Source organism: Eleutherodactylus coqui, chromosome 4, assembly GCF_035609145.1.
Source record: "Eleutherodactylus coqui strain aEleCoq1 chromosome 4, aEleCoq1.hap1, whole genome shotgun sequence".
NCBI classification, from domain to species: Eukaryota; Metazoa; Chordata; class Amphibia; order Anura; family Eleutherodactylidae; genus Eleutherodactylus; species Eleutherodactylus coqui.
Window position 1 is genome coordinate 114,936,373 of NC_089840.1, and position 72,089 is coordinate 115,008,461.

The following is a 72,089-nucleotide window of genomic DNA, read 5'->3' on the forward strand; positions in this document are numbered from 1 at the left end:
CGAGCGCAAAGCAGCTGCCTTTATGGTTTGCAGGGAATTTCTCAAGATGCATAGCAGAGGAATGGTGACGCTAATGATTGTAGCATCGCCGCTCACCACCTGGGTAGACTCCTCAAAATTACCAAGGACATGGCAGATGTCTGCCAACCAGGCCCACTCTTCTGAAAGGAATTGAGGAGGCTGACTCCCACTGCGCCGCCCATGTTGGAGTTGGTATTCGACTATAGCTCTCCGTTGTTCATAGAGCCTGGCCAACATGTGGAGCGTAGAGTTCCACCGTGTGGGCACGTCGCACAGCAGTCGGTGCACTGGCAGCTTAAAGTGATGTTGCAGGGTGCGCAGGGTGGCAGCGTCCGTGTGGGACTTGCGGAAATGTGCGCAGAGCCGGCGCGCCTTTACGAGCAGGTCTGACAAGCGTGGGTAGCTTTTCAGAAAGCGCTGAACCACCAAATTAAAGACGTGGGCCAGGCATGGCACGTGCGTGAGGCTGCCAAGCTGCAGAGCCGCCACCAGGTTACGGCCGTTGTCACACACGACCATGCCCGGTTGGAGGCTCAGCGGCGCAAGCCAGCGGTCGGTCTGCTGTGTCAGACCCTGCAGCAGTTCGTGGGCCGTGTGCCTCTTATCGCCTAAGCTGAGTAGTTTCAGCACGGCCTGCTGACGCTTGCCCACCGCTGTGCTGCCACACCGCGCGACACCGACTGCTGGCGACATGCTGCTGCTAACACATCTTGATTGTGAGACAGAGGAGGAGGAGGAGGAGGAGGGTGCTTTAGTGGAGGAAGCATACACCTCCGCAGATACCAGCACCGAGCTGGGGCCCGCAATTCTGGGGGTGGGTAGGACGTGAGCGGTCCCAGGCTCTGACTCTGTCCCAGCCTCCACTAAATTCACCCAATGTGCCGTCAGGGAGATGTAGTGGCCCTGCCCGCCTGTGCTTGTCCACGTGTCCGTAGTTAAGTGGACCGTGGCAGTAACCGCGTTGGTGAGGGCGCGCACAATGTTGCGGGAGACGTGGTCGTGCAGGGCTGGGACGGCACATCGGGAAAAGTAGTGGCGACTGGGAACTGAGTAGCGCGGGGCCGCCGCCTCCATGATACTTTTGAAGGACTCCGTTTCCACAACCCTATACGGCAGCATCTCAAGGCTGATGAATTTTGCGATGCGGACGGTTAACGTTTGAGCGTGCGGGTGCGTGGCGGCGTACTTGCGCTTGCGCTCGAACACTTGCGCAAGCGACGGCTGAACGGTGCGCTGAACTACACTGCTGGATGGGGCCGAGGACAGCGGAGATGAGGGTGTGGGTGCAGGCCATGAGGCGGTAGTGCCTGTGTCCTGAGAGGGGGGTTGCATCTCAGTGGCAGGTTGGGGCACAGGGGGAGAGGCAGGGGTGCAAACCGGAGACGGTGAACGGCCTTTGTCCCACCTTGCGGGGTGCTTGGCCATCATATGTCTGCGCATGGTGGTGGTGGTGAGGCTGTTGGTGTTGGCTCCCCGGCTGAGCTTTGCGCGACAAAGGTTGCACACCACTGTTCGTCGGTCGTCAGGCGTCTCTGTGAAAAACTGCCAGACCTTAGAGCACCTCGGCCTACGCAGGGTGGCATGGCGCGAGGGGGCGCTTTGGGAAACACTTGGTGGATTATTCGGTCTGGCCCTGCCTCTACCCCTGGCCACCGCACTGCCTCTTGCAACCTGCCCTGCTGATGCCCTTGACTCCCCCTCTGAAGACCTGTCCTCCTGAGTAAGCGTTGCACACCAGGTGGGGTCAGTCACCTCATCGTCCTGCTGCTCTTCCTCCGAATCCTCTGTGCGCTGCTCCCTGGGACTTACTGCCCTTACTACTACCTCACTGCAAGACAACTGTGTCTGATCGTCATCGTCCTCCTCACCCACAGAAAGTTGTTGAGACAGTTGGCGGAAGTCCCCAGCCTCTTCCCCCGGACCCCGGGAACTTTCGAATGGTTGGGCATCAGTGACGATAAACTCCTCTGGTGGGAGAGGAACCGCTGCTGCCCAATCTAAGCAGGGGCCCGAGAACAGTTCCTGGGAGTGTTCCCGCTCCTGAGCAGGTGTCATTGTAGTGGACTGAGGAGGCTGGGAGGAAGGAGGAGCAGCAGACAGAGGATTCGGATTGGCAGCAGTGGACGGCGCAGAACTGCGGGTAGACGATAGGTTGCTCGAAGCACTTTCTGCCATCCAGGACAGGACCTGCTCACACTGCTCATTTTCTAATAACCGTCTCCCGCGTGGACCCATTAATTGGGCGATGAATGTGGGGACGCCAGAAACGTGCCTCTCTCCTAATCGCGCAGCAGACAGCTGCGACACACCTGGATCAGGAGCTTGGCCTGTGCCCACACCCTCACTTGGCCCTCCGCGTCCTCGGCCACGTCCACGTCCACGTCCTCTAGGCTTACCCCTACCCCTCAGCATGCTGTATTACCAGTGATTAGATTTCCCAGGCAGGAAATAAATTGGCGCAAGACTGCAGGCCAAATATAATTTTTGCCCTTTTTGGAAAACGAAAGGCCCCACTGCCTCTAGTGAATGAATTATCTAAGTTTAATAACTGTGCTGTGTCCCTGCTTATGTGTCACAGAACGTGAGGGTAGCAGAGTTATTATAACTCTTGGAGAGCAGGTATTTTTTTTTCCCAATTAAGGAAAGCAAATGGCGAACCCAGCAGTAAAGCGTAGCTGGCTGCGTATGATTTAGCAATGTTTTTCACGCAGCTCACACGTCTACACAGGCGTAAGGACGGACACAGGCTGGACAAATAGATTTGTTTTCAGTTTTTTCCCACCAACAGGCAGCACTGCGTATATTCAATGAACCTGCGAAGTTTAATAACTGCGCTGTGTCCCTGCTTATGTGTCACAGAACGTGAGGGTAGCAGAGTTATTATAACTCTTGGAGAGCAGGTATTTTTTTTTCCCAATTAAGGAAAGCAAATGGCGAACCCAGCAGTAAAGCGTAGCTGGGTGCGTATGATTTAGCAATGTTTTTCACGCAGCTCACACGTCTACACAGGCGTAAGGACGGACACAGGCTGGACAAATAGATTTGTTTTCAGTTTTTTCCCACCAACAGGCAGCACTGCGTATATTCAATGAACCTGCGAAGTTTAATAACTGCGCTGTGTCCCTGCTTATGTGTCACAGAACGTGAGGGTAGCAGAGTTATTATAACTCTTGGAGAGCAGGTATTTTTTTTTCCCAATTAAGGAAAGCAAATGGCGAACCCAGCAGTAAAGCGTAGCTGGGTGCGTATGATTTAGCAATGTTTTTCACGCAGCTCACACGTCTACACAGGCGTAAGGACGGACACAGGCTGGACAAATAGATTTGTTTTCAGTTTTTTCCCACCAACAGGCAGCACTGCGTATATTCAATGAACCTGCGAAGTTTAATAACTGCGCTGTGTCCCTGCTTATGTGTCACAGAACGTGAGGGTAGCAGAGTTATTATAACTCTTGGAGAGCAGGTATTTTTTTTTCCCAATTAAGGAAAGCAAATGGCGAACCCAGCAGTAAAGCGTAGCTGGCTGCGTATGATTTAGCAATGTTTTTCACGCAGCTCACACGTCTACACAGGCGTAAGGACGGACACAGGCTGGACAAATAGATTTGTTTTCAGTTTTTTCCCACCAACAGGCAGCACTGCGTATATTCAATGAACCTGCGAAGTTTAATAACTGCGCTGTGTCCCTGCTTATGTGTCACAGAACGTGAGGGTAGCAGAGTTATTATAACTCTTGGAGAGCAGGTATTTTTTTTTCCCAATTAAGGAAAGCAAATGGCGAACCCAGCAGTAAAGCGTAGCTGGCTGCGTATGATTTAGCAATGTTTTTCACGCAGCTCACACGTCTACACAGGCGTAAGGACGGACACAGGCTGGACAAATAGATTTGTTTTCAGTTTTTTCCCACCAACAGGCAGCACTGCGTATATTCTATGAATAATAACTGTGTTGTGGCCCTGCCTATACAATTCTTTCCCTGCAGTATCAATGGAGGGTGCAATGCTCTGCAGAGGCGATTTTGAGAAGCCCAAAAAAAATGCAGCACAGCCAACAGCAGCCTGGACAGTACTGCACACGGATAAATATGGCCCTAGAAAGGACCGTTGAGGTTCTTGAAGGCTACACTCACTCCTAACACTCTCCCTGCCTATGCAGCACTTCTGTCCCTAATGCCAGGTGCAACGGTCTGCAGAGGCGATTTTGAGAAAAAAAAAAAATCCCACTGCTAACAGCAGCCAACACACAGCTATCAGTGGCCCTAATAAGGACCTTTGGGGGGTCTTGAAGCCTACACTAACTACCAATTCTTTCCCTACAGCAGCTCCGGTATAAACAGCACTGTCCCTCATCTAACTCACACCGCATCTGAGGCGAGCCGCGGGAGGGGCCGACTTTTATATTAGGCGAACACCTGATCTCGCCAGCCACTCACAGCAGGGGGGTGGTATAGGGCTTAAACGTTGCAGGGGGAAGTTGTAATGCCTTCCCTGTCTTTCAATTGGCCAGAAAAGCGCGCTAACGTCTCAGGGAAGGAAGTGAAAGTAACCAGAACACCGCATGGTGTTCGTCACGAATAACGAACATCCCGAACACCCTAATATTCGCACGAATATCAAGCTCGGACGAACGCGTTCGCTCATCTCTAGTTGGTACCCATTACCTTTTCCTATTTATGACATAATCAATGCTCGTGTCAAATTTCATGTTTCTATGACATCGGGAAGTGAGAAAATTAGATTCCGTACGTAAAATTTGGACGCTAATTCTTTGGCGCTTAGAATTAAATAATCAAGTTGGGACCCATTAACTTTTCCTATTTATGATATAATTAATGCTCGTGCCAAATTTCAAGTTTCTATGACATCGGGAAGTGAGAGAATTAGATTCCGTACATAAAATTTGGACGCTAATTCTTTAGCGCTTAGAATTAAATAATCGAGTTAAGACCCATTAACTTTCCTATTTATGACATAATCAATGCTCGTGACAAATTTCAAGTTTCGAATACATTGGGAAGTGGGAGAATTAGATTCCGTACATAAAATTTGGACGCTAATTCTTTAGCGCTTAGAATTAAATATTCGAGTTAAGACCCATTAACTTTTTCTATTTATGACATAATCAATGCTCGTGCCAAATTTCAAGTTTCTCTTACATTGGGAAGTGGGAGAATTAGATTCCGTACCTAAAATTTGGGCGCTAATTCTTTAGCGCTTAGAATGAAATAATCAAGTTGGGACCCATTAACTTTCCTATTTATGACATAATCAATGCTCGTGCCAAATTTCAAGTTTCTATTACACTGGGAAGTGGGAGAATTAGATTCCGTACCTAAAATTTGGACGCTAATTTTTTTTTGTTCAACTACAAAATGATGCATCCGCCAAACGTTTCACAAGATAATTGCTGGATATTGAAAATGCTGAGGTAAAATGAAAGCTGTGCTGTGATTGGTTGCTATTTCCTATACTGCTGAGGTAACATGATAGCTGTGCTGTGATTGGTTTCTACTTCTTATACTACTGAGGTTACATGAAAGCTGTGCTGTGATTGGTTGCTATATATTATACCGCTGAGGTAAAATGAATGCTGCGCTGTGATTGGTTGCTATTATTTATATTGCTGAGACAGAATAAAAGTTGCGCTGTGATTGGTTGTTATTTCTCTTACTGCTGAGGTAACATGAAAGCTGCGCTGTGATTGGTTGTTATATATTATACTGCTGAGGTAACATGAAAGCTGCGCTGTGATTGGCTGTCTTGATATATAAAAACGAATGTATGTATGTCTGTCTGTCTTTGCAGCAACGCGCTATGGGTAAGCTAGTATTGAATAAGTTGGATTCACAAATGTATACCTGTTCATATAAATGCATAGGTATTCTAATTAGAAGACCTTTGTTAGTCTAAGCTTCTATCCTGAATAGAGGCACTGACTAGAGAGAGCTCACTATTACACCCATTCTTCCAATTAGCGAAGGTACCAGGTCGCCATGTGCCATACAGGTTATCGCCAGGGCCTACTGAGAAGAGTCACTATATATACCCTCCCCCAAATAGGATTACATATGCAAATAAGGAAGATGGAACAATACCTTAGCAACATAACCTATGGGATGACAGCATTCCTGCAAATCACTGTCCAACTCTTGATACAGGTCTTAGCAAAGATTGGTAATTGAAAACCAAGCTGGAATCCATACATAAACACTGCTCAGCAGTCAATATGTACAGCAGAGGGAGGGGGATGCAGTGAGTCTGAAGACACAGACACTGAACTGACCTCGGCTTGTCTGTATGTATGTGTCTAAGGCCACTCTCACACATGATTGCGGTGTTTTGCTGCAATTATACCGCCACTTTTGGGTGCAGGTTATTGCCTCTGACAGAGGGTTTTAATACACCCCACCATTGTGATTAGTGATGAGGTGTGTTGATCGCAGCAAAATAGAGCAGACAGTGCTTGAAAATGCAGTGATTGAGCACAACAGAGAGATCTGTTTTCTCTCAGAAAGTAGATAAAAGATCAACTGATCTTCCCTGTGCTATTGGGGGAATTAAAAAATGCAGGCTATCTATAAGCAGAGAGATGGTGAGGGAGCACTTAGCGACACTTAAATGAATTCAAGTCTCAAGGTCCAAATGAATTACATCCTAGGACACCAAAGAGAGCAATGGAGGTAATTGCTGAGCCACTTGCCATAATCTTTGAAAATTCCTGGAGAATAAGAGAAGTCACAGAAGATTGGAAAAGGGCAAATGTTGTTCCTATCTTCAAAAAAAAGGGAAGAAGGTGCATCCAGGAAACTACAGGCCTGTGAGCCTGACTTCTATACTGCGAAAAATCTGTTTACAAATAATTAAACAGCATGTATGCAGGTACTTGGATAAAAATGGATTAATTAACCAGAGCCAGCATGGGTTTTTAACAAACAAGCTGTCAGGACCAGCGGTTCGCGGATCCTTCATGCCCTCACCGCCGGTCCTGTCACTCAGGCGGCTGCCATGCGGCGCAAAAAAAGGACGGGGGCCTCAGACCCTATATTGATCACAGGGAGCTAAACAAGATCACTGTCAGAAACTAGTAAGCCCTTCCGCTCATCCCAGACCTCCTTAACCAGGTCACCGGTGCCCAGTGGTTCTCTAAACTCGACCTAACGGGAGCTTACAACCTCATTCGTATTCGGGAGGGGGATAAGTGGAAGACAGCATTCAATACACCTCTCGGTCACTTCGAGTACCTGGTCATGCCTTTTGGGTTGTGTAATGCCCCTGCCATTTTTCAAGGGTTCATGAACTCCGTTTTTTATTACCTAGACGATATTCTGATTTTTTTCCCGTGACCTGGGAGTCACACCAGGTTCATGCTCAAACTGTCCTAACTCAAATCAAGGCTAACTAGCTATTTGCTAAGATTGAAAAGTATGTGTTTGGGGTGAAGAAGATATCCTTTTTAGGGTATGTCATTACTCCATGGGATATCCAGATGGATCCGGGGAAGGTGAAAGCTATCACGGAGTGAGCCCAACCAGTTACTCTAAAGGCCCTACAGTACTTTTTGGGGTTCGCTAATTATTATCACAAGTTTATAAAAAACTTCTCTGTGGTGGCTAAGCCCTTAACGGATCTCACCAGGAAAGGGGATGGATGTGAGTACCTGGTCTCCTGATGCTCTGGTAGCCTTCTCTACTCTGAAGGCTGCCTTTTCTTCCGCACCCATTTTAGTCCAACCAGACCTGTCTTGCCCGTTTGTGGTGGAGGTGGATCCCTCTGAGTTTGGAGTAGGGGCGGTACTTACCCAGGGGTCGTCTACACCCACGAATCTTAGACCAAGCGCTTACTTTTCTAGATAATTTTCCTCTACAGAACAGAATTACGATATGAGTTACTTGCTATAAAATGGGTGTTTGAGGAGTGGAGGCATTTTTTTGGAGAGAGCATGCCATCAGATCATGGTACTCACAAACCATAAGAACCTTATATATTTAGACTTTGCTAAGATGTTGAATACTTAACAAGCTCGTTGGGCTCTTTTCTTTTCTCATTTTAACTTTCTGGTTACCTACCGACCTGGGTCGAAGAACGTTAAGGTGGATGCCTTATCTAGGAGTTTTGGTACTCCAGAACCTCCTGAGTCGAAGCCTGAGACTATAATTTTCCCTGGGGTGGTTCTCGCCACTATCTCCTCTGACCTCTCACCGCTGTGCAGCAGTCTTCCCCTGAAGCCCTTCCAGAAGGCAAACTGTTTGTTCGTTTATCATTAAGGTTGAAGGTGTTAGAGGAGACACATGCCTCGGTCCTTGCTGGTCACCCCGGGAACTCAGGAATTACTTTCCAGAAATTATTGGTGGCCTCATATGAGTAGGCCCATTCGGGCATTTGTCACCGCTTGTCCGGTGTGCGCCAGGGGGAAGACTGTCAGGAGACGTCCTGAGTGACCTCTTCTTTCCTTGCCAATTCTGTCCAGGCCCTGGTCACATCTCTCCATAGACTTCATTGCTGATTTGTCGCCATCTCAGGGGAATATGGTCATTTGGGTTATTGTGGATCAGTTCTCTAAGATGGCACATTTCGTTCCTCTGACCCAGTTACCAAATTCCAAACTATTATTTGAGATGTTCATTAGAGATGAGCGAACGTACTCGTCCGAGCTTGATATTCGTGCGAATATTAGGGTGTTCGGGATGCTCGTTACTCTTAACGAGCACCACGCGGTGTTCGGGTTACTTTCACTTTCCTCTGTGAGACGTTAGCGCGCTTTTCTGGCCAATTGAAAGACAGGGAAGGCATTACAACTTCCCCCTGCAACGTTTAAGCCCTATACCACCCCCCTGCTGTGAGTGGCTGGGGAGATAAGGTGTCACCCGAGTATTGAAATCTGCCCTTCCCGCGGCTCGCTACGGATGTATTCTGACATTAGTTCAGGGAAAGTGGTATCGTGTTGGAGCTGCTATAGGGAGAGTGTTAGGTGTATTGTAGGCTTCAAGAACCCCAACGGTCCTTCTAAAGGCCATAAATCGTCTCTATATGCGCTCAGCGGGGCCGGCGGCAGCAGCGCCGACCCCATTGAGAACATATAGAAGACAAATCCTTCTTTTCTGCCACAGCTGTAACAGCTGTAGCAGAGAAGAACGATGTTTGCCCATTGAATTCAATGGAACCAGCAATACAGCAGGTTCCACTGAATGCAATGGGCTGCCGGCGATCGCAGGATGAATGGTCGGGAAGGGGTTAAATATATAACCCCTTCCCTGCAATTCATCCAGAAATGTGATACACTAAAAATATATACCGGCGTATAAGGCGACGGGGCGTATAAGACGACCCCCCAACTGTCACCTTATACGCCGGCAATACAGTGGAGCAAAGAATAAAAAGCATTACTCACTTCTTCAGACGTCTGCGCCGCTCCTGTAGACTGTCACTCCTTCCTGGTGTTCTGCGGTGCTCCTGCAGGCTCTTGCTCCCTCCTGGTTCCCGGCAGAGCATTGCTTTCTCTACGAAAGGCTTTAAATCCATGCCTCCAGAAACACACGTGCCTTCAGCCAATCACAGCCAATGACAGTGATGTCATTGAATTGCTGTGATTGGCTGTGATTCTGGAGGCGGGGATTTCAAGCCTTTCATAGAGAAAGCTTTAGTCCGTGGACCAGGAGGGAGTGACAGTCTGCAGGAGCGGCGCAGATCGTCTGAAGAAGTAAGTAATGCTTTTTATTCTTTGCTCCACTGTATTGCCGGCGTATAAGGTGACAGTTGGGGGGTTGTCTTATACACCCCGTCGCCTTATACGCCGGTATATATTTTTAGTGTATCACATTTCTGGATGAATTGCAGGGAAGGGGGTATATATTTAACCCCTTCCCGACCATTCATCCTGCGATCGACGGCAGCCCATTGCATTCAGTGGAACCTGCTGTATTGCTGGTTCCATTGAATTCAATGGGCTAACATCGTTCTTCTCTGCTACAGCTGTTACAGCTGTGCCAGAGGAGAACGATCTTTACGCTGACAGTGCGGGGGGGGGGGGGGGGCCCACTCTTGCCGCTATTGTGGCTTAATAGTGGGACCTGTGAACTTGAGATGCAGCCCAACATGTAGCCCCTCGCCTGCCCTATCCGCTTCTGTGTCGTTCCCATCACTTTCTTGAATTGCCCAGATTTTCACACATGAAAACCTTAGCGAGCATCGGCGAAATACAAAAATGCTCCGGTCGCCCATTGACTTCAATGGCGTTCGTTACTCGAAACGAACCCTCGAGCATTGCGAAAATTTCGTGCCGAGTAACGAGCACCCGAGCATTTTGGTGTTCGCTCATCTCTAATGTTCATCAAGGAGGTGGTGCAGTTGCATGGGGTTCCTGAGGACATGGTCCCAGATAGAGGTGTACAGTTTGTCGTCTGCTTCTGCCGAGCCTTCTGCAGGAAATTGAATATTGGGTTGTCCTTTTTGTTGGCTTTTCATCCCGAGCCAAATGGGCAAACTGAGGATGAATCAAGAATTAATTCAGTATCTGCGACTGTTCGTTTCAGACAACCAACATCTGTGGGTTAACTTTCCACCTCTCACCAAGCTTGCCATTAACAATCATGTAAATTAGTTTTCTCAGGTCTCGCCATTCTTTTATAATTATGGTTTCCATCCTCAAATTTTTTTTGTCTGCTCCCTCTGTTTCTGACACACCGTCTGCGGATTCTGCCATTGATAAACTGCGCACAGTTTGGGCCCAGGTTCATAAGAACCTTCAGGGTTCCCAGGGTATACTTCTTGGTCAAACTAATAAAAGACACACCATCTCTACACCGTTCGTGGTTGGGGAGCAGGTGTTACTGGTCTCAAAAAATTCTTAAAGCTGGCTCCCCACATCGTTGGTCCGTTCACCGTCTCCCATGTGGGGAATCCTGTCGTATATAGATTATCTCTTCCGTAGTCATGGAAAATTCATGATTTCTTCCACAGGGGGCTACTGAAGAAATATGTTACCCCAGTTCTGCTCGCTCAGAGCCCGTCCCCACCTACTCTTGTTCAGGGGGGTACTGTCAGGAACAGTGCTTCGTGGATCCTCCGTGCCCTCGCCGTCGGTCCTGTCACTCAGGTGGCTGCTGTGCGGTGCAGGGGAGCCCCAGTCCTCGTTACCTCCGCTGGCAGCCAGGCTCCTCTTTGCTGCTGGGTTGATAGGGACGCAACGGGGACCACCCCGCGCCGCGTCCTCGGCACTATGGCAACCTGGCATGCCTCTCCTTCTCTGCCTCCTGCAGGGCTGGAGGCAGGTTTCCCAGCACTGTTGGCTGTACCTGGCGCCTGTCAGACTCCCCGCCCCAATCATGTGCTGGGGCGGGAGCTCTGCCAGGATTAAAACCTGCTTGTGTCGGCATACCAGTGCCAGTGTTAGTTTGGTCTTCCTGCTACACCCGCGTACTTAGTGTCTTATCTCCTGATTTTGACTCCCTGCTTTTGGACCTGATGTTGCCCTGCCTGACCCTCTTGTACCACGTACCCTCTCATTGCTGACCCGGAAAGTCAGACCCACCTTGCTGTTGTTTTGTTCCAGTGTCTGTCTGTTTGTTAGTCCCCATGTTCTCCTTCCTTAGTGAGTCTTGGGACCATCACCCAGTTGTCGTCCTGCGGCTTAGCTCAGGTGGTCAAGTAGGTAGGAACAGGGGTTGCAGGTTTTTTCAGGGACCTCCAGTATCCCGGACCCTAGTCCTGACAGAAGCCATGCCAGACAAATTTAATTTCCTTCTATGACAGAATCACTGACTGGGTTGATCAGGGAAATGAGGTGGATCTAGTATATCTTGACTTTGGTAAAGGATTTAACAAAGTATCTCATACCATACTTATTGAAAAAAATGACCAAATATGGAATTGACAAGGCAACTGTTAGGTTTATTCACAACTGGCTGAGTGATCGTAATCAAAGAGTGGTCCTAAGTGGTTGTACATCCAAGCGGAAGAATGCATTAAGTGAGGTACCACAAGGCTCTGTGCTAGGCCCAGTGTTGTTCAACATTTTTATAAATGATCTGGAGGAGGGAATTGATGGGAAGCTGATCAAATTTGCTGATGACACAAAGCTAAGAGGGAGAGCTAACACTAGGGAAGAAAGGGAGAGTATTCAAAAAGATCTAGAAAAGCTTGAATAGTGGGTGGCGACTAGCAGAATGGTATTTAACAAGGAGGAATGCAAAATCCTACATCTGGGCAAAATGAAAAAAGCACATACAAAATAGGAGGAATTAAGCTAAGCAGCAGCACATATGAAAAAGACTTGGGTAAACTAATAGATTATAGACTGAATATGAGTCAACAATGTGATGCAGCAGCCAAAAAGGCAAACATAATTCTGTGATGTATTAAGAGAATCATAGAGTCTAGATCACATGAGGTTATTATCCCACTCTACTCTTCCTGAGGGTGAAGTCACACGAACGTATATCGGCTCGGTTTTTTCGCTGAGCCGATATACGTTGTCTTCGTGTGCAGGGGGGGGGAGGATGGAAGAGCCAGGAGCAGGAACTGAGCTCCGGGCCCCCTCTCCGCCTCCTCTCCGCCCCTCTGCACTATTTGTAATAGGAAGAGGCGGGTGGGGGGCGGGGCTAGGTTCTGAAAATTAGCCCCGCCCCCGTCCCACCTTTCCCCATTGCAAATAGTGCAGAGGGGCGGAGAGGAGGCAGAGAGGGGGCGGGAGCTCAGTTCCTTCACTTGGCTCTTCCATTCTCTCCCCCCCCCCTGCACACGAGGACAACGTATATCGGCTCGGCGTGAAAACCGAGCCGATATACGTTCGTGTGACTTCACCCTTAGTCAGACCTCATCTGGAATACTGTGTCCAGTTCTGGGCACCCAACTTCAAAAAATAGATCGACAAATTGGAGCAAATTCAGAGAAGAGTTACCAAGATAGTGAGCGGTCTGTAAATCATGTCCTATGAAGAAAGGTTAAAGGATGGGAATGTATAGCTTGCAAAAAGAAGGCTGAGAGGAGACTTAATAGCTGCTTACAAATATCTGAGGGGTTGACACAGTGCAGAGGGATCAGCCCTATTCTCATTTGCACAAGGAAAGACTAGAAGCAATAGGATGAAACTAAAAGGGAGGAGACACAGATTAGATATTAGACAGTGAGGGTGATCAATGAGTGGAAGCGGTTACCACGGAAGCTGGTGAGTTCTCCTTCAATGGAAGTGTTCAAGCAAAGGCTGGACAGACATCTGTCGGCGATGACTTAGTGAATCCTACACTGAGCAGGGGGCTGGATCAGATGGCCCTGGAGGTCCCTTCCAACTCTACCATTCTATGATTCTGTGAGGCCCCATTAAAATCAATGGGGGCCTTGTACCTCGATTACAGCAGCATTCCAAACGCCGTTGAATCACGGTAAAAAGCGCATGTGTGAGAGTGGCCCAAAGCTCTATTAACACTTACATTTTTTTCCTAATGTTCAAAAGTATGCTCTGGGACAGCTTCCAATGTATCCATAAGCCCCCAGTGTATGCCAAAGAGTGTCCTTTTGGCACATGTTGAGTTAGTATACCAGAATACCTTTTTGCCTTGTCATTGTATACGAATGCATAATCTACTGCACTTTCCAATATAGAGGGACTGAAGAAAAAACTATCTGCATACATAAATATTGTAAACTTTGATTGCTCTGCTGCATCATATCCTGAATCTGTGTTGCATTATAACCACCCGTGACATGTGAATAACTCCGCTTTACTTTTAGACCGTTCTTTTTGAATTAGGCCTCATGTCCACGGTCATATTCATAAAAAGATCTGGATTAAGTTGAGGGGCTGCATATTAGTCTGCACTTGAACATTTAGCGCTCCATGTTGCAGTCTAGCTTTCTGCATGCTACTAGGGTATATGTTGATTGTGCCATCCCTGCAGTTTACCAGTTGGTGCGTATTTGGCTTCTTTTTCTGTGAATTTTGTCTTCGTACAATTTTTCTCTCTGCTTAGTGATTTCACTCTAAAGTATAGAAGTATCATGTGTGCATGGGAGGGAGTGTATGTGTGGGGAGGGGTGGGGGGTTAACAGGATAAGGGTTCATGTCCATGGGTGTTTTTTCACCGCAAATTACTCATGCGATGCACTGCAGCATGTTACGCAGTGAATGGAGTCAATAAAAGTCAATGGACTTTCATTAATCCATGCACATGTGCGTATAGACACTGCGTGTAGCTAGGCACGAGAAATAGATTGCAGCATGCTCTATTTCTCTGTGTACCACACAGCACGAGCCCTATGATATTGAATAGGCAGCGTATGCAACGCTGTCTATATGCAATACATTGCATACACGCGTTTTTTTCCTACACATCTCTGCTCTGAAACAGAGCTGGGAGTTTTAAAAAAATCACACTGCACATGACCACATGCATGAGATATGCGCACATGCACAGTACACTCGCAGCCATGTGTGGTCTCTGCCGGCAGACCCGCTATTTACAAACAATGGTATAATGCTGCAGGGAGACCCAAACTTTTTACAAATACGGCTGTGGACATGAGGCTGAGTACGTTACAGTGTTTCGGAAGTGAGTAAAATCGCGAGAAGCGACTTATTGTGCAGTCAGCCAACACGGGCGTATGCAATGGTTGTGCCATTTAGGCTGCATGTGATAAACCTCACAAGGAAGATACAAGACGTTAAGAACTTCTGGACCAGATATTTTATCTCCCTTCTTTACAAGGCATGGGCCACCTGGGCATCTATAGTCCATGGGCAGTCAGACACTTGTTAAAGGGATTCTGCACCTTGGACAATTCCCACTTACTAAGAGGATTCCTAACCAATAAGTTAGGGACCCCTAGGGACCAGCACATGCAGATCAATGGATTTGAGAAGTCCTCAAGATTAAGATATGAACTTTGTAACCATTATATACTCCCTGACTTTTACTTAGGGCTGTTTACATGTGTTTACTGAATACTCTTCACTATCCCTTTCTCACTGTGGTTACTCTTAACATCCTCTACTATTTTCTTGTTCATCCTTTAAGTAGTATCCCTCAGAGACATGTGATCTGTGTTATATACAATACTAGCTGATATACCCGGCTTCGCCCGAGTTAATTTGGTACTGGTGTTTATCTGGTGTTCACACGGAAAATCTTATGAAGTCGTGGTTACTTTAGAGAAACTGAGGAAAAACATATGTTCACCATTTTGCATAGTTCCCTGCGTTACCCAGGAAACACCACGTGGAGGTAACCATGCGACGTTTCCTTCATATAAAATGACATCAGGAAGTGAGAGAATTAGATTACGTACATAAAATTTGGACACTAATTCTTTTGCGCTTAGAATTGAATAATCGAGTTGGGACCTATTAACTTTTCATATTTATGACACAATCAATGCTTGTGCCAAATTTCATGTTTCTATGACATTGGGAAGTGAGAGATTTGGATTATGTATGTAAAATTTGGATGCTAATTCTTTTGCGCATAGAATTGAATAATGTAGTTGGGACCCATTAGCTTTTCCTATTTATGACATAATCAATGCTCGTGCCAAATTTCCCGTTTCTATGACACCGGAAAGTGAGAAAATTACATACCGCACGTAAAATTTGGACGCTAATTCTTTTGCGCATATAATTGAATAATCGAGTTGGGACCCATTAGCTTTTCCTATTTATGACATAATCAATGCTCGTGCCAAATTTCCTGTTTCTATGACACCGGAAAGTGAAAAAATTACATTCCGCACGTAAAATTTGGACGCTAATTCTTTTGCGCATAGAATTGAATAATCGAGTTGGGACCCATTAGCTTTTCCTATTTATGACATAATCAATGCTCGTGCCAAATTTTCCGTTTCTATGACACCGGAAAGTGAGAAAATTAGATTCCGTACGTAAAATTTGGACGCTAATTCTTTTGCGCATAGAATTGAATAATGGAGTTGGGACCCATTAGCTTTTACTATTTATGACATAATCAATGCTCGTGCCAAATTTCCTGTTTCTATGACACCGGAAAGTGAGAAAATTACATTCCGCACGTAAAATTTGGACGCTAATTCTTTTGCGCATAGAGTTGAATAATCGAGTTGGGACCCATTAGCTTTTCCTTTTTATGACATAATCAATGCTCCTGCAAAATTTCACGTTTCTATGACATTGGAAAGTGAGTGATTTGGATTATGTACGTTAAATTTCGACGCCAATTCTTTTGCGCTTGAATTGAATAATCAAGTTGGGACCCAATTTCTTTTCCTATTTTGGAGATAATCTATGCTTGCGCCAAATTTCATGTTTCTACGACATCGGGAAGTTGGAGAACTTTTGGCGAGTCAGTCAGTCAGTGAGTGAGTGAGTGAGTGAGTCAGTGAGGGCTTTCAGCTTTATATATATAGACTAGCTGATATACCCGGCTTCGCCCGAGTTAATTTGGTACTGGGTTTTATCTGGTGTTCACACGGAAAAGCTTATGAAGTCGTGGTTACTTTAGAGAAACTGAGGAAAAAAAATATGTTCACCATTTTGCATAGTTCTCTGCGTTACCCAGGAAATAGCACGGGGAGGCAACCATGCGACGTTTCCTTTATATAAAATGACATCAGGAAGTGAGAGAATTAGATTACATACGTAAAATTTGGACACTAACTCTTTTGCGCTTAGAAATAAATAATCAAGTTGGGACCCATTAGCTTTTCCTATTTATGACATAATCAATGGTCGTGCCAAATTTCCGGTTTCTATGACATTGGGAAGTGAGAAAATTACATTCCGCACATAAAATTTTGACGCCAATTCTTTTGCGCTAGAATTGAATAATCGAGTTGGGACCCATTTGCGTTTCCTATTTATGACATAATCAATGCTCGTGCCAAATTTCACGTTTCTATGACACCGGAAAGTGAAAAAATTACATTCCGTATGTAAAATTTGGACGCTAATTCTTTTGCGCATAGAATTGAATAATGGAATTGGGACCCATTAGCTTTTCCTATTTATGACTTAATCAATGCTCATGCCAAATTTCCCGTTTCTATGACACCGGAAAGTGAAAGAATTACATTCCGTACATAAAATTTCGACGCTAATTCTTTTGCGCATAGAATTGAATAATCGAGTTGGGACCCATTAGCTTTTCCTATTTATGTCATAATGAATGCCCGTGCCAAATTTTAAGTTTCTAAGGCATTGGGAAGTGACAGATTTAGATTATGTACATAAAATTTCGACGCCAATTCTTTTGCGCTAGAATTGAATAATCGAGTTGGGACCCAATTACTTTTCCTATTTTGGAGATAATCTATGTTCGTGCCAAAATTCATTTTTCTACGATATCGGGAAGTTGGAGAACTTTTGGCAAGTCAGTCAGTCAGTCAGTGAGTCAGTGAGTCAGTGAGGGCTTTTAGCTTTATATATATAGACGATGTGTTCCTATTGACAGTGATTATCTAATTTTCTGCTAGTATTGGTTGGAAGGTGAGGAAGTTTATGTATGCATAATGCTTATGCTTAATGCACTCATATATAACCCCTTAGTGACCGGCTTATTTTGTGCCGTAAGGACCAAGCGATTTTCAGCATTGCATTGCAAGAGCCATAACTCATTGACATAGTTGTATGAGGGCTTGTTTTTTGGAAGAAGTTGCATTTTTTAATGACCCCACTCTGGAGTACATATAATGTGTTGTAGAACGTTTATTACAGTTTTTGGAGGGAGATGGAAAACATATAAGGACATTGTGCCGTTGTTTGGGGGGTTGTTTTTACGGTGTTCACCATCCAGCAAAAATAATATAACTTTCTTATTTGGATTAGCACGATTACTGTGATGGAAAGTTTATATAAATGTTTGCACAATAAAACATGTTTTTAAAGGAAACCAATTTAATGTGCATCACTGCAATCTAAGAACCAGAACATTTTTATATTTCTGGCAACAGAGTAATTTGAGGTTCTGTTATTTGCAGGAAGACTTGTAGTTTTTGCTGCTACCATTTTGAGATACATATGATTTTTGGATTGCTTTTTACTACAATTTTGGTTAACAAAGATTTTTATTATTTTAGACAATTTAGATCATTTGAATTTACAACATTACGGTCATGTTTGATATCAAGTAGTTACAGAATTATTCAGACTAAGTTATATAACTGGTTTTGAAGCATAGGTTCAAGTTCCTTTCTTCTGTTACAGTAACCCCTAATAAGATAGTAATAACAACAAAGGACTAAAAGCAAGAAAAAAAATTAGAAGGAGATGGAGGTCATGAGGGTGGGGAGGGGAGGGTAAACACATAGGGGAAGGGAGGGGTGGGGGAGAGAAGGCAGTCTATGATACTTCTCCTATGCTCATGCCTAAGTTGAAATGGGCCTCTCTGCTGTCCATGTCGAGGTTATATTTCTTATACATTTGTTGAGGATGGGGAGGATGCACTAGAAGGTAGGCCAGGGTCTACCGGATGGGTCAGGAAGCTAGCTGTTGAATTCTTCAGGTGCATGGTAAGAGAATATTGATATCAAGATGCCCATGTGTTTTCATATAATGTTTAACGGTCCATAAAGATAGCTGCCAACTTCTCATTGACCTTGAGCTAAAGAAACTTTAGATTTCACGAAGTTGATGCTAACTGAAGTTTTCCTCCAGGAGCGAGCGATTGCCAAGCATACTGATAGAAAGCACTAAGATACTCATTTTGTGTATATATTTCTGGGGGTGTCAGGCATGCTTCTGCCCAAGAGAGCTTCCCAGGGCGTTTTGTGTAGGGATATGTTTGTGATGGAGAATATTAGGGTGTAGACCTGAACCCAGAAACGACAGAGCTTTGGGCAGTTCCACCAAATGTGTGGCTCTTCATGACCCTCATATTGACCATGATTGAAATGAATGCTTAAATAATACGTATTGCAAACAGGATTAGGCATGGCGTACTGAGCAGAAAAAGACAGACCAGCATTTCAGTTAAGCATGCTTTAATGTATTATTGGCATAACTAATAATAATTATGCTCTTTACAGTTATGAAGCATTGTATTATATTAATGGTTTTATCCTGGAAGAATATTTCCAAGAAGACCAGTAACACCTCCTAGTAGATCCCCAAGAGCTCTCTTTTCTTCACCATTCTCCCTTTCTTGTACATTGTCTTCCTCCGCTTCTTCCTCTCTTTTCCTGTTAGGAGACAGTGTACAATTAATAAAACATTATGCTAATTGTTCCTACATTGTCAATTAATAATATATTGGTATTTATTTGATTTCTATTCTTCTGCTGCTGCTGTGAAGTGCAGCGATCTCCGTAGGCCCTGATCTGGTGACAATAGAGATAAGTACCAAGTGACATTCACGGGAGATTTAGTAAAGTCCTGTGAGGAAAACTTATAGAGTAGGTCAGGGTTTTAAAGAAAGGGTCTTATTTTGTGGATAGTAATCTCCATTTCTGGAAAACAGCATACTGAATACCGAAACATCCCTTTGGTTATAATTTTAACATGTTATGGCCAACTTTTCTGTGTTCTGTGCCAGAGGTGTAGCGAGGCTTTTCCTCACTGAGACAAAGATTTAGTTCAGCGACCTACTATACCATTTTTGCCAAACAACCCTAACAAAATGCCAATATACAATGCAGTTGACTTTTTTTTCCTATTAAAGTAGATGTATTTGGCTCCCAGGTTGAAAAATGTAGGCACCAAATTACTTTTTTACTGGCTCTATATATATATCTTCTTTCTTCTGCATGGCCGATGGGCTGCTTTTTGCAGTGTTGCACATTTTTTTTTTTTTGGGTATATTGGCCGTGCAGAGCATTGCGTCCTGCAGTAATACTCCAGGGACAGAAGCGCTTAGGCAGGGACAGAAGAGAGAAGACATATTGATTGAATATAGGCAGTGGGTCTTCGCAAAAAAATTTGTGGAAAAAAATCTATTTGGGCTGCCTGTGAGTGTCCTCAGTGTTCTGGGTCTGTGCTGGGTGTAGTAGTTCTCCAAATTCATACGCAGCCAGCTAAGTGTTACAGCAAGCTTGCGCAAAATTATTTCCTGGCTCTGTCTGGGCTCTGAAATCACCGCTGTATTGCAGTTCACAGTGCAACACTCTGCAGTTCTGTGACATACCCTAGGGCCAGAAGCGCTTAGGCAGGGACAGAAGACATATTGAATTATTGATTGAATATAGGCAGTGGGCCTTTGCAAAAACATTTGTGGAAAAAAATCTATTTGGGCTGCCTGTGAGTGTCCTCAGTGTTCTGGGTCTGTGCTGGGTGTAGTAGTTCTCCAAATTCATACGCAGCCAGCTAAGTGTTACAGCAGGCTTGCGCAAAATTATTTCCTGGCTCTGTCTGGGCTCTGAAATCACCGCTGTATTGCAGTTCACAGTGCAACACTCTGCAGTTCTGTGACATACCCCAGGGCCAGAAGCGCTTAGGCAGGGACAGAAGAGAGAAGACATATTGATTGAATATAGGCAGTGGGCCTTTGCAAAAAAATTTGTGGAAAAAAATCTATTTGGGCTGCCTGTGAGTGTCCTCAGTGTTCTGGGTCTGTGCTGGGTGTAGTAGTTCTCCAAATTCATACGCAGCCAGCTAAGTGTTACAGCAGGCTTGCGCAAAATTATTTCCCGGCGTTCCGTAAGCGAAGTCAGCCTCCAACCACAGGCCAATAAGCGGCACATTTAATTACAGCGTTCTGTTTCTGCATTACTGGTAATACAGCATGCTGAGGGGTAGGGGTAGGCCTAGAGGACGTGGACGCGGCCGGGGACGCGGAGGCCCAAGTCAGGGTGTGGGCACAGGCCGAGCTCCTGATCCAGGTGTATCGCAGCCGACTGCTGCGGGATTAGGAGGGAGGCACGTTTCTGGCGTCCCCACATTCATCGCACAATTAATGGGTCCACGCGGTAGACCTTTATTAGAAAATGAGCAGTATGAGCAGGTCCTGTCGTGGATGGCAGAAAGTGCTTCCAGCAATCTATCGTCCACCAACAGTTCTGCGCCGTCCACTGCTGCAACTCAGAATCCTCTGGCTGCTGCTCCTCCTTCCTCCCAGCCTCCTCACTCCATTACAATGAGACATTCTGAGGAGCGGGCAGACTCCCAGGAACTGTTCTCGGGCCCCTGCTCAGATTGGGCAGCAGTGGTTCCTTTCCCACCAGAGGAGTTTATCGTGACTGATGCCCAACCTTTGGAAAGTTCCCGGGGTCCGGGGGATGAGGCTGGGGACTTCCGCCAACTGTCTCAAGACCTTTCAGTGGGTGAGGAGGACGATGACGTTGAGACACAGTTGTCTATCAGTGAGGTAGTGGTAAGGGCAGTAAATCCGAGGGAGGAGCGCACAGAGGATTCGGAGGAAGAGCAGCAGGACAATGAGGTGACTGACCCCACCTGGTTTGCTACGCCTACTGAGGACAGGTCTTCAGAGGGGGAGGCAAGGGCAGCAGCAGGGCAGGTTGCAAGAGGCAGTGCGGTGTCCAGGGGTAGAGGCAGGGCCAGACCGAATAATCCACCAACTGTTTCCCAAAGCACCCCCTCGCGCCATGCCACCCTGCAGAGGCCGAGGTGCTCAAAGGTCTGGCAGTTTTTCACTGAGAGTGCAGACGACCGACGAACAGTGGTGTGCAACCTTTGTCGCGCCAAGATCAGCCGGGGAGCCACCACCACCAGCATGCGCAGACATATGATGGCCAAGCACCCCACAAGGTGTGACGAAGGACGTTCACCGCCTCCGGTTTGCACCGCTGCCTCTCCCCCTGTGCCCCAACCTGCCACTGAGATCCAACCCCGCTCTGAGGACAGAGGCACTACCGTCTCCTGGCCTGCACCCACACCCTCACCTCCGCTGTCCTCGGCCCTATCCACCAATGTCTCTCAGCACACCGTCCAGCCGTCGCTAGCGCAAGTGTTTGAGTGCAAGCGCAAGTACGCCGCCACGCACCCGCACGCTCAAGCGTTAATAGCCGAATTTATCAGCCTGGAGATGCTGCCGTATAGGGTTGTGGAAACGGAGTCCTTCAAAAGTATGATGGCGGCCCCGCGCTACTCAGTTCCCAGTCGCCACTACTTTTCCCAATGTGCCGTCCCAGCCCTGCATGACCACGTCTCCCGCAACATTGTACGCGCCCTCACCAACGCGGTTACTGCCAAGGTCCCCTTAACAACGGACACGTGGACAAGCACAGGCGGGCAGGGCCACTATATCTCCCTGACGGTACATTGGGTGAATTTAGTGGAGGCTGGGACCGAGTCAGAGCTCACGTCCTACCCACCCCCAGAATTGCGGGCCCCAGCTCGGTGCTGGTATCTGCGGCGGTGTATGCTTCCTCCACTAAAGCACCCTCCTCCTCCTCCTCCAACGCAACCTCTGTCTCGCAATCAAGATGTGTCAGCAGCAGCAGCACGTCGCCAGCAGTCGGTGTCGCGCGGCGTGGCAGCACAGCGGTGGGCAAGCGTCAGCAGGCCGTGCTGAAACTACTCAGCTTAGGAGATAAGAGGCACACGGCCCACGAACTGCTGCAGGGTCTGACAGAGCAGACCGACCGCTGGCTTGCGCCGCTCAGCCTCCAACCGGGCATGGTCGTGTGTGACAACGGCCGTAACCTGGTGGCGGCTCTGCAGCTCGGCAGCCTCACGCACGTGCCATGCCTGGCCCAAATCTTTAATTTGGTGGTTCAGCGCTTTCTGAAAAGCTACCCACGCTTGTCAGACCTGCTCGGAAAGGTGCGTCGGCTCTGCGCACATTTCCGCAAGTCCCACACGGACGCTGCCACCCTGCGCACCCTGCATCATCGGTTTAATCTGCCAGTGCACCGACTGCTGTGCGACGTGCCCACACGGTGGAGCTCTACGCTCCACATGTTGGCCATGCTCTATGAGCAGCGTAGAGCTATAGTGGAATACCAACTCCAACATGGGCGGCGCAGTGGGAGTCAGCCTCCTCAATTCTTTTCAGAAGAGTGGGCCTGGTTGGCAGACATCTGCCAGGTCCTTGGAAAGTTTGAGGAGTCTACCCAGGTGGTGAGCGGCGATGCTGCAATCATTAGCGTCACCATTCCTCTGCTATGCCTCTTGAGAAGTTCCCTGCAAAGCATAAAGGCATCCGCTTTGCGCTCGGAAACAGAGCCGGGGGAAGACAGTATGTCGCTGGATAGTCAGAGCACCCTCCTGTCTATATCTCAGCGCGGTGAGGAGGAGGAGGAAGATGGCCCACTGCTGAGGGTACACATGCTGCTTGCCTGTCATCCTTTCAGCGTGTATGGCCTGAGGAGGAGGAGGAGGATCCTGAAAGTGATCTTCCTAGTGAGGACAGACATGTGTTGCGTACAGGTACCCTGGCACACATGGCTGACTTCATGTTAGGATGCCTTTCTCGTGACCCTCGCGTTACACGCATTCTGGCCACTACGGATTACTGGGTGTACACACTGCTTGACCCACGGTATAAGGAGAACCTTTCCACTCTCATACCCGAAGAGGAAAGGGGTTCGAGAGTGATGCTATACCACAGGACCCTGGCGGACAATTTGATGGTAAAATTCCCATCCGACAGCGCTAGTGGCCGAAGGCGCAGTTACGAGGGCCAGGTAGCAGTGGAGACGCGGAGATCAGGCAGCATGTACAGCACAGGCAGGGCAACACTCTCTAAGGCCCTTGACAGTTTTATGGCTCCCCAGCAATACTGTAAATGAATAATAAAGGCAACAGCAGCACTCACGTGGATTCACTCCAGACCAGTCCCGGTCATTCCACTGCAAACAGTGCAAGTGAGGAGCAGGTGGATGCAGCAGCCCAGCTTAGTCAGGATCACGACCAACTAATCAGTGAAAATGTGCAGCAAAGACTAGGCAGCATCAGATGGATCTTCAAAACAATTTTCCAAGCAAGCATGCTTGAGAAAGGTCACAATTGTGACCGAAACGTCGCAGGTTTTACCTTTGTTGGAGGAATAAAGATTGGAAAATTGTTTTGAAGATCCATCTGATGCTGCCTAGTCTTTGCTGCACATTTCCCCAGCAATACTGTGTCACCGCTCCCCAGTCAAGGCTTAGTCGGCGGGAGCACTGTAAAAGGATGGTGAGGGAGTACGTAGCCGATCACACGACCGTCCTCCGTGACACCTCTGCCCCCTACAACTACTGGGTGTCGAAGCTGGACACGTGGCCTGAACCCGCGCTGTATGCCCTGGAGGTGCTTGCTTGTCCTGCGGCTAGCGTCTTGCCAGAGAGGGTGTTTAGTGCAGCTGGGGGAATCATCACAGATAAGCGTACCTGCCTGTCAACCGACAGTGCCGACAGGCTTACACTCATCAAGATGAACAAAGCCTGGATTTCCCCAGACTTCTCTTCTCCACCAGCGGACAGCAGCGATACCTAAGCAATACGTAGGCTGCACCCATGGATGGAAGCATCGTTCTCTATCCCCATCAAAAACGGGGACCTTTTTGCTTCATCAATCTGTGTATAATATTCCTCCTCCTCCTCCTGCTCCTCCTCCTGAAACCTCACATAATCACGCCGAACGGGCAATTTCTCTTAGGCCCACAAGGCTCACTCATATAATTTTTCTAAACAATTTTTAGATGTTTCAATGCTCATTAAAGCGTTGAAACTTTCACCTGAACCAATTTTTATTTTAACTGGGCTGCCTCCAGGCCTAGTTACCAATTAAGCCACATTAACCAAAGCGATTAATGGGTTTCACCTGCCCTCTTGGTTGGGCATGGGCAATTTTTCTCAGGTACATTAGTACTGTTGGTACACCAATTTTTGTGGGCCCTCGCCTACAGTGTAATCAAATTAATTTTTAGCCCACCTGCATTACAGCTGACGTTACATCAGCTGTGTTGGGCACTGCAATGGGATGTATTTATGTACCGCCGGTGGGTTCCAGGGAGCCACCCATGCTGTGGGTGTAACTGCATGTGTCCACTTCTAAAGAATCCCAATCTGACTGGGGCATGCAGTGTGGGCCGAAGCCCACCTGCATTAAGCATGACATTACCTCAGCTGTGTTGGGCAATGCAATGGGATATATTTATGTACCGCCGGTGGCTTCCTGGCACCCACCCATGCTGTGGGTCCACAGTGAGTTGTAACTGCATGTGTCCACTTCTAAAGAACCCCAGTCTGACTGGCGCATGCAGTGTGGGCCGAAGCCCACCTGCATTAAGAACGACATTACCTCAGCTGTTTTGGGCAATGCAATGGGATATATTTATGTACCGCCGGTGGGTTCCAGGGAGCCACCCATGCCGTGGGTCCACACGAAGTTGTAACTGCATGTGTCCACTTCTAAAGAACCCCAGTGTGACTGGGGCATGCAGTGTGGGCCGAAGCCCACCTGCATTAAGCACGACATTACCTCAGCTGTGTTGGGCAATGCAATGGGATATATTTATGTACCGCCGGTGGCTTCCTGGCACCCACCCATGCTGTCGGTCCACAGGGAGTTGATACTGCATGTGTCCACTTCTAAAGAACCCCAGTCTGACTGGCGCATGCAGTGTGGGCCGAAGCCCACCTGCATTAAGCACGACATTACCTCAGCTGTGTTGGGCAATGCAATGGGATATATTTATGTACCGCCGGTGGGTTCCAGGGAGCCACCCATGCCGTGGGTCCACACGGAGTTGTAACTGCATGTGTCCACTTCTAAAGAACCCCAGTCTGACTGGGGCATGCAGTGTGGGCCGAAGCCCACCTGCATTAAGCACGACATTACCTCAGCTGTGTTGGGCGATGCAATGGGATATATTTATGTACCGCCCGTGGGTTCCAGGGAGCCACCCATGCTGTGGGTGCACATGGAATTCCCATTGTGGAGTTGTACCTGCCTGTGACTATTTATAAAAAACCGCGGTCTGACTGGGGCATGCAGACACCTTGACAGAATGAATAGTGTGTGGCACATAGGTTCCCCATTGCTATGCCCACGTGTGCAGCTCCAGATGGAGGTGGCACAGGATTGGATTACTCATTGCTTCTGTACAGCATTGTGGACTATCACCCCGCCCCTTTTAAAGAGGGTCGCTGCCTAGCCGTGCCAACCCTCTGCAGTGTGTGCCTGCGGTTCCTCCTCATGGCAGACGCACTTATAAATAGACATGAGGGTGGCGTGGCATGAGGGCAGCTGAAGGCTGGGCAGGGACAGTTTGGTGTGCGCTGTGGACACTGGGTCGTGGGGGGGGGGGGGTTGGGCAGCATGTTACCCAGGAGAAGTGGCAGCGGAGTGTCATGCAGGCAGTGATTGTGCTTTGTTGGAGGTAGTGTGGTGCTTAGCTAAGGTATGCATTGCTAATGAGGGCTTTTCAGAAGTAAAAGTTGTTGGGAGGGGGGAGGCCCACTCTTGCAGCTATTATGGCTTAATAGTGGGACCTGGGAACTTGAGATGCAGCCCAACATGTAGCCCCTCGCCTGCCCTATCTGTTGCTGTGTCGTTCCCATCACTTTCTTAAATTGCCCAGATTTTCACAAACGAAAACCTTAGCGAGCATCGGCGATATACAAAAATGTTCGGGTCGCCCATTGACTTCAATGGGGTTCGTTATTCGAAACGAACCCTCGAGCATCGCGAAAAGTTCGTCTCGAGTAACGAGCACCCGAGCATTTTGGTGCTCGCTCATCTCTAGTAGTGAAATAAAAGATTTTATTAATAGAAGTTTATAGTTCATAATGGCGTGGGTATGTTTCAAATAGTACATAGTGATATTCCTGAACTGGCTTTGCCTGAGAGCAAAAGCCTGTGTTACCCTGGACACCTCTCCTTCACCGAGGAGACAGTGGGCGGAAAAGAAACTTCTTAAAGCCCACATGGACAACAGGTGCTGGAGGGTTTTCCCCAGAAAGACAGGTTAACCCTTAAAGCACCAGGTGAGTTGCATATTTACCTTCCACTTTTATTTTTGTAAAATTGCTTGAGGCGCATTCTGATTTTATATAATTACAGTAGTAATTGCAAACCTTTTGCGACATGTGAAATCCTTATAAAGTAAATTTAGCAATAATAACCTGATAATGGAATCTCAAGGTAAAAATAAACCATCCAAGATTATCTATATTATATTAGCTGGCTTCTAGTAACTTGTGATATATTAACAAACTTATGATAAATGTCATTTGAACTGCCACATGACAAAGAAAGCAATATTTGCAAACATTTAAGTGTATTAAGATTTAACACTGACATTAATACAGTAAATAGAGAAAGTAAACCCAGTGTGACATGTTTTACAGGGTGAGTTGCTTTTTACAAGAAAACAATTTTTTGACCTTACAATATAATTGATTTTGATAGATGAAACATGGCTTAATTTTAAAAAATGGATAAATAAATACAACTCTTCTCCTTGTACTAGTGTTTTAATTATGACTTTTCCATGTTTTGAGCACACCTTTATCATTTTCCCTACCTACACAAAACTGTTTATCCTGTTGCCACTCCCATTTCAGTTCACTGTGCCGGCCTTCCTGGACCCTGGTTTGGCAGGGAACTTCTTACATATGGCTGTTGTGGATCGCTTCCAAATCCCTATTCAACATCTTGGGAGACCTTTCGTGGTGGCATCTGTTGATGGGAGTTCCATTTTTGAGAGCATTCAGTTTGTTTCAGAGCCTCTGGGTCTGAAATTGGACTTTCTCCACTCAGAAAGGATTTCCTTGCTGGTCCTTCCGAGGTCCACCAGCTCCCTATTGTTGGGTCTGCCCTGGCTTCATCTTCATAATCCCACCTTGGATTCGAAGTCTGGGGAGGTTTAACGTTAGGGGTCATCCTGTCATTCCTAGTGCCTGCTTCCTATACAACCTGTTCTATGCCCCCTGTGCCTCAGAAACCCCAGGGACTGCCGGAGGCCTACTATGGTTTGGTTAATGTCTTAAACAAGAAAAAGGCAGAATGTCTGCCACTACATCGTCCTTATGACTGCCCAATTGATCTGCTGCCAGGTTTCTTACCTTCTCGAGGCAGGGTATACCCTCTGTCCCTGCCTGAGACCCAAGCTGCGGCAGAGTACATCAAAGACAATCTTCAGGCGTAATACACTGAGGGAATTTTTTGCCTCTTTTAGGCAATTTTTCTAGTCAAAGTGCTAATGACCACTTGTCCGTCAGTCCGTGTGTGTTGTGTGAGTTACATGCAGAGCCTGACAGCACCTGTGATGATGTCACCATCATGTAACGAGTTACCGGCTCTTAGCTCCACCCCTGATCACATGACATAATCACAGGTCTTTTATCCTTCTTGTGCACTGAATGAGGGATTATGGGCGGCCCACATTCCCCACAAACTCCTGCGGCCTCAGTTGCTATGGATATAGCAGTAATAAATCTGGAAGTTTGTACCTGGTTGTGTGACTGCTGCACACCTGTGTGGAGACTCCAATAAATGACACCTCACAAATTTACACAACAATAGATCATGTGCAGACAGGACCTGTGATGATCTTGAACAATGTAGTGTTAGTCAGCAGCACTCAAAGCAGCATATAATCAGTAAATGGCATCCAAAGCCATGTATGCACCATACCTGAAGAGTCAGAGTCTGTGACTCAATTATAAAGTCCACAATTTCAAAGAAGGGTGACAGCATACCAGGTGCACAAATAAATTTCTTTTTATTCCCCCATTTTCGCAACTTTTCGACCCCTTGTCAAGCAGTAAAGCTTGACTAAGACCACATGGTGAGTTACACATTCACCTTCCACTTTTATATTTGTAAAATTGCTCGAGGCGCATTCTGATTTTATATAATTACAGTAGTAATTGCAAACCTTTTGCGACATAGGAAATCCTTATAAAGTAAATTTAGCAACAATAACCTGATAATGGAATCTCAAGGTAGGAATAAACCATCCAAGATTATATTATATGAGCCGGCTTCTAGTAACTTGTGATATATTAACAAACTTATGATAAATGTCATTTGAACTCCCACATGAGAAAGGAAGTAATATTTGCAAACGTTTAAGTGTATTAAGATTTAACACTGACATTAATACAGTAAATAGAGAAAGTAAACCCAGTGCGACATGTTTTACATGGTGAGTTGCTTTTTACAAGAAAATAATTTTTTGACCTTTCAATATAATTGTTTTTGATAGATGAAACATGGCCTAATTTAACCCCTTCCCGCTCCACAATGTACCAGTACGTCATGGGAGCCTGGTACTTCTCGTAACATGACGTACCGGTACGTCATCGGGATAGCGCGAGATCATGACTGACCTCGCGCTATCCCGCAGCAGGAGCCGGCTGTCAGTCACAGCTGGCATCCCGCTGCAACAGCGGGGGGGCATCTGAGATGCGCCCCCCGCTGTTAACCCCTTCCCTGCCACGATCTAAGTAGATCGCGGCAGGGAAAGAGTTCACAGAGGGAGCTCTGCCATGCCTTATCACAGCGATCATAGGTACAGTGCTGCAAGTCCCTTAGAGGAACTCAAATTGTGTGAAAAAAAGATTTAAAAAATGTAAAAAAAAAAGTTAAAAAAACCCTTTTTTTGGGCTTTTTTTAATATTAGCATAAAAAAAGGTAAAAAAAAATTAAAACCCCACATATTTGGTATTGACGCGTCCGTAACGACGTGTACAAAAAGTTGAACATACCCAACACCCAAGCTGTGGCAGAGTACATCAAAGACAATCTTCAGGCGTAATACACTGAGGGAATTTTTTGCCTCTTTTAGGCAATTTTTCTAGTCAAAGTGCTAACGACCACTTGTCCGTCAGTCCGTGTGTGTTGTGTGAGTTACATGCAGAGGCCGCCATGTTTGGCCGTTGTCACACACGACCATGCTCGGTTGGAGGCTCAGCGGCGAAAGCCAGAGGCCTGTCTGCTCTGTCAGACCCTGTAACAGCTCGGGGGCCGTGTGCCTCTTGTCGCCTAAGCTGATTAGTTTCAGCACGGCTTGCTGACACTTGCCCACCACCGTGCTGCCGCGCCGCGTGCTACCAACTGCTGGTGACGTGCTCACACTTTGTAATTGAAAGGTGGAGGTGGCGAAGGAGGAGGGTTCGGAGGAGGTGGCATAATACACTGCAGATACCAGCACCGAGGTAGGACCCACTATTCTTGGTGTGGGTAGCACGTGAGTGGTCCCAGGCTCTGACTTGGTCCCAGCCTCCACCAAGTTATCCCAATGTGCCGTCAGGGAGATATAGTGTCCCTGCCCACCACGTGTCTGTTGTTAAGTGGACCTTCCCAGTAACTGCATTGGTGAGGGCATGGGTAATGTTGCGGGAGACGTGCTGGTGTAGGGCGGGGATGGCACAAAGGGAAAGATAGTGGTGACTGGGGAACGAGTAGTGCGGGACCGCTGCCGCCATCATGTTTTTGAAAGCCTCCGTTTCCATAAAACTGTACGGCAGCATCTCCAGGCTGATTAATTTGGCAATCTGAACGTTTAAAGCTTGTGCATGCGGGTGGGTGGCGGTGTATGTCTGCTTTCGCTCCAACGCTTGTGTTAGCGACAGCTGAACAATGCGCTAAGAGACATTGCTGGATGGAGTGGAGGACCGTGGAGGTGAGGGTGCGGGTACAGGCCGGTAGGCGCTCGTGCCTGCATCCTGGAAGGGGGATTGGATCTGTGTGGCAGGTTGTGGCACAGGGGAAGAGGCAGTAGTGTGACCCGGAGGCGGTGAATGGCCTTCATCCCTCCTTGTGGGGTGCTTGGCCATCATATGCTAGCACATGCTGGTGTGGTGAGACTGGTAGGGGTGGCTCCCCGGCTGATCTTGGTGCAGCACAGGTTGCACACCACTGTTCGTCGGTCGTCCACGCTCTCACTAAAAAACATCCACACCTTTGAACATCTAACCCTTTGCACGGAGGCTTGCCGCGAGGGGGTGCTGTGGGAAACAGTTGGGGAATTCTTTGCTCTGGGCCTGCCTCTCCCTCTGGCCACCCCACTTCCTCTTCCAACCTGTCCTGCTGCTGCACTTGCCTCCCCCTCTGAAGCCCTGTAGGCTTAACAATCCAGGTGGGGTCAGTCAGCTCATCGTCCAGCAGCTCTTCCTCCGAATCCTCTGTGCGCTCCTCCCTCGGACTTACTGCCCTTACTACTACCTCACTGACAGACAACTGTGTCTCATCATCCTCATCCACAAAAAGCTCTTGAGACAGTTGCCGGAAGTCCCCAGCCTCATTACCCAGACTCTGGGAACTTTCCAAAGGTTGGGCATCGGTCACGACAAACTCCTCAGGTGAGAGAGGAAACGTTTAAGTAGATCGCGGCAGGAACCTGAGAACAGTTCCTGGGAGTCTGCCTGCTCAGAATCTGTCATTTTCCTAGAGTGACGAGGCTGGGAGGAAGGAGAAGCAGCCAGAGGATTCAGAGGTGCAGTCCCTAGGCCGGGAGTAGTGGACTGCGTAGAAGACTCGGGGTTTGATACATTGCTGGATGCGTTATCTGCCATCCACGACAGGACCTTCTTGCGCTGCTCTGCTTGAAAGAAAGGTCTACCATGCGGACTTGCAAATTGTGATATGAAGCTGGGGAGCGTATGGACTTGACGCTCTCCTAATCCCTCAGCAGCTCAGGACCTCGGCTTGTGCACACACCCTCACTTGGACGCCCGCGTCCACGACCTTTACCCCTACTCCTCATCATGTGGGATTAAGGATAGAGCAGGGCCCAAATAAATTACCCCACCGTATAGCGCTGAGAACTGTGGCTAATTCACCGCACACAAAGACTTGTAGATACCGGAGTATCTATGCTGTAAGAGGAAAAAATGTAACTGCTGTCTTGCGCTGATTCCGAGGGGTCATTTACCGCTCACAGAGACTCGTATATAATAGAGTGGCTGTATGGAGTGGGAGAAAACTAGAAAGTCAGTGAGTAGTGCTGGTAACTGTGGCTACCTCAACCCCCCAAGGAAAGGGTATTGTGAGACGCTCTGCGCAGAAAACTCTAAAGCCAGTGGATAGTGCTAATAACTGCGGCTACTTCACCGTACTCAAGGAAAGGGTATTGTGAAACACTCTGCACAGGGGCAGAAAGCTATATAGCCAGTGGACAGTGCTAATACCTGCAGCTACTTCACCGCACCCAAGGAAAGGGTATGGTGAGATGCTCTGCACAGGGCAGAAAACTCTTAAGCCAGTGGATAGTGCTGGTAACTGTAGATACTTCACCCAACACAGAGAATAGTATCTGTGAAATGGTCTGCAGTGGCCCAGGAAATATTAAAGTACTGTTTAGCGATGAGACCTCTGCCTAATGCACTGCACACATAAAACAGTATAGCTGAAATGGTCTGCAGTGGCCCAGGAAATATTACAGTACTGTTTAGCGATGAGACCTCTGCCTAAAGCACTGCACACATAGAACGGTATAGCTGAAATGGTCTGCAGTGGCCCAGGAAATATTACAGTACTGTTTAGTGATGAGATCTCTGCCTAATGCACTGTACACATAGAACGGTATAGCTGAAATGGTCTGCAGTGGCCCAGGAAATATTAGAGTACTGTTTAGCGATGAGACCTTTGCCTAATGCACTGCACACATGGAACAGTATGGCTGAAATGCTCTGCACCGGCCTAGATGCTTAAAAAAAAATTGGTGCACTACTGCTCCCAGCCAGCCACAACAGTAATGCATACAATGAGGAGTAGCCCTAAAAAGGACCGTTGGGGTTCTTGACAAGAGGATCCTACTCTAACACTTTCCCTATATCAGCAGCAGCACTTTCCCTAACCTTTGCCAGCATGCGTCTGAGGCAAGCCGCAGGTGGGACCAGTTTAAGTACTCGGCGGTCCCCTGATCCCGCCAGCCACTCACTGCTGTTGGCGGGCAGATGGCTGGCACGTCACAGGAGGAAGTGGTAATGCCTTTTTCTGCATGTTTATTGGCTAGAAAATGGTGCTAAACATGCGGGGAAGGGAAATGAAATTGACCCAAGTACCGCGTGGTGTTCGTCTCGAGTACCGAGCATCTTGAATACCCTAATACTCGAACGAGCATCAAGCTCGGACGAGTGTGCTCGCTCATCTCTAACCCTGAGCCATATACTGGAGGAGGACATTTGCCAAACAATCCACGTGTTTCTATGCAGGAGTGGTATAGCGCCATATGCGGGTTCGCAATGGTCCAGCCAATTCATGGAATCCAGATGATTATACTTTTGCTCTGGCATAGAGGCCACATGTTTATTCTGCTGCACTGTTTCTTCTATGGCTTGTGGATGCCTATACAAAGATTGCAATGGGTCAGGTTCCATCAAGGAGACATCAAGGCTCAGTACTATCACACATTAAACGATAGTATTCATTGCCAGGCTGAAGCTGAAGGACATACTGCTGCACCAGCTATTGTATTGCCATCTACATTCACTGGGTCACCAAGACACATACCAGATGTGTCTTGATGCAAATGCAATATTTGGACAAAAGGGAGTGCCACATTATTTCATCACATTCACTGCAAATCCAAACTGGCCCAAATTTCACTTGGCGGCACTACAATTCAAACATCATTGGCAAAGACCAGACATCGTTAATCACATCTTCAGCATCAAGCTCCACAACTTCTTAAATAAGATCAAAGATGGACTCTTTGGTACATGCGTTGTGCACATGTACACCATGGAGTCCCAAAAGCGTGGTTTGCCCCATGCTCATATTTGAATCCCTTTTGAACAGCAATTTTCCCCATGATGTCCTTCCTCAGGTCATCGATCATTACATCTGTGCTGAAATTGCAGATCCACTACACAATCCCCTACTATATGAAATTGTGACAAAGTTGTATATTCTCGGACCCTGCAAAGTAGGACTTTATAAAGACACTCCTGAAAGGGATTGCAAGAAACGATTTCCCAAGATCACTGGTAATGAAACCACGTTGGTATTAAACGATTATCCTCTGTACCATTGTCGTGATCATCCACAAATATAGTTTAGTAGGAGTTCTACTGGTAACAAGTATGTTGTTCCATACAATTCCTACCTGGCATTGAAATACAGTGCTCATATTAACGTTGAATGTGTGGCTAATATGAAGTCGGCAATCAAATACATCTATAAGTATGTCTTCAAGGGATTTGATATTGCTTGCTTGGTATTCATGCGAGATGGTCAAGTCATGCATGATGAAATTCAAAACTTCATCATTTCATGTCGATATGTCAATGCACGTGAGGCTCACTGGAGAATCACTGAGTTCCAGATGCATTATTACTCTCATGCAGTAACATGACTTCCTATCCACCTCCCCAGTCCCCCTGAGTATCTCTTTGAAGATGGTTTTGACGTTCAACCAGAAAGGGAAGCAGATCAGGCAAAAACAATGTTGACGGCTTTTTTCAATCTTATGGCATCTTATCCTGAATTTGCACAAAAATGTCAATATTTCTATGCTGACTTTCCTCAGAATTTTGTATTCAATCCGCGTCAGCATAGATGGATACCACGTTTGCTACAAGGAGATCGAATGCTGGCAAGAATTCAAGATGTTAGTCCAAACTGCTTCTAAAAATTTGCACTTCACCTCCTACTGTTGCACATAAGAGGACCATCCAGCTTCGATGCACTGAAAGTCTTCAATGTAGAACTGTTCCACACATTCTGTGAAGCCGCCCAAGCACTCAATCTCAAATGCAGAGATTAGGTTTTTATCAATGTGTTTCAGAGTGTGAAGGATTTGCGTATGCCCAGAGCTTTATTTCGACTATAGGCAACAATGTTTCTGTCATACACAATTCACAATGGAGAGGTATTCTGGAATAACTACAAGCTCTGTATGATTGACGACTATCGTCTATGACCTGAGTATAGAAGCTGGAGTAATGACAATTTATATGAGTTGGGTTAGGGTTGTGCTGGCTGGGATCTGTTGTACCACATAGGTTTCTAGCAGCACAGCCCCACAGGTGTGGAATGATTGAGTTGGCTGGGTGTGGTGTTCTCCTGCTAGCCAATCAACAATAGTCTGTTTGCAGATGAATATCCACCTTCTGCCTGGTTGGTTTAGTTTTCCTTCATGCTTGCTATATCTGCTCTGTATCCTATCTGCCTCTGTCTTGTGTCTATTTCATGACCTTCTGTCCTGTATGAGGCTTCCTGCATATCTACATCTGTTCTTAGGTTTATTTTCTGTCAGTTTGATGTCAGTTTGCCCTCCTTCTGTCCAGCATTTGTTTGTGTACCAGTTCTGTCTGGTTCTATGTATTACTCCCTTAGGGATAGTAAGGTTCAAGGTTCCAGCACGGGGCTGCCTTTATCAAGGTGATCGCCTTGCTTACAGGTAGGGTTCTGCTGCTCTCTCTGCAGCTTGGGGTCAGTTGTCTTGCTAGTGTAGGGTCCCGCAAGACGTGGCTTGCGGGCTTAAGTGACTTGGCTATTCCACAAACCAATACCTTGTACTTTCATAGCTTTTCCATCTGTTATGTGTGCTGGTATGCAAGGTGAGTGTTTTGGTCCTGTTGGCAGTCATTCTCTTTGGTAACGTTCGTGTGGGCCCGATGCCACTTGCCCACATGGACGTAACATGGTGCCCCTCTTTTGATATTGGTCAAATTATGTAACTGAATGGCTGTAATTGGTTAAAGGGGTTGTCCCGCGGCAGCAAGTGGGTCTATACACTTCTGTATGGCCATAATAATGCACTTTGTAATGTACATTGTGCATTAATTATGAGCCATACAGAAGTTATAAAAAGTTTTATACTTACCTGCTCCGTTGCTAGCGTCCTCGTTCCCATGGAGCCGACTAATTTTCGCCCTCCGATGGCCAAATTAGCCGCGCTTGCGCAGTCCGGGTCTTCTTATCTTCTCAATGGGGCTCCGTTTAGCTCCGTGTAGCTCCGCCCCGTCACGTGCCGATTCCAGCCAATCAGGAGGCTGGAATCGGCAATGGACCGCACAGAAGCCTTGCGGTCCACGGAGACAGAGGATCCCGGCGGCCATCTTCAGCAGGTAAGTATGAAGACGCCGGACCGCCGGGATTCAGGTAAGCGCTGTGCGGGTTGTTTTTTTAACCCCTGCATCGGGGTTGTCTCGCGCCGAACGGGGGGGGGGGGGGGGTTAAAAAAAAAAAAAACCCGTTTCGGCGCGGGACAACCCCTTTAATTGAGTGCTAGCTTTCATTGGCTGACTGGATTAACCAATCAGAGCATTAGCTTGCTGGAGGCAGGGTATTCAAGCCCTGCTTCCATGAAGAACTGCTCTGTCAGCGTAAAGGAGGACATGGCTGCCTGCAGCAGTGCCACAGCCCAGCTTGAGGTCCCGAACGCCGGCTGCTAGGTGAGTATTGTTTTTATTTTTTACATGTAGCCTAGCTAGGGCTTATTTTCGGGGAAAGGGCATATATATTATAAGACGCCCTCCCCACCCCTTGAAAATTGGGTAGGTCTTATTGTCGTGGTAGGGCTTATTACCGGGGAAACACAGTAGTAAGTGGTGCATTGTGCCACCAGAAACACTGGTACTATAATTATTACTAATAATTAGTCTGATAGAAAGCCTTATTGTCCTATACCATCTCTGGCATCTCTTTTATATTACAATGCCTCTATTAAAAGAAAAAACATTTTAAGTACAAGTAAGGGCCTTTCTCCTTTCCTTTCTTTGTTAGATGTATAGTATGCTTATAACAAATGGCTGTTTGTTATTTGTGGTATAATTCATTACAGTAATCATGGGCCAAGCCAACCGATTCCAATCATCTTGTGAAGTAGCACTTACTGTAAGGCCCCCTGTCTATGGGTGAGTTGTCATTGCGAGATTCTCGGCGATAAATTGCCCATGGACCTCACATGACACGCTTTCCATAGGCTAACAATGGAAAGTGCAGCCTGACGTCCAAAAGCAGAGAATCATAGCGATTCTCTGCTCGGGGGATTTAAATTGTGGCATGCTACGATTTGCCGTGATTTTCTGCGGTGAGCCTATCTATTAAATAGACTCATCACGGAAACCTGTCAGTGCTCCCCCCTCCACCGCCCCCCCCCCATGGCAATCTTTAGAGCGATAGCGAAGGGCTACATAGGGACAGTATTGTTGGTGTGAGAGTTACTTCGGGGATTAGTAACCAGATTTGGATAACGGCTTAGTTGTATTTTCATTTTCTTATTTTTGTCCTCCAAGAGCCTTAACCTTGTTGTTCTTCTGTCTGTCAGGCTCTATGTTTTATATTTGTAGGACCTGTGATGATGTCACCAGGGAGCAGAGCAATGACGTCACCAAGGGCGAAGCATGAGAAAAACTAAAAAATTGCTAAGGAAGAGGCAGAAAGACTGATCGCCAAAAAGAGCAAAAACAACCCTAAACTATTCTTGCATTACATTAACAACAAAAGGATTTGCACTGAGAGCACTGGCCCATTAACAAATAATGCAGGAGAAATCATAGAAGACGATGGGAGGAAGGCAAATCCATTAGTTTCTTTTCAAGTGTATTCACGAACAAAAAATAAATGTCACACGAGATGCAGGGGAATAAAACAAACCGCTGCATCTTTTATGCAGCATAAAAGATCAGCGATGAAGCTCATCGCTCATCATGAAGTTTAAACAGCAGCCAGTCAGTAGCGAAAGGCCACTGTGTTATCTCAATGGAGAGTGGGCGGGGAAGCGAGAGGAGAGAAATCTCCTGCACTGCCCCGCCCCCCCTGCTGGCCGCTCCATGTGCGAGCCAGCTCTGCTAGCTTTCGTGCAGGAGTGTGGAGACACGGACGAATGTCGGGCATTGTCTGCCCATCATTCGTCCCGTGTAAAAGGACCTCTCCCACGTATAATAACCCACATGGGCAACAAATCAAATACACGACATATGTAGAGCGACATGTAAATCTTTGGTGGATCCAATATTCTTTTCCCGCCCTAGGATGTGTGAATCTATCTCCTCTAAATAGATTATGGCAGCAAGCGCAGACCAGGCATGGGAAGCACCCCTTCTTACATATGGCAGATCCATGCTGTCATGATCGATCAGTTGTTCTCCCAGAGGTGAACACAACTTTGTCCTTCAAGTTGTGACACCTCCTATATGCCATTAGAGGTGGTTCCCTAAACCCTGGGATCTCTGGATGACCCAGTTCCAAAATAGGCCAATGTTTCTTCACTATGTAGGTTATTATACATGGAAGAGACCACCACGGAAGTGAGAATCAGAATTATGAACCACAAGAGCACAAGCCGAACAAAAAAAAATTATTTACCGGTTGCTAAGCACTTTGTGGAGGCAGGACACTTTGTCAGCCAGCTGAGGTTTCAGGTGATTAACAGTGTTCCTGCTAAGATTAGGGGAGGTAACAGGGAAGGTAAGTTGGGTGTACTTGAACTCAGATGGATCTACAAGTTGGATGCGTTGAGGCTTAGTGTTTTGAACCTGGAGTATAATGTTATCCCATTGCTCTGAAGAGAGGGTTACCAGTGGTGGTATTAGACATAGGGATGTGAGTATAACAACACCTTTTTTTGATGCATGTAGGTTTTTGATGCATCGGAGGAGTATTGTCTCTCCTTGAGGAGAGCACCTAGAAGGTGAGTGAGGAGACTTAAAAGGCCATCCATACTCCTCTGGGAAATATATGTGTAGGAAATCGCTGTTATATTGATTTGAAGTTATTTGTGTATTGGATTTGCCCCAATTATCCCCCAGGTCTGGATAAGTTGCTTCTGTCCTGAATCCCTGGAGAGTGACGAGGAAACCCCTTATTTATAAAAGAGGTTGTTATCAAATGGAGGGGGGTTGTTTAAACATTCAGTTCCACAGCACATGGGATTCTAGAGGGGAGCTGCTGCAGGCAGCTAGTCAGATATTCCATTTCCATACCAGAGGGCTGCTTCACCTTAGCTGGAATCAAGTACAGATAGTCCCCTACTTGCGAGCAGGCTCCGTTCCAGGAACCTGATCACAAGTACATTTGTTCATATGTCCGAACAAATGTTTGTATGGAGCAGGATCGCGGGTGGATCCCGATCCATACAACGTCGGGTGCCGGCTGTTCTTACAGCGGACACCCGGCAGCAGCAATTCTGACGAGCCGCTTCACTCATCAGGATTGTTAACACTTTAAATACCGCTGTCAGAGTGGCATTTAAAGTGTTGACAGTTCCATCGAGCGGCGCGGCTCGTTGTAACTGCTGCCGCCGGGTGCCAGCTGTAGGAAACAGCTGGCATCCAATGTTTAGGTGGCCCATACAGTGTCCCGTGATAAGATTGCGGGAAGCTGTGCGGTTGCTAGGCAGCCGGGGGCCTTCTAAAAGGCCCCAGGGCTGCCTATGCAGAGAGCCTATGAAGCACGCAGCTTGATAAGCGCTATGCATAGACAGCCCTAGGGCCTGGAAGGCCCCCGGCTGCCTAGTAACCGCACAGCGTCCCGCAGTCTGACCGGACAGGTTTGATAGAAGCCTGTCCTGTCCCTGCACACTATGATGTAATGCCATAGCAGGACAGATTGTTTGCATAATACTGTGCAGGACGATTGTTCGCATCTTGCGAAGCTCCTAACTCCAACGTTCGCAAGTTGGGGCCTATCTGTAGGTAACGGCTATCAGCATACTATCTATAGGGTTGGGCTGAATCTAATCTATAGTGAATTAAACAGCTACTGTACTGTTTAATTACTTTCAGTCTCCCTGTGCAGAGCTGGTGATACCAATTCTGCTGAATCACTGTTACTGTTTGATTCATCTCCTAGTCCTTCTCACCCTCTTCTTTCTCCTAGCCTGCATTGGCTGATCATTGTGCTGTGGAATCTAGCATCTGCCACCAGGTACAGGGGCCCCTGCATCGTGACTCTTTAGCCTTGTGACACCTGAGGTATTGTGCATGGGACTCCATGCACACCTATATATGCATATACCAAGTTATATAGTCACCATTTAACCAGGACTATTTGGAACTACTTATTTAGTATGTATCATTTATTGTAACATGTATGCATTGATTGTATCATCAACTACTGCTTTATATAGTACTAGCTTACCCATCGCGCATTGCTGCGAAGACATACATACATACATACATACATTCGTTTTTATATATCTATATAACAACCAATCGCAGCGCAACTTTCATGTAACCTCAGTAATATAAGAAGTAGCAACCAATCACAGCACAGCTTTCATGTTGCCTGAGCAGTATAATATATAGCAACCAATCACAGCACAGCTTTCATGTTACCTCAGCAGTATAAGAAATAGCAACCAATCACAGCACAGCTTTCATTTCACCTCAGCATTTTCAATATCCAGCAATTGTCAAGCGAAACGTTCAGCGGATGCGTCATTTTGTAGTTGAACACGCATCCCGTTGCTCGTAATGCCTTTTGCTTTCGTGCTTGAGATGGAAATCAAACCATCTTTGTCTGGGGGGCATAACTGTCGACGATGCTCGCACGTGCGCCACCTATCGTAGGATAGTTGTACTACGCCAGTAATCTTCCCAGAAGTGTACTCAACAACTTCCCAAAGTTTCATGGCGATTGGATGAATGATGTAGTAATGCATAAAGGACAGACAGACATACATTCATTTATATATATATAGATGAAATCAGGAAGTGAGAGAATTAGATTCCATACGTAAAATTTGGACGCTAATTGTTTAGCGCTTAGAATTAAATAATCGAGTTGGGACCCATTAACTTTTCCTATTTATGACATAATCAATGCTCATGCCAAATTTCATGTTTCTATGACATCGGGAAGTGAGAGAATTAGATTCTGTATGTAAACTTTGGACGCTAATTCTTTGGCGCTTAGAATTGAATAATTGATTTGGGACCCATTACCTTTTCCTATTTATGACATTATCAATGCTCGTGTCAAATTTCAAGTCTCTATGACATTGGGAAGTGAGAGAATTAGATTCCGTACGTAAAAATTTTACACTAATTTTTTTGCACTTAGAATTGAATAATCGAGTTGGGACCCATTAACTTTTCCTATTTATGATATAATTAATGCACGTGCCAAATTTCAAGTTTCTATGACATCGGGAAGTGAGAGAATTAGATTCGGTACATAAAATTTGGACGCTAATTCTTTAGCGCTTAGAATGAAATAATCAAGTTGGGACCCATTAACTTTTTCTATTTATGACATAATCAATGCTCGTGCCAAATTTCAAGTTTCTCTTACATTGGGAAGTGGGAGAATTAGATTCCGTACCTAAAATTTGGACGCTAATTTTTTTTTGTTCAACTACAAAATGATGCATCCGCCAAACGTTTCACAAGATAATTGCTGGATATTGAAAATGCTGAGGTAACATGATAGCTGTGCTGTGATTGGTTTCTACTTCTTGTACTACTGAGGTTACATGAAAGCTGTGCTGTGATTGGTTGCTATATATTATACCGCTAAGGTAAAATGAATGCTGCGCTGTGATTGGTTGCTATTATTTATATTGCTGAGACAGAATAAAAGTTGCGCTGTGATTGGTTGTTATTTCTCTTACTGCTGAGGTAACATGAAAGCTGCGCTGTGATTGGTTGTTATATATTATACTGCTGAGGTAACATGAAAGCTGCGCTGTGATTGGTAGTCTTGATATATAAAAACGAATGTATGTATGTCTGTCTGTCTTTGCAGCAACGCGCTATGGGTAAGCTAGTATTGAATAAGTTGGATTCACAAATGTATACCTGTTCATATGAATGCATAGGTATTCTAATTATAAGACCCTTGTTAGTCTAAGCTTCTATCCTGAATAGAGGCACTGACTAGAGAGAGCTCACTATTACACCCATTCTTCCAATTAGCGAAGGTACCAGGTCACCATGTGCCATACAGGTTATCGCCAGGGCCTACTGAGAAGAGTCACTATATATACCCTCCCCCAAATAGGATTACATATGCAAATAAGGAAGATGGAACAATACCTTTGCAACATAACCTATGGGATGACAGCATTCCTGCAAATCACTGTCCAACTCTTGATACAGGTCTTAGCAAAGATTGGTAATTGAAAACCAAGCTGGAATCCATACATAAACACTGCTCAGCAGTCAATATGTACAGCAGAGGGAGGGGGATGAAGTGAGTCTGAAGACACAGACACTGAACTGACCTCGGCTTGTCTGTATGTATGTGTCTAAGGCCACTCTCACACATGATTGCGGTGTTTTGCTGCAATTATACCGCCACTTTTGGGTGCAGGTTATTGCCTCTGACAGAGGGTTTTAATACACCCCACCATTGTGATTAGTGATGAGGTGTGTTGATCGCGGCAAAATAGAGCAGACAGTGCTTGAAAATGCAGTGATTGAGCACAACAGAGAGATCTGTTTTCTCTCAGAAAGTAGATAAAAGATCAACTGATCTTCCCTGTGCTATTGGGGGAATTAAAAAATGCAGGCTATCTATAAGCAGAGAGATGGTGAGGGAGCACTTAGCGACACTTAAATGAATTCAAGTCTCAAGGTCCAAATGAATTACATCCTAGGACACCAAAGGGAGCAATGGAGGTAATTGCTGAGCCACTTGCCATAATCTTTGAAAATTCCTGGAGAATAAGAGAAGTCACAGAAGATTGGAAAAGGGCAAATGTTGATCCTATCTTCAAAAAAAAGGGAAGAAGGTGCATCCAGGAAACTACAGGCCTGTGAGCCTGACTTCTATACTGCGAAAAATCTGTTTACAAATAATTAAACAGCATGTATGCAGGTACTTGGATAAAAATGGATTAATTAACCAGAGCCAGCATGGGTTTTTAACAAACAAGCTGTCAGGACCAGCGGTTCGCGGATCCTTCATGCCCTCACCGCCGGTCCTGTCACTCAGGCGGCTGCCATGCGGCGCAAAAAAAGGACGGGGGCCTCAGACCCTATATTGATCACAGGGAGCTAAACAAGATCACTGTCAGAAACTAGTAAGCCCTTCCGCTCATCCCAGACCTCCTTAACCAGGTCACCGGTGCCCAGTGGTTCTCTAAACTCGACCTAACGGGAGCTTACAACCTCATTCGTATTCGGGAGGGGGATAAGTGGAAGACAGCATTCAATACACCTCTCGGTCACTTCGAGTACCTGGTCATGCCTTTTGGGTTCTGTAATGCCCCTGCCATTTTTCAAGGGTTCATGAACTCCGTTTTTTTATTACCTAGACGATATTCTGATTTTTTTCCCGTGACTGGGAGTCACACCAGGTTCATGCTCAACCTGTCCTAACTCAAATCAAGGCTAACTAGCTATTTGCTAAGATTGAAAAGTATGTGTTTGGGGTGAAGAAGATATCCTTTTTAGGGTATGTCATTACTCCATGGAATATCCAGATGGATTCGGGGAAGGTGAAAGCTATCACGGAGTGAGCCCAACCAGTTACTCTAAAGGCCCTACAGTACTTTTTGGGGTTCGCTAATTATTATCACAAGTTTATAAAAAACTTCTCTGTGGTGGCTAAGCCCTTAACGGATCTCACCAGGAAAGGGGATGGATGTGAGTACCTGGTCTCCTGATGCTCTGGTAGCCTTCTCTACCCTGAAGGCTGCCTTTTCTTCCGCACCCATTTTAGTCCAACCAGACCTGTCTTGCCCGTTTGTGGTGGAGGTGGATGCCTCTGAGTTTGGAGTAGGGGCTTACCCAGGGGTCGTCTACACCCACGAATCTTAGACCGTGTGCTTACTTTTCTAGATTATTTTCCTCTACAGAACGGAATTACGATATGAGTTACTTGCTATAAAATGGGTGTTTGAGGAGTGGAAGCATTTTTTTGGAGGGAGCATGCCATCAGATCATGGTACTCACAAACCATAAGAACCTTATATATTTAGATTTTGCTAAGAGGTTGAATACTCAACAAGCTCGTTGGGCTCTTTTCTTTTCTCGTTTTAACTTTCTGGTTACCTACCGACCTGGGTCGAAGAACGTTAAGGTGGATGCCTTATCTAGGAGTTTTGGTACTCCGGAACCTCCTGAGTCGAAGCCTGAGACTATAATTTTCCCTGGGGTGGTTCTCGCCACTATCTCCTCTGACCTCTCACCGTTGTGCAGCAGTCTTCCCCTGAAGCCCTTCCAGAAGGCAAACTGTTTGTTCCTTTATCATTAAGGTTGAAGGTGTTAGAGGAGACACATGCCTCGGTCCTTGCTGGTCACCCCGGGAACTCAGAAATTACTTTCCAGAAATTATTGGTGGCCTCATATGAGTAGGCCCATTCGGGCATTTGTCACCGCTTGTCCGGTGTGCGCCAGGGGGAAGACTGTCAGGAGACGTCCTGAGGGACCTCTTCTTTCCTTGCCAATTCTGTCCAGGCCTTGGTCACATCTCTCCATAGACTTCATTGCTGATTTGTCGCCATCTCAGGGGAATATGGTCATTTGGGTTATTGTGGATCAGTTCTCTAAGATGGCACATTTCGTTCCTCTGACCCAGTTACCAAATTCCAAACTATTATTTGAGATGTTCATCAAGGAGGTGGTGCGGTTGCATGGGGTTCCTGAGGACATGGTCCCAGATAGAGGTGTACAGTTTGTCGTCTGCTTCTGCCGAGCCTTCTGCAGGAAATTGAATATTGGGTTGTCCTTTTTGTTGGCTTTTCATCCCGAGCAAATGGGCAAACTGAGGATGAATCAAGAATTAATTCACTATCTGCGACTGTTCGTTTCAGACAACCAACATCTGTGGGTTAACTTTCTACCTCTCGCCGAGCTTGCCATTAACAATCATGTAAATTAGTTTTCTCACGTCTTGCCATTCTTTTATAATTATGGTTTCCATCCTCAAATTTTTTTTGTCTGCTCCCTCTGTTTCTGACACACCGTCTGCGGATTCTGCCATTGATGAACTGCGCACAGTTTGGGCCCAGGTTCATAAGAACCTTCAGGGTTCCCAGGGTAAACTTCTTGGTCAAACTAATAAAAGACACACCATCTCTAAACCGTTCGTGGTTGGGGAGCAGGTGTTACTGGTCTCAAAAAATCCTTAAAGCTGGCTCCCCACATCGTTGGTCCATTCACCGTCTCCCATGTGGGGAATCCTGTCGTATATAGATTATCTCTTCCGCAGTCATGGAATATTCATGATTTCTTCCACAGGGGGCTACTGAAGAAATATGTTACCCCAGTTCTGCTCGCCCAGAGCCCGTCCCCACCTACTCTTGTTCAGGGGGGTACTGTCAGGAACAGTGCTTCGTGGATCCTCCGTGCCCTCGCCGTCGGTCCTGTCACTCAGGTGGCTGCTGTGCGGTGCAGGGGAGCCCCAGTCCTCGTTACCTCCGCTGGCAGCCAGGCTCCTCTTTGCCGCTGGGTTGATAGGGACGCGGCGGGGTCCACCCCACGCCGTGTCCTCGGCACTATGGCAACCTGGCATGCCTCTCCTTCTCTGCCTCCTGCAGGGCTGGAGGCAGGTTTCCCAGCACTGTTGGCTGTACCTGGCGCCTGTCAGACTCCCCGCCCCAATCATGTGCTGGGGCGGGAGCTCTGGTGTCGGCATACCAGTGCCAGTGTTAGTTTGGTCTTCCTGCTACACCCGCGTACTTAGTGTCTTATCTCCTGATTTTGACTCCCTGCTTTTGGACCTGACGTTGCCCTGCCTGACCCTCTTGTACCACGTACCCTCTCATTGCTGACCCGGAAAGTCAGACCCACCTTGCTGTTGTTTTGTTCCAGTGTCTGTCTGTTTGCTAGTCCCCATGTTCTCCTTCCTTAGTGAGTCTTGGGACCGTCACCCAGTTGTCGTCCTGCGGCTTAGCTCAGGTGGTCAAGTAGGTAGGAACAGGGGTTGCAGGTTTTTTCAGGGACCTCCAGTATCCCGGACCCTAGTCCTGACAGAAGCCATGCCAGACACATTTAATTTCCTTCTATGACAGAATCACTGACTGGGTTGATCAGGGAAATGAGGTGGATCTAGTATATCTTGACTTTGGTAAAGCATTTGACAAAGTATCTCATACCATACTTATTGAAAAAAATGACCAAATATGGAATTGACAAGGCAACTGTTAGGTTTATTCACAAAAGTGGCTGAGTGATCGTAATCAAAGAGTGGTCATAAGTGGTTGTACATCCAAGCAGAAGAATGCATTAGGCGAGGTACCACAAGGCTCTGTGCTAGGCCCAGTGTTGTTCAACATTTTTTTAAATGATCTGGAGGAGGGAATTGATGGGAAGCTGATCAAATTTGCTGATGACACAAAGCTAAGAGGGAGAGCTAACACTAGGGAAGAAAGGGAGAGTATTCAAAAAGATCTAGAAAAGCTTGAATAGTGGGCGGCGACTAACAGAATGGTATTTAACAAGGAGGTATGCAAAATCCTACATCTGGGCAAAATGAAAAAAGCACATACAAAATAGGAGGAATTAAGCTAAGCAGCAGCACATATGAAACAGACTTGGGTAAACTAATAAATTATAGACTGAATATGAGTCAACAATGTGATGCAGCAGCCAAAAAGGCAAACATAATTCTGGGATGTATTAAGAGAATCATAGAGTCTAGATCACATGAGGTTATTATCCCACTCTACTCTTCCTTAGTCAGACCTCATCTGCAATACTATGTCCAGTTCTGGGCACCCAACTTTAAAAAAGACATCGACAAATTGGAGCAAATTCAGAGAAGAGTTACCAAGATAGTGAGCGGTCTGTAAATCATGTCCTATGAAGAATGGTTAAAGGATCTGGGAATGTATAGCTTGCAAAAAGAAGGCTGAGAGGAGACTTAATAGCTGCTTACAAATATCTGAGGGGTTGACACAGTGCAGAGGGATCAGCCCTATTCTCATTTGCACAAGGAAAGACTAGAAGCAATAGGATGAAACTAAAAGGGAGGAGACACAGATTAGATATTAGACAGTGAGGGTGATCAATGAGTGGAAGCGGTTACCACGGAAGCTGGTGAGTTCTCCTTCAATGGAAGTGTTCAAGCAAAGGCTGGACAGACATCTGTCGGCGATGACTTAGTGAATCCTACACTGAGCAGGGGGCTGGATCAGATGGCCCTGGAGATCCCTTCCAACTCTACCATTCTATGATTCTGTGAGGCCCCATTAAAATCAATGGGGGCCTTGTACCTCGATTACAGCAGCATTCCAAACGCCGTTGAATCACGGTAAAAAGCGCATGTGTGAGAGTGGCCCAAAGCTCTATTAACACTTCCATTTTTTTCTTAATGTTCAAAAGTATGCTCTGGGACAGCTTCCAATGTATCCATAAGCCCCCAGTGTATGCCAAAGAGTGTCCTTTTGGCACATGTTGAGTTAGTATACCAGAATACCTTTTTGCCTTGTCATTGTATAGGAATGCATAATCTACTGCACTTTCCAATATAGAGGGACTGAAGAAAAAACTATCTGCATACATAAATATTGTAAACTTTGATTGCTCTGCTGCATCATATCCTGAATCTGTGTTGCATTATAACCACCCGTGACATGTGAATAACTCCGCTTTACTTTTAGACCGTTCTTTTTGAATTAGGCCTCATGTCCACTGTCATATTCATAAAAAGATCTGGATTAAGTTGAGTGGCTGCATATTAGTCTGCACTTGAACATTTAGCGCTCCATGTTGCAGTCTAGCTTTCTGCGTGCTACTAGGGTATATGTTGATTGTGCCGTCCCTGCAGTTTATCAGTTGGTGCGTATTTGGCTTCTTTTTCTGTGAATTTTGTCTTCGTACAATTTTTCTCTCTGCTTAGTGATTTCACTCTAAAGTATAGAAGTATCATGTGTGCATGGGAGGGAGTGTATGTGTGGGGAGGGGTGGGGGGTTAACAGGATAAGGGCTCATGTCCATGGGTGTTTTTTCACCGCAAATTACTCATGCGATGCACGGCAGGATGTTACGCAGTGAATGGAGTCAATGAAAGTCAATGGACTTTCATTAATCCATGCACATGTGCATATAGACACTGCGTGTAGCTAGGCACGAGAAATAGATTGCAGCATGCTCTATTTCTCTGTGTACCACACAGCACGAGCCCTATGATATTGAATAGGCAGCGTATACAAAGCTGTCTATATGCAATACATTGCATACACGCGTTTTTTTCATGCACATCTCTGCTCTGAAACAGAGCTGGGAGTTAAAAAAGAGTCACACTGCACATGACCGCATGCATGAGATATGCGCACATGCACAGTACACTCGCAGCCATGTGTGGTCTCTGCCAGCAGACCCGCTATTTACAAACAATGGTATAATGCTGCAGGGAGACCCACAACTTTTTACAAATACGGCTGTGGACATGAGGCTGAGTACGTTACAGTGTTTCGGAAGTGAGTAAAATCGCGAGAAGCGACTTATTGTGCAGTCAGCCAACACGGGCGTATGCAATTGTTGTGCCGTTTAGGCTGCATGTGATAAACCTCACAAGGAAGATACAAGACGTTAAGAACTTCTGGACCAGATATTTTATCTCCCTTCTTTACAAGGCATGGGCCACCTGGGCATCTATAGTCCATGGGCAGTCAGACACTTGTTAAAGGGGTTCTGCACCTTGGACAATTCCCACTTACTAAGAGGATTCCTAACCAATAAGTTAGGGACCCCTAGGGACCAGCACATGCAGATCAATGGATTTGAGAAGTCCTCAAGATTAAGATATGAACTTTGTAACCATTATATACTCCCTGACTTTTACTTAGGGCTGTTTACATGTGTTTACTGAATACTCTTCACTATCCCTTTCTCACTGTGGTTACTCTTAACATCCTCTACTATTTTCTTGTTCATCCTTTAAGTAGTATCCCTCAGAGACATGTGATCTGTGTTATATACAATAGGATGTGTTCCTAATTTCCTGCTAGTATTGGTTGGAAGGCGAGGAAGTTTATGTATGCATAATGCTTATGCTTAATGCACTCGTACTATAACCCTTTAGTGACTGGCTTATTTTGTGCCATAAGGACCAAGCAATTTTCAGCATTGCATTGCAAGAGCCATAACTCAGTGACATAGTTGTATGAGGGCTTGTTTTTTTGGAACAAGTTGTATTTTTTAATGACCCCACTCTGGAGTACATATAATGTGTTGTAGAACGTTTATTACAGTTTTTGGAGGGAGATAGAAAAAATATAAGAAAATTGTGCCGTTGTTTGAGGGGTTGTTTTTACGGTGTTCACCATCCAGCAAAAATAATATAACTTTCTTATCTGGATTAGCACGATTACTGTGATGGAAAGTTTATATGAATGTTTGTTTTTTACTACTTTTGCACAATAAAAACATGTTTTTAAAGAAAACCAATTTAATCTGCATCACTGCAATCTAAGAACCAGAACATTTTTATATTTCTGGCAACAGAGTAATTTGAGGTTCTGTTATTTGCAGGAAGACTTGCAGTTTTTATTGCTACCATTTTGAGGTACTTATGACTTTTGGATTGCTTTTTACTACAATTTTGGTTTACAAAGATTGCAATTATTTTAGACAATTTAGATCATTTGAATTTACAACATTACGGTCATGTTTGATATCAGGTGGTTTCAGAATTATTCAAACTAACTAAGTTATATAACCGGTTTTGAAGCATAGGTTCATGTTCCTTTCTTCTGTTACAGTAGCCCCTAATAAAATAGTAATAACAACAAAGAACTAAAAGCAAGAAAAAAAATTAGAAGGAAATGGAGGTCATGAGGGTGGGGAGGGGAGGGTAAACACATAGGGGAAGGGAGGGGTGGGGGAGAGAAGGCAATCTATGATACTTCTCCTATGCTCATGGCTAAGTGGGAATGGGCCTCTCTGTTGTCCATGTCGAGGTTATATTTCTTATACATTTGTTGAGGATGGGGAGGATGCACTAGAAGGTAGGCCAGGGTCTACCGGATGGGTCAGGAATCTAGCTGTTGAATTCCTCAGGTGCATGGTAAGAGAATATTGATACCAAGATGCCCATGTGTTTTCATATAATGTTTAACGGTCCATAAAGATAGCTGCCAACTTCTCATTGACCTTGATCTAAAGAAGCTTTAGATTTCACGAAGTTGATGCTAACTGAAGTTTTCCTCCAGGAGCGAGCGATTGCCAAGCATACTGATAGAAAGCACTAAGATACTCATTTTGTGTATATATTTCTGGGGGTGTCAGGCATGCTTCTGCCCAAGAGAGCTTCCCAGGGCGTTTTGTGTAGGGATATGTTTGTGATGGAGAATATTAGGGTGTAGACCTGAACCCAGAAACGACAGAGCTTTGGGCAGTTCCACCAAATGTGTGGCTCTTCATGACCCTCATATTGACCATGATTGAAATGAATGCTTAAATAATACGTATTGCAAACAGGATTAGACATGGCGTACTGAGCAGAAAAAGACAGACCAGCATTTCAGTTAAGCATGCTTTAATGTATTATTGGCACAACTAATAATAATTATGCTCTTTACAGTTATGAAGCATTGTATTATATTAATGGTTTTATCCTGGAAGAATATTTCCAAGAAGACCAGTAACACCTCCTAGTAGATCCCCAAGAGCTCTCTTTTCTTCACCGTTTTCCCTTTTTTGTACATTTTCTTCGTTTTCTGCTTCTTCCTCTCTTTTCCTGTTAGGAGACAGTGTACAATTAATAAAACATTATGCTAATTGTTCCTACATTGTCAATTAATAATATATTGGTATTTATTTGATTTCTAGTCTGCTGCTGCTGTGAAGTGCAGCGATCTCTGTAGGCCCTGATCTGGTGACAATAGAGCTAAGTAGCAAGTGACAGTCAGGGGAGATGTAGTAAAGTCCTGTGAAGAAAACTTATAGAGTAGGTCAGGGTTTTAAAGAAAGGGTCTTATTTTGTGGATAGTAATCTCCATTTCTGGAAAACAGCATACTGAATACCGAAAAATCCCTTTGGTTATAATTTTGACATGTTATGGCCAACTTTTCTGTGTTCTGTGCCAGAGGTGTAGCGAGGCTTTTCCTGACTGGGGCAAAGATTTAGTTCAGCGACCTTCTATACCATTTTTGCCAAACAACCCTAAAAAAATGCCAATATACAATGCAGTTGACTTTTTTTTCCTATTAAAGTAGATGTATTTGGCTCCCAGGTTGAAAAATGTAGGCACCAAATTACTTTTTTTACTGGCTCTATGTATATCACCGATATAATCTTACTGTTCTGCTATATTACTGTTAGCAAGTCGCTGTGATGCGGCCGTTACTGGTACTATAATGTTGTTGTCAGCTGTTTAGTCGTTCACGACCCTTGGCGCCCCTAAAGTCTCATGTCCTCAGGCCCGCACGGTTTCCCTGTGCAGAATCATGCAGCGGATTCCACCCGGCCCGCAGACATGAGGCCAGAAAATACAATATACTCACCTGTTTGGATGCTGCGGGGCTCTCCTCTGTGCAGGTCGGATCTTCTTTCTTCTGCATAGCCGATGGGCTCGGGACGTCGGTGGCACGCTGGGCGCATGTGCAGTGCCATCTCCTTTCTTTTAAACTCCTGGTTTCCTGCAGTCCTGTGGCATGGACGCAGTGACAGCTGCATCTGTACCGTGGATCCAGACAGCTTCCATTGGCTTCAATGGAAGCCACGGGAGCCGTCCGTGCGGGAAAATCGCACAAAAATGGAGCATGCTGTGGGTGTTTTCCTGCGCGTGCGATCCACTTGTCAGGAAAAAATGACATCCGCAGGTATTTAATTATCTGCGGGTGCCCAATGATTCCCTATGGGCACAGATCGCACGCGTGGGAGACCTGCACGGATTTAATAAATCTATTTTCCCCATGGACATTGGGCCTAAAGACGAGCTCTCTCCATGTTTTTCGGTTTTGCACCGCTTCTTTCAGTTGTGTGATATCCATGCCAGTATCAGCTCTGACAGTATCAGCCATGGTGTCCTTTGGTGCTATAATACATAGCAGTAATACAGCAGCACAGAGCGATGTTACAGTACCAGAAATATGGCGGCACAATTAGATGTAACACCCGCAATGTGTTCCTATATTATTGATGGTAATACAGCAATACAGTTAGATGATAGTATAATAATGACTTCCTTTCTATATTAGCTGCTAACGGGGACTCTCCACACACTGTTGCCTCTCATGCAGATACACAGCAACCAGCTGGCAGTCACTGATGATTATTGTGCCATTTTGCCTAATAGTCAAATGTGCAAAATTAGGACAGCGCTTCTAGGGTTACGGGTCTATCATAATTAAAGAATTCTTTTTCGCTTCTAAAATATAATCAAGCACTCACCCGATGCTTGGTGAAGATCCTGGTTGTGGGATCTCCACTCACACCCCTTATCCGGATAATCCTTCAGAAAAAATGTGTCAATCGTCTCCTTGTATTCTGCCGGGCTAGTCAGCTGGAGAGCCGCGTGTATCCTCCGTCCCTCAACAAGAGAGCCGCTCAAAGAATTAGTATAAGGTAAAACTGGATCCGCGCTGCAGGAACTGACACTCCGGTATTAACTGTAACAACTTTAATCCATAGGTACGTACGGATTAAACTTGTTACAGTTAATACCGGAGTGTCAGTTCCTGCAGCGCGGATCCAGTTTTACCTTATACTAATTTTGCCTAATAGGAGAGCAGACCTGTCCCCACAGTATGCTGCCCTTGTATAGGACTGCTTAGTCTGGTTAGGGCTCCCACACACTTGCATTTGTTTAACGCTGCGATATCACTGCGTTTTTTTAACGCAATTGTCAATGGGAATTTCTAATATTAAAAACGCATTGCACAAAAATTGCTACAAATTTTGCTACAAAAGTAAGGACATACTAATTCAATGGAAAATGATGGAGGAAAATGAACAGATTAGCAGTGAGATTGTACTTCAAGCATAAAAAGGGAGTCTGTCATCTTGAACACGCGGTCCAAACTGCAGGCACCATGTCATAGAGCATGAGGAGCTGAGCAGACTGATATATAGGAATGAATATATATATATAACTTTTTTTTATTTATTTATTTATTTATTTAGTTATTGATAGCTACTAGAGATGAGCGAACGTACTCGGATAGGCACTACTCGTCCGAGTAATGTGCCTTATCCGAGTACCTCCCCGCTCGTGCTGAAAGGTTCGGGAGCTGCCGCTGCTGACAGGTGAGTCGCAGCGGGGAGCGGGGCAGAGCGGGCGGGAGAGAAGGAGAGAAAGATCTCCCCTCCGTTCCTCCCCGCTCTCCCCTGCAGCTCCCCGCTCCGTGCCGGCACCCGAACCTTTCAGCACGAGCGGGGAGGTACTCGGATAAGGCACATTACTCGGACGAGTAGTGCCTATCCGAGTACGTTCGCTCATCTCTAATAGCTACCTCTGTATGTGTACTCATACACAGATAATTGTCAATCACTGATAGCTCCACCCACTGGACTCCAGCTCAGAATGAGCAAAAATATAAATGTGTAAAATGCAAGTTTTATTGACTTTTTCCCCATAAAACTATATATCAGTCTGCTCAGCTCCTCCTGCTCTATAACTTGCTGCCTGCAGTTTGGATAGTGTGTTCAAGCTGACAGACTCCCTTTAAGTGTGGCAGAATATTAATGTTACTCTAATATGCTCACAAGTAAGGTTGCCACCCATTCCATCAGCAAATACCAGCCAGGTTAGGCCACCTTTACACAGGCATAATATATATATAATACGCAGAGAATAGAACTAGAGATGAGCGAACCTACTCGGCCACGCCCCTTTTTTGCCCCAGCGCCGCGATTTTCGAGTACTTCCGTACTTGGGCAAAAAGATTCGGGAGGCGCCGTGGGTGAGTGGGGGGTTGCAGCGGGAAGTGGGGGGCAGAGGGAGAGAGAGAGGGCTCCCCCCTGTTTCCCGCTGCTACCCCCCGCTCCGCCATACTTCCCCCAGCGCCCCCCAAATCTTTTCACCCGAGTACAGAAGTACTCGAAAATCGCGGGGCTCGATCGTGTAATTACTCGAAATGAGTATATTTGCTCATCTCTAAATAGAACCCATTCATTTCAAACCCATATCAGAACCAAAAGTAAATTGGTCAGTTGGAATCTGACCTCTGAGACCCCGGTAATGACTCTGCTTTATTGCTGCAGATACTTCCAGGTTCTTCCTGCACAGTGCTGCCCCCTCATTACACTGAGCATGAACTGCTGCGCGGCCCCTTACTTAAATGGAGCTCTACTGTCATTCCAAACCTAGGAGCTTTCGGAAGCACATCTGTGCAGGAACAAACAGACAAGGGGCTGCAACATTACACCAGTGTATCTGCCCCTTCATTCCCAGGATCTGTGGGTGTCTCAGCGGTCGGACCGCATGAAGCAGTATGGGATAGCATATCCTAGTCATATACCATCACTGTATGACATGGGAATAACCCTCTAATACGTTGTATATTATATGAGTACTTACTCTTCCTCACAGATGGAAAGTGAGACTAATCCAAGGAAGAGAACAAGGAGAAGAGACTTCTTCAAGAAAGCCATGTTTTATCTGTAAAACTACATTTAAATTGAAATGTAAAAACATTGTATAAAATATTTCCCGCTATTCTTAGTTTATCTCCAGTAGTACTGTCAGTGTTAGGGCTCATTTACTTGGGCATAAATATTTTTCACTCTGTAAATATGCAATGTACTCACAGACCAAAAATGTTCTATTTCCTACGAATTTTGGCCCTTCTGCAGTATTTTCGCATGCATGTTCACTGCATATTTGCACTGGCTCATATACTTCTTTGACCTATTTTGGTGCATAATACACCCCAAAGTACAACATGCTGCATATTTTTCCACGTGAGTGAAAATCATGTAAAAATTACAGGCGTATGTAATTATACCTATAAGAATGAGCGCTGAGTAGAAGATTTTAATGTATTTATTTATTCATATTACTTATGTATCTCCAACATATTTTGCTGTACGGCGCTCGTCATCATACACATCAGTCCCGCTCCACACCGGGCTCACAGTCTTATCTCAGACATATATAGGGAGAATATCAAAAATCTAGAACATTTCTCCTGAGAACTCTACATTGTTCTGTTCCTCTGTTGTACTACTAGGAATTCATGAATACATCGACAACTGGGGGTGAAAGGGGTTTTCTGGGCAAAAAACTTTTCATGACTTATCCTAAGGATAAATCAGTAGCAAATCACTGGGGACCCACTGCTCAGGATCCCCAGCGATCACCTGATTACCCAGCCTGCTCTCAGTACAGCAGTCTAGATGTACATCATAGGGGACGGGAGAGCAAGTGCCCTAGCTGGATTCACTCCCTTATTGCAGTTGGGGTCCTGACTCATGTAACTACAGTCTGTCACTGTCCAGTTAGTGGTGACAGAGGAATCTGCGTATGGACCCACACTGTTGACAGTTGGAAAGGTGCTTGTTGTCAACTTTTGCATTAACTTCTAGTAGGAATAACAGAGGAACAGTGCAGTACAGAGTAATAAGGATAGATACTCAGGAATGATATTTCATGGGAATACAAGTATAAACTATAACAACTACATCAGGACAGCTGACAGATCATCTTAATAACATTCTACATGGTTTCTGACCTAATTTTGGAATTGTGCTGAAATAAAGTACAAAATACATAACATAAAAATAAAACATATTTTAAATATAAAGCCATAATACATACCGTGTGATTCAGTAAGTACTGAGTGCAGAATACTGCAGGATCGTTGATTTCTTGAGATGAACATGCTGGTTAATATAGCAGCTACTTGGGGGTGGGATCATAAGTCCACAATAATGACTACACTGCAGGGAAGAGAACTCTGTTTGTTTTTCTCATCCACTTCTTTGTATTGTGGGTCACATTTTTGACGAACTTTTCCCATGATTTAGAATTGTGAGACATATTTTAATATGTTGAGTCATTTGCAAATACTGTTTGCCGGCTCAATTCTGTAACCCCTTCCTGCTGCAGCTCTTTTTGTTTTCATATTTTTCCTTTTTTAACATCCCTACTTTAAAAAATCATAACTTTTTAACTTTTCAGGTAACATGACTACACAAAGGGTTTCTTTTGCAGAAATTGCATTTTTCAATGCCACCATTTAATGTAGCATATAATATAATGGAAAACATAAAATTTTCTAAGTGGGGCACAATGGAAAAAAATGCAATTGCACCATTTTTGGAGGGTTCTGTATTTACAGCATTCTTATCACATTCACCATGAGCAAAAGATGCACTATACCCAGGACAAAGGTTCACCCAAGGAGCAGAACTCGGAATAGAGTTTCATACTATATAATATAAACAAAAGGGGGACAAGACAACCTCGCCCCGACTACCAGGACAGGAACCGCCCAGCCTAAAAATCAGGTTATTGCCTCGATAAAGTTGTCTCAATGTCTTGTGACTCGGCTACTAACTCTAGCAACTAAAAGAAGGAAAACACTAATGAATAAATAAAAGCACCACTTATCTTTACAGCAGAACTCCTACAATCACAAACACATTTTTTCCACAAAGACTGAGAAAATAATCAGCAACAACCAGACATAAAAGCAAACTTAAATAATGACCGAGGCAATGCAACTGGACAGACAGCGTTCCACAAACATCAGGGTAAAATCCACGTACGAAACAAGAGAGCAAAATCAGTGAGAATACAAATACATGTAACAGTGCAGCCAGTCTGTCTACGCATCGAAATCACCATGCCACGACTCTGTTGCAGCCGACAGACCGTGACAGTGCCCCTCCTCTGCGTAAGGGCCACGGGGCATGTAGGACACGGTTTATTAGGATTACAGCAATGAAAAGTCTTAGCAAGTTGATCAGCTTTGAGATTGCCGCCTGGAACTCGCATTCTTTCCTCGGGTCCTTACTTCTGCAAGTGCACCAAATACTGCAAGGAGTTCCTTACTCGGCGAGAGCCAGTAATTTGACTGACTTCAAACTTCCCAAAACTTAACAAAATTCCCAGCCAAAAGAACTGGAGGAGGTGGGACTCTATATTCACTGGATCATTGTACGTCCTAATTAGTGATTTGTGATAAACATCAGTTATCTTAAGAGAACCAGGCATCTCCAGTCAAAATGAAATAGGGTTAATAATCTCCTTGCCCGATAAAAAAGGGGGCCCAGTTTAAAAAAATGGTACTTTCAGCTCAATATTTTTAGTAGATAACCCCAGCAAATCACCAACTCGAGAAATAATCCCCTCCGACCGCCTGCTATCTGCCCCCTTCTTGTAGTTTTCTTAGAGATCTGCTATGGTTTCTCTGCACTTCCACTCAAACATTCCTGAGATGAAATGAAAATTCATTCTCTTTTGGTAACTCAGAAAGAAATCTTGAAAAAGAACCAAAATACAAATGATACCCATAATTGCAAAGCAGGGTGATGTGCCTGTTGACTCCAAATAGCTATTATTAGAGATGAGCGAACACCAAAATGTTCGGGTGTTCGTTATTCGGAACGAACTTCCCGCGATGCTCGAGGGTTCGTTTCGAACAACGAACCCCATTGAAGTCAATGAGCGACCAGAGCATTTTTGTATTTCGCCGATGCTCGCTAAGGTTTTCATGTGTGAAAATCTGGGCAATTCAACAAAGTGATGGGAATGACACAGAAACGGATAGGGCAGGCGAGGGGCTACATGTTGGGCTGCATCTCAAGTTCACAGGTCCCACTATTAAGCCACAATACCGGCAAGAGTGCCCCCCCCCCCCCCCTCCCAACAACTTTTACTTCTGAAAAGCCCTCATTAGCATGGCATACCTTTGCCAAGCACCACACTAGCTACAACAAAGCACAATCACTGCCTGGATGACACTCCGCTGCCACTTCTCCTGGGTTACATGCTGCCCAACCGCCCCCCCTCCCCCCCACAGCGCACACCAAAGTGTCCCTGCGCAGCCTTCAGCTGCCCTCATGCCACACCACACTCATGTCTATTTAGAAGTGCGTCTGCCATGAGGAGAAACCGCAGGCACACACTGCAGAGGGTTGGCACGGCTAGGCAGCGACCCTCTTTAATAGGGGCGGGGCGATAGCCCACAATGCTGTACAGAAGCAATGAGAAATAGAATCCTGTGCCACCGCCATCAGGAGCTGCACACGTGGGCATAGCAATGGGGAAGCTATGTGCCACACACTATTCATTCTGTCAAGGTGTCTGCATGCCCCAGTCAGACTGGTTATATGCACCTTAACAGTAACCGCGTTGGTGGTAATGTGGTGGTGACTGCGGACCTAGTAGCACGGTTGTATTTTGTTGGTTTTCGGAATGTGGCCAGGATTAAGTGGGCCGTGGCGGGGGGATGGTGTGGGGGCTCTCTTGTTGTGTCGGTAAAGGTGAAATTCTTGGACTGCCACCAGACGAACCAATGCAAAGGCATTTGCCAACAATGTTTTCCCTGTTGGAGGGGGATGTTTTTGAGGCACTACGTGTCCTCTCCACGTGTCCGTGGTTATATGCACCTTAACAGTAACCGCGTTGGTGGTAATGTGGTGGTGACTGCGGACCTAGTAGCACGGTTGTATTTTGTTGGTTTTCGGAATGTGGCCAGGATTAAGTGGGCCGTGGCGGGGGGATGGTGTGGGGGCTCTCTTGTTGTGTCGGTAAAGGTGAAATTCTTGGACTGCCACCAGACGAACCAATGCAAAGGCATTTGCCAACAATGTTTTCCCTGTTGGAGGGGGATGTTTTTGAGGCACTACGTGTCCTCTCCACGTGTCCGTGGTTATATGCACCTTAACAGTAACCGCGTTGGTGGTAATGTGGTGGTGACTGCGGACCTAGTAGCACGGTTGTATTTTGTTGGTTTTCGGAATGTGGCCAGGATTAAGTGGGCCATGGCGGGGGGATGGTGTGGGGGCTCTCTTGTTGTGTCGGTAAAGGTGAAATTCTTGGACTGCCACCAGACGAACCAATGCAAAGGCATTTGCCAACAATGTTTTCCCTGTTGGAGGGGGATGTTTTTGAGGCACTACGTGTCCTCTCCACGTGTCCGTGGTTATATGCACCTTAACAGTAACCGCGTTGGTGGTAATGTGGTGGTGACTGCGGACCTAGTAGCACGGTTGTATTTTGTTGGTTTTCGGAATGTGGCCAGGATTAAGTGGGCCGTGGCGGGGGGATGGTGTGGGGGCTCTCTTGTTGTGTCGGTAAAGGTGAAATTCTTGGACTGCCACCAGACGAACCAATGCAAAGGCATTTGCCAACAATGTTTTCCCTGTTGGAGGGGGATGTTTTTGAGGCACTACGTGTCCTCTCCACGTGTCCGTTCCATGTCAGCAATAGTAGCACTCAGGACAGGCCCCATTAACAATTCTGAAGCAGCAGTATAGCGGGAGCGCAGTCTTCGTTCCATGTAAGCAATAGTAGCACTCAGGACAGGCCCCATTAACAATTCTGAAGCAGCAGTATAGCGGGAGCGCAGTCTTCGTTCCATGTAAGCAATAGTAGCACTCAGGACAGGCCCCATTAACAATTCTGAAGCAGCAGTATAGCGGGAGCGCAGTCTTCGTTCCATGTAAGCAATAGTAGCACTCAGGACAGGCCCCATTAACAATTCTGAAGCAGCAGTATAGCGGGAGCGCAGTCTTCGTTCCATTTCAGTAGCCTTAGTATAGCCAAGGCACAAGTTACATTTATGTAGCTAAACTGTAGGCCAACCCCACACACCTTTCTGTACCATGAGTGCAGGCGAAGAACATAGAAATTACTATGATTACACTGTAGGTGAGGGCCCCAAAAAATTGGTGTACCAACAGTACTAATGTACCTCAGTAAAAATTGGCCATGCCCAACCAAGATGGCAGGTGAATCGCTTTGGTTAATGTGGCTTAAGTGGTAACTAGGCCTGGAGGCAGCCCAGTGTAACGAAAAATTGGTTCAAGTTAAAGTTCCAACGCTTTTAAGCGCATTGAAACTTATAAAAATTGTTCTGAAAAATTATTTGAGTGAGCCTTGTGGCCCTAAGAAAAATTGCCCGTTCAGCGTGATTACGTGAGGTTTCAGGAGGAGGAGCAGGAGGAGGAGGAGGAGGAATATTAGACACAGATTGATGAAACAGAAATGTCCCCGTTTTGGATGGTGAGAGAGAACGTAGCTTCCATCCGCGGGTGCAGCCTACGTATTGCTTACGTATCGCTGCTGTCCGCTGGTGGAGAACAGAAGTCTGGGGAAATCCAGCCTTTGTTCATCTTAATGAGTGTTAGCCTGTCGGCACTGTCGGTTGACAAGCGGCTACGCTTATCTGTGATGATTCCCCCAGCCGCACTAAACACCCTCTCCGACAAGACGCTAGCCGCAGGACAAGCAAGCACCTCCAGGGCATACAGCGCTAGTTCAGGCCACGTGTCCAGCTTCGACACCCAGTAGTTGTAGGGGGCAGAGGCGTCACCAAGGATGGTCGTGCGATCCGCTACGTACTCCCTCACCATCCTTTTACAGTGATCCCGCCGACTCAGCCTTGACTGGGGAGCGGTGACACAGTCTTGGTGGGGAGCCATAAAGCTGGCCAGGCCCTTAAAGACTGTTGCACTGCCTGGGATGTACATGCTGCTCGATCTACGCACATCCCCTGCTACCTTGCCCTCGGTACTGCGCCTTCTGCCACTAGCGCTGTCGGCTGGGAATTTTACCATCAGCTTGTCCGCAAGGGTCCTGTGGTATAGCAACACTCTCGAACCCCTTTCCTCTTCGGGAATGAGAGTGGGAAAGGCATCCTAACATGAAGTCAGCCATGTGTGCCAGGGTACCTGTACGCAACACATGGCTGTCGTCACTAGGAAGATCACTTTCAGGATCCTCCTCCTCCTCCTCCTCCTCCTCAGGCCATACACGCTGAAAGGATGACAGGCAATCAGCCGGTGTACCGTCAGCAGCGGCCCAAGCTGTCTCTTCCCCCTCCTCCTCATCCTCCTCATGCTCCTCCTCCTCCTCCTGTACGCGCTGAGAAATAGACAGGAGGGTGCCCTGACTATCCAGCGGCATACTGTCTTCCCCCGCCCCCGTTTCCGAGCGCAAAGCAGCTGCCTTTATGGTTTGCAGGGAATTTCTCAAGATGCATAGCAGAGGAATGGTGACGCTAATGATTGTAGCATCGCCGCTCACCACCTGGGTAGACTCCTCAAAATTACCAAGGACATGGCAGATGTCTGCCAACCAGGCCCACTCTTCTGAAAGGAATTGAGGAGGCTGACTCCCACTGCGCCGCCCATGTTGGAGTTGGTATTCGACTATAGCTCTACGTTGTTCATAGAGCCTGGCCAACATGTGGAGCGTAGAGTTCCACCGTGTGGGCACGTCGCACAGCAGTCGGTGCACTGGCAGCTTAAAGTGATGTTGCAGGGTGCGCAGGGTGGCAGCGTCCGTGTGGGACTTGCGGAAATGTGCGCAGAGCCGGCGCGCCTTTACGAGCAGGTCTGACAAGCGTGGGTAGCTTTTCAGAAACCGCTGAACCACCAAATTAAAGACGTGGGCCAGGCATGGCACGTGCGTGAGGCTGCCGAGCTGCAGAGCCGCCACCAGGTTACGCCCGTTGTCACACACGACCATGCCCGGTTGGAGGCTCAGCGGCGCAAGCCAGCGGTCGGTCTGCTGTGTCAGACCCTGCAGCAGTTCGTGGGCCGTGTGCCTCTTATCGCCTAAGCTGAGTAGTTTCAGCACGGCTTGCTGACGCTTGCCCACCGCTGTGCTGCCACACCGCGCGACACCGACTGCTGGCGACATGCTGCTGCTAACACATCTTGATTGCGAGACAGAGGAGGAGGAGGAGGAGGAGGGTGCTTTAGTGGAGGAAGCATACACCTCCGCAGATACCAGCACCGAGCTGGGGCCCGCAATTCTGGGGGTGGGTAGGACGTGAGCGGTCCCAGGCTCTGACTCTGTCCCAGCCTCCACTAAATTCACCCAATGTGCCGTCAGGGAGATGTAGTGGCCCTGCCCGCCTGTGCTTGTCCACGTGTCCGTAGTTAAGTGGACCGTGGCAGTAACCGCGTTGGTGAGGGCGCGCACAATGTTGCGGGAGACGTGGTCGTGCAGGGCTGGGACGGCACATCGGGAAAAGTAGTGGCGACTGGGAACTGAGTAGCGCGGGGCCGCCGCCTCCATGATACTTTTGAAGGACTCCGTTTCCACAACCCTATACGGCAGCATCTCAAGGCTGATGAATTTTGCTATGCGGACGGTTAACGTTTGAGCGTGCGGGTGCGTGGCGGCGTACTTGCGCTTGCGCTCCAACAGTTGCGCAAGCGACGGCTGGACGGTGCGCTCAACTACACTGCTGGATGGGGCCGAGGACAGCGGAGGTGAGGGTGTGGGTGCAGGCCAGGAGACGGTAGTGCCTGTGTCCTGAGAGGGGGGTTGCATCTCAGTGGCAGGTTGGGGCACAGGGGGAGAGGCAGGGGTGCAAACCGGAGGCGCTGAACGGCCTTCGTCCCACCTTGCGGGGTGCTTGGCCATCATATGTCTGCGCATGGTGGTGGTGGTGAGGCTGTTGGTGTTGGCTCCCCGGCTGAGCTTTGCGCGACAAAGGTTGCACACCACTGTTCGTCGGTCGTCAGGCGTCTCTGTGAAAAACTGCCAGACCTTAGAGCACCTCGGCCTCTGCAGGGTGGCATGGCGCGAGGGGGCGCTTTGGGAAACACTTGGTGGATTATTCGGTCTGGCCCTGCCTCTACCCCTGGCCACCGCACTGCCTCTTGCAACCTGCCCTGCTGATGCCCTTGACTCCCCCTCTGAAGACCTGTCCTCCTGAGTAAGCGTTGCACACCAGGTGGGGTCAGTCACCTCATCGTCCTGCTGCTCTTCCTCCGAATCCTCTGTGCGCTGCTCCCTCGGACTTACTGCCCTTACTACTACCTCACTGCAAGACAACTGTGTCTGATCGTCATCGTCCTCCTCACCCACAGAAAGTTGTTGAGACAGTTGGCGGAAGTCCCCAGCCTCTTCCCCCGGACCCCGGGAACTTTCGAATGGTTGGGCATCAGTGACGATAAACTCCTCTGGTGGGAGAGGAACCGCTGCTGCCCAATCTAAGCAGGGGCCCGAGAACAGTTCCTGGGAGTGTTCCCGCTCCTGAGCAGGTGTTATTGTAGTGGAGTGAGGAGGCTGGGAGGAAGGAGGAGCAGCAGACAGAGGATTCGGATTGGCAGCAGTGGACGGCACAGAACTGCGGGTAGACGATAGGTTGCTCGAAGCACTTTCTGCCATCCAGGACAGGACCTGCTCACACTGCTCATTTTCTAATAACCGTCTCCCGCGTGGACCCATTAATTGGGCGATGAATGTGGGGACGCCAGAAACGTGCCTCTCTCCTAATCGCGCAGCAGTCGGCTGCGACACACCGGGATCAGGAGCTCGGGCTGTGCCCACACCCTGACTTGGCCCTCCGCGTCCTCGGCCGCGTCCACGTCCTCTAGGCCTACCCCTACCCCTCAGCATGCTGTATTACCAGTGATTTGATTTCACAGGCAGGAAATAAATTGGCGCAAGACTGCAGGCCAAATTTAATTTTTGCCCTTTTTGGAAAACGAAAGGCCCCACTGCCTCTAGTGAATGAATTATCTAAGTTTAATAACTGTGCTGTGTCCCTGCTAATGTGTCACAGAACGTGAAGGTAGCAGAGTTATTATAACTCTTGGAGAGCAGGTATTTTTTTCCCAATTAAGGAAAGCAAATGTCGACGCCAGCAGTAAAGCGTAGCTGGGTGCGTCTGATTTAGCAATGTTGTTCACGCAGCTCACACGTGTCCACCGCCCTTAGGACGGACAGAGGCTGGACAAATAGATTTGTTTTCAGTTTTTTTCCACCAAAAGGCAGCACTGCGTATATTCAATGAACATGAGAAGTTTAATAACTGTGCTGTGTCCCTGCTTATGTGTCACAGAACGTGAGGGTAGCAGAGTTATTATAACTCTTGGAGAGCAGGTATTTTTTTCCCAATTAAGGAAAGCAAATGGCGAAGCCAGCAGTAAAGCGTAGCTGGGTGCGTCTGATTTAGCAATGTTGTTCACGCAGCTCACACGTGTCCACCGCCCTTAGGACGGACAGAGGCTGGACAAATAGATTTGTTTTCAGTTTTTTTCCACCAAAAGGCAGCACTGCGTATATTCAATGAACATGAGAAGTTTAATAACTGTGCTGTGTCCCTGCTTATGTGTCACAGAACGTGAGGGTAGCAGAGTTATTATAACTCTTGGAGAGCAGGTATTTTTTTCCCAATTAAGGAAAGCAAATGGCGAAGCCAGCAGTAAAGCGTAGCTGGGTGCGTCTGATTTAGCAATGTTGTTCACGCAGCTCACACGTGTCCACAGCCCTTAGGACGGACAGAGGCTGGACAAATAGATTTGTTTTCAGTTTTTTGGCACCAAAAGGCAGCACTGCGTATATTCAATGAATAACAACTGTGTTGTCGCCCTGCCTATACAATTCTTTCCCTGCAGTATCAATGGAGGGTGCAATGGTCTGCAGAGGCGATTTTGAGAAGCAAAAAAAAATGCAGCACAGCTAACAGCAGCCTGGACAGTACTGCACACGGATAAATATGGCCCTAGAAAGGACCGTTGAGGTTCTTGAAGGCTACACTCACTCCTAACACTCTCCCTGCCTATGCAGCACTTCTGTCCCTAATGCCAGGTGCAACGGTCTGCAGAGGCGATTTTGAGAAAAAAAAATTTGCCACTGCTAACAGCAGCCAACACACAGCTATCAGTGGCCCTAATAAGGACCTTTGGGGGGTCTTGAAGCCTACACTAACTACCAATTCTTTCCCTACAGCAGCTCCGGTACAAACAGCACTGTCCCTCATCTAACTCACACCGCATCTGAGGCGAACCGCGGGAGGGGCCGACTTTTATGTTCGGGTGACACCTGATCTTCCCAGCCACTCACAGCAGGGGGGTGGTATAGGGCTTGAATGTCACAGGGGGAAGTTGTAATGCCTTCCCTGTCTTTCAATTGGCCAGAAAAGCGCGCTAACGTCTCAGGGAAGGAAGTGAAAATAACCAGAACACCGCATGGTGTTCGTTACGAATAACGAACATCCCGAACACCCTAATATTCGCACGAATATCAAGCTCGGAAGAACACGTTCGCTCATCTCTAGCTATTATCCAATGCAAACTCTGCGAAAAATAAAAACCACAACCGCTCCTCCTAATTGTCAGAGATAAAACACATCAAATGTTGCACAAGACTCTGATTACATCTTTCAGTTTGACCATTAGTAGCAGCATGATAAGTAGAGGGAAAAGTCAGTTGTACTTTCACTCGATGGCACATGATACGCTAGAATCTAGGAACAAACCGGACACCCCGATATCAGAGACGATATCAGACGGCAACCCGTATAACGGACCACATGAGTCAAGAACAGTCTAGCTAAGGTTTTAGCTTTACACATCTTGCTAAATCAGTCCACCATTACCCAAGCCATTATGTTGCCCGATACAGGCAAAGGTAATAACTTCCCAGCCGATAGATTCCGAGTAGCCTTGGAACTCACAAGGAAGAGACAAACCCCGCAGGAAGAGACAAAGCTGAAAAAAAATCCAGTCTAATGGACATTCCTGGTTATTAACCTCCTAGAATTGTTGATTCCCGGATGACCTGCTACAACAGAACTTTGCATTTAAGACAGTAACTGGAGTCTTAGATGTATTGAAACAAAAAACCTTCCCTCTGGAAGGTTTGAAGGGGCAAAATATTGTGTCTTACGGATCGGCTCCTCCAAATCCAAAGAAACTGAAGACACAACAACTTCTTCAGGCAGAATGGGGACAGTTGGTATACCTTGTATATTACAATATTGATAAGTGCTTCATAGATTTCATTGAAGTCCAGCTGGAGGCTAATTGGATCATTTGCATTCCTGTGATATCAAGTTTCACCATTTAGTGTACAGTTAGAGTCACTGCTCAGCAAACAAGGAATCTCTCCTTATAGAGCTCCTGCCCACGGGTAGATATTTACTGCAGAATCTGTGGTGGGATATCGCAATGTGGCTCCGCAGCAAATAGCACCCATAGCATGTTATGGGAAATCGATTCTTCCTCCACACTTGTGGAAACGAATTGCGGTCTCTGCAAGCAGAGGAAAATTCACAGCATGCTGCATTTTTCCACGGATTCCATGCAGACTGCTTCCATTGAAGTCAATAGAAGCCGTCCGATCTGCAGCCCGTCTGCAATGAACATTGCGAACAGGTCGCGGATTCGGTGGTGTCGCTTAATAATGGGACGGGAAAAATAATTAGAGAAAAAAGAAATCTATACTGCGCATGCATTTTATATATACACTGTCATTCCAATTACTTACAACAAGGTGCAACTTGGCGTCCCCGTGTTCCAATTCATGACATAATGGATGTGGGAAGGATTCCCTTCTCTCTAACGTCTATTGGAACGCGGGGACGCCAAGTTGCACCTCGTCGTAAGTCATTGGAATGACAGTGTATATATAAAATGTAATTGTGTAACAATGTATTAAGCTTGACAAAGGCACAGTAATAGTGCTGAAACGCGTAGTGAAATAAAAGATTTTATTAATAGAAGTTTATAGTTCATAATGGCGTGGGTATGTTTCAAATAGTACATAGTGATATTCCTGAACTGGCTTTGCCTGAGAGCAAAAGCCTGTGTTACCCTGGACGCCTCTCCTCCACCGAGGAGACAGTGGGCGGAAAAGAAACTTCTTAAAGCCGACGTGGACAACAGGTGCTGGAGGGTTTTCCCAGAAAGACAGGTTAACCCTTAAAGGGGTTGTCCCGCGCCGAAACGGGTTTATTTTTTTTTTAAACCCCCCCCCCCCCCCCCCGTTCGGCGCGAGACAACCCCGATGCAGGGGTTAAAAAAACAAACCGCTCAGCGCTTACCTGAATTCCGGCGGTCCGGCGTCTTCATACTTACCTGCTGAAGATGGCCGCCGGGGTCTGCTCCCTCCGTGGACCGCAGCTCTTCTGTGCGGTCCATTGCCGATTCCAGCCTCCTGATTGGCTGGAATCGGCACGTGACGGGGCGGAGCTACACGGAGCCGGCATTCTGCACGAGCGGCTCCATTGAAGAGAGCAGAAGACCCGGACTGCGCAAGCGCGGCTAATTTGGCCATCGGAGGGCGAAAATTAGTCGGCTCCATGGTAACAAGGACGCTAGCAACGGAGCAGGTAAGTGAAAAACTTCTTATAACTTCTATATGGCTCATAATTAATGCACAATGTACATTACAAAGTGCATTAATATGGCCATACAGAAGTGTATAGACCCACTTGCTGCCGCGGGACAAACCCTTTAAAGCACCAGGTGAGTTGCATATTCACCTTCCACTTTTATATTTGTAAAATTGCTTGAGGCGCATTCTGATTTTATATAATTACAGTAGTAATTGCAAACCTTTTGCGACATAGGAAATCCTTATAAAGTAAATTTAGCAATAATAACCTGATAATGGAATCTCAAGGTAGGAATAAACCCTCCAAGATTATCTATACTATATGAGCCGGCTTCTAGTAACTTGTGATATATTAACAAACATATGATAAATGTCATTTGAGCTCCCACATGACAAAGAAAGCAATATTTGCAAACGTTTAAGTGTATTAAGATTTAACACTGACATTAATACAGTAAATAGAGAAAGTAAACCCAGTGTGACATGTTTTACATGGTGAGTTGCTTTTTACAAGAAAACAATTTTTTGACCTTTCAATATAATTGATTTTGATAGATGAAACATGGCTTAATTTAAAAAAATGGATAAATAAATACAACTCTTCTCCTTGTACTAGTGTTTTAATTATGACTTTTCCATGTTTTGAGCACACCTTTATTATTTTCCCTACCTACACAAAAAAACTCTTTATCCTGTTGCTACTCCCATTTCAGTTCACTGTGCCGGCGTTCCTGGACCCTGGTTTGGCAGGGAACTTCTTACATATGGCTGTTGTGGATCGCTTCCAAATCCCTATTCAACATCTTGGGAGACCTTTCGTGGTGGCATCTGTTGATGGGAGTTCCCTTTTTGAGACCATTCAGTTCGTTTCAGAGCCTCTGGGTCTGAAATTGGACTTTCTCCACTCAGAAAGGATTTCCTTGCTGGTCCTTCCGAGGTCCACCAGCTCCCTATTGATGGGTCTGTCCTGGCTTCATCTTCATAATCCCACCTTGGATTCGAAGTCTGGGGAGGTTTAACGTTAGGGGTCAACCTGTCATTCCTAGTGCCTGCTTTCTATACAACCTGTTCTATGTCTCCCGGTGCCTCAGAAACCCCAGGGACTGCCGGAGGCCTACTATGGTTTGGCTGATGTCTTCAACAAGAAAAAGGCAGAATGTCTGCCACTACATCGTCCTTATGACTTCCCAATTGGTCTGCTGCCAGGTTTCTTACCTTCTCAAGGCAGGGTATACCCTCTGTCCCTGCCTGAGACCCAAGCTGCGGCAGGGTACATCAAAGACAATCTTCAGGCGTAATACACTGAGGGAATTTTTTGCCTCTTTTAGGCAATTTTTCTAGTCAAAGTGCTAACGACCACTTGTCCGTCAGTCCGTGTGTGTTGTGTGAGTTACATGCAGAGCCTGACAGCACCTGTGATGATGTCACCATCATGTAATGAGTTACCGGCTCTTAACTCCACCCTTGATCACATGACATAATCACAGGTCTTTTATCCTTCTTTTGCACTGAATGAGGGATTATGGGCGGCCCACATTCCCCACAAACTCCTGCGGCCTCAGTTGCTATGGATATAGCAGTAATAAATCTGGAAGTTTGTACCTGGTTGTGTGACTGCTGCACACCTGTGTGGAGACTCCAATAAATGACACCTCACAAATTTACACAACAATAGATCATGTGCGGACAGGACCTGTGATGATCTTGAACAATATAGTGTTAGTCAGCAGCACTCAAAGCAACATATAATCAGTAAATGGCATCCAAAGCCACTTATGCACCATACCTGAAGAGTCAGAGCCTGTGACTCAATTATAAAGTCCACAATTTCAAAGAAGGGTGACAGCATACCAGGTGCACAAATAAATTTATTTTTATTCCCCCATTTTCGCAACTTTTCGACCCCTTGTCAAGCAGTAAAGCTTGACTTAGACCCCATGGTGAGTTACACATTCACCTTCCACTTTTATATTTGTAAAATTGCTCGAGGCGCATTCGGATTTTATATAATTACAGTAGTAATTGCAAACCTTTTGCGACATAGGAAATCCTTATAAAGTAAATTTAGCAACAATAACCTGATAATGGAATCTCAAGGTAGGAATAAACCATCCAAGATTATCTATACTATATGAGCCGGCTTCTAGTAACTTGTGATATATTAACAAACGCATGATAAATGTCATTTGAGCTCCCACATGAGAAAGGAAGTAATATTTGCAAACATTTAAGTGTATTAAGATTTAACACTGACATTAATACAGTAAATAGAGAAAGTAAACCCAGTGTGACATGTTTTACATGGTGAGTTGCTTTTTACAAGAAAACAATTTTTTGACCTTTCAATATAATTGTTTCTGATAGATGAAACATGGCCTAATTTAACCCCTTCCCACTCCACAACGTACCAGTACGTCATGGGAGCCTGGTACTTCTCGCAACATGACGTACCGGTACGTCATCGGGATAGCGCGAGATCATGACTGACCTCGCGCTATCCCGCAGAGGGAGCCGGCTGTCAGTCACAGCTGGCATCCCGCTGCAACAGCGGGGGGGCATCTGAGATGCGCCCCCCGCTGTTAACCCCTTCCCTGCCACGATCTAAGTAGATCGCGGCAGGGAAAGAGTTCACAGAGGGAGCTCTGCCATGCCTTATCACAGCGATCATAGGTACAGTGCTGCAAGTCCCTTACAGGGACTCAAATTGTGTGAAAAAAGGATTTAAAAAATGTAAAAAAAAAGTTAAAAAAACCCCTTTTTTTGTGCTTTTTTTAATATTAGCATAAAAAAAGGTAAAAAAAAATTAAAACCCCACATATTTGGTATTGACGCGTCCGTAACGACGTGTACAAAAAGTTGAACATACCCAACACCCAAGCTGCGGCAGAGTACATCAAAGACAATCTTCAGGCGTAATACACTGAGGGAATTTTTTGCCTCTTTTAGGCAATTTTTCTAGTCAAAGTGCTAACGACCACTTGTCCGTCAGTCCGTGTGTGTTGTGTAAGGTACATGCAGAGGCCGCCAGGTTTGGCCGTTGTCACACACGACCATGCCCGGTTGGAGGCTCAGCGGCGAAAGCCAGAGGCCGGTCTGCTCTGTCAGACCCTGTAACAGCTCGGGGACCGTGTGCCTCTTGTCACCTAAGCTGATTATTTTAAGCACGGCTTGCTGACACTTGCCCACCACCGTGCTGCTGCGCCGCGTGCTACCAACTGCTGGTGACGTGCTCACACTTTGTAATTGAAAGGTGGAGGTGGCGAAGGAGGAGGGTTCGGAGGAGGTGGCATAATACACTGCAGATACCAGCACCGAGGTAGGACCCACTATTCTTGGTGTAGGTAGCACGTGAGTGGTCCCAGGTTCTGACTCGGTCCCAGCCTCCACCAAGTTATCCCAATGTGCCGTCAGGGAGATATAGTGTCCCTGCCCACCACGTGTCTGTTGTTAAGTGGACCTTCCCAGTAACTGCATTGGTGAGGGCATGGGTAATGTTGCGGGAGACGTGCTGGTGTAGGGCGGGGATGGCACACCGGGAAAGATAGTGGTGACTGGGGAACGAGTAGCGCGGGACCGCTGCCGCCATCATGTTTTTGAAAGCCTCCGTTTCCATAAAACTGTACGGCAGCATCTCCAGGCTGATTAATTTGGCAATGTGAACGTTTAAAGCTTGTGCATGCAGGTGGGTGGCGGTGTATGTCTGCTTTCGCTCCAACGCTTGTGTTAACGACAGCTGAACAATGAGCTAAGAGACATTGCTGGATGGAGTGGAGGACCGTGGAGGTGAGGGTGCGGGTACAGGCCGGTAGGCGCTTGTGCCTGCATCCTTGAAGGGGGATTGGATCTGTGTGGCAGGTTGTGGCACAGGGGAAGAGGCAGTAGTGTGACCCGGAGGCAGTGAATGGCCTTCGTCCCACCTTGTGGGGTGCTTGGCCATCATATGCTAGCACATGCTGGTGTGGTGAGGCTGGTAGGGGTGGCTCCCCGGCTGATCTTGGTGCAGCACAGGTTGCACACCACTGTTCATCGGTCGTCCACGCTCTGACTAAAAAACATCCACACCTTTGAACATCTAACCCTTTGCACGGAGGCTTGCCGCGAGGGGGTGCTGTGGGAAACAGTTGGGGAATTCTTTGCTCTGGGCCTGCCTCTCCCTCTGGCCACCCCACTGCCTCTTCCAACCTGTCCTGCTGCTGCACTTGCCTCCCCCTCTGAAGCCCTGTCTTCAGTAGGCTTAACAAACCAGGTGGGGTCAGTCAGCTCATCGTCCAGCAGCTCTTCCTCCGAATCCTCTGTGCACTCCTCCCTCGGACTTACTGCCCTGACTACTACCTCACTGACAGACAACTGTGTCTCATCATCCTCATCCACAAAAAGCTCTTGAGACAGTTGCCAGAAGTCCCCAGCCCCATTACCCAGACTCTGGGAACTTTCCAAAGGTTGGGCATCGGTCATGACAAACTCCTCGGGTGAGAGAGGAAACGTTTAAGTAGATCGCGGCAGGGACCTGCGAACAGTTCCTGGGAGTCTGCCTGCTCAGAATCTGTCATTTTCCTAGAGTGACGAGGCTGGGAGGAAAGAGAAGCAGCCAGAGGATTCAGAGGTGCAGTCCCTAGGCCGGGAGTAGTGGACTGCGTAGAAGACTGGGGGTTTGATACATTGCTGGATGCGTTATCTGCCATCCACGACAGGACCTTCTCGCGCTGCTCTGCTTGAAAGAAAGGTCTACCATGCGGACTTTCAAATTGTGATATGAAGCTGGGGAGCGTATGGACTTGACGCTCTCCTAATCCCTCAGCAGCTCAGGACCTCGGCTTGTGCACACACCCTCACTTGGACGCCCGCGTCCACGACCTTTACCCCTACTCCTCATCATGTGGGATTAAGGATAGAGCAGGGCCCAAATAAATTACCCCACCGTATAGCACTGAGAACTGTGGCTAATTCACCGCACACAAAGACTTGTAGATACCGGAGTATCTATGCTGTAAGAGGAAAAAATTTAACTGCTGTCTTGCGCTGATACCGAGGGGTCATTTACCGCTCACAGAGACTCGTATATAATAGAGTGGCTGTATGGAGTGGGAGAAAACTAGAAAGTCAGTGAGTAGTGCTGGTAACTGTGGCTACCTCAACCCCCCAAAGAAAGGGTATTGCGAGATGCTCGGCACAGGGGCAGAAAACTCTAA

At 46.6% G+C, this 72,089-nt stretch overlaps 1 long non-coding RNA gene across 2 annotated transcripts; it reads right to left on the reverse strand.

Annotated features, from left to right (window-relative positions):
* Positions 1-18,941: 18,941 nt before the first annotated feature.
* On the reverse strand, positions 18,942-55,437 carry LOC136624707 (uncharacterized). 2 transcript variants are annotated; one of them, XR_010792394.1, is made up of 3 exons: positions 55,408-55,437; positions 54,169-54,249; positions 18,942-19,156 (listed from the first exon to the last, which is right to left on the reverse strand). It is a non-coding gene; the product is annotated as an uncharacterized lncRNA (long non-coding RNA). The 2 variants fall into 2 exon arrangements; XR_010792393.1 differs by lacking the exon at positions 18,942-19,156 and adding an exon at positions 50,173-50,384.
* Positions 55,438-72,089: the final 16,652 nt, after the last annotated feature.